This window comes from Mytilus edulis, chromosome 2 (assembly GCF_963676685.1).
Source record: "Mytilus edulis chromosome 2, xbMytEdul2.2, whole genome shotgun sequence".
Lineage (NCBI taxonomy): Eukaryota > Metazoa > Mollusca > Bivalvia > Mytilida > Mytilidae > Mytilus > Mytilus edulis.
Genome location: NC_092345.1, coordinates 32,255,169 through 32,327,257, shown reverse-complemented (window position 1 = coordinate 32,327,257; position 72,089 = coordinate 32,255,169). Strand labels below are relative to the sequence as shown.

Genomic DNA, 72,089 nt, shown 5'->3' with positions numbered 1-72,089 from the left:
AAAACGGTCACAAAGCCACAAATTTGCAATTTCTTCAATGAAAAATTCACAAAAAAAAAATAAAATACCCACTTCTGTTTTGTACATTTTCATGGGCAGAAAATTATATAATACAGTCAAATACGAACTTATAACCCCATCAAAGTATCATACTTTACATGAATTTGAAGAAAATCAACCAAAAACTGACATACTAAAGACTCAGTTTTGCGGAGTTATCTACAATTCCATGTCAATTTCCTTAGGACATCAAAAATGCTGTTTTATAGTTTACCTCAAGTTAGATTTTATGGGACTTTTTTCTGTCTATATTTGGGGCTAAATGCTATAGGTTGCACTTTGTAAATACAGCTGTTTCTCAAAACACGCCTCTTTTGGGGAGTAATTGAATATTCATAAAAAAATTAATTCTGTTTACATACTGGTTCCCAGTTATGCTCTCTGTGTTCCATATCGCAGAGACAGAACTTGGGAATGTTACCAGTAAATAAACACGTGCATATTGTTTACATTGAAATCTGTGGTAACCTTTCATTCGAGGTAGGGGTAGTTAAGAAAATTAGTGTAATTTTAAACTCTGAGAAGTTCAGGGCATATAAACGTTGAAAATATGCCGCACAGCCCTATATTTTGACCTTTGAAAAAAATTGTGGTGCATATGAACTTTCAATTCTAGGATAAGATTTTTTTCAAAACTTCATAGTAAAAGTGGTACAGTTTTAGCCGTAAAAGGAGTTCCTATGGGAAATTGCATTGTCAATATTTACAGAAATGCAACCTATATAGGGTGACAAAGGGGAACATTCAGAATTTAACCAAATTTGCTTTATTTCACAGATTTTAAACTCAAATAAGAAGTTTTATAAATATTTAATGAAGATTGATAGAATCCTTGGCCTTAAATATGATGACTCAGCATAAATTCACAGTTTACAGTATGCATAGTTTACTTAAAGTCCTTGATACAAAATTCAATCATAATATTTGCATATTTGTAAGTTAAATTGTTAAGAAGTGCTTATATATTTACTCTTCGCAGTCATTGAAACTCATAGATCCTTCCTGAATATTATTTATGGGGTATTTGTGTCCTTTCGATATCCCAAAAGTAAGCCGCAACACTTAAATCTGCTTTTTGTCACCACGGCATAATAAATACAAGCTAGAAAAACAAAAATATCTCAAGAAATATTACAATAGTGTGTTCTATCCTGAATATGTACTAAATATTCCAAATTGCTAGAAACAGCAGAATGATTTAGAAAATTTGAGGCCCCAGGGGCAAAAAACATAGAAAAATTGCCTAACCCCATGGTCATTAAACAAATAATTTAACTTGTAAATGCTATGATTTTATGATTTTAAAGTTCTTGATATAGAAAACAATAACTATGCTTGGAAGTTATGCAAAAATCAGATGTTAGCAGTCATCTCTACAACATTTTAAGTGAATTTATATCTCAGACTGGTATCTGCATACATACAACTATTGCAAATATGGCTTTGTTTGAACACTTCTAGTATATATAGTAGCTAAATTGTGTCAGATATATGGTTACAGATGATACTGTTGTGACAAGAATTCTAAATTGACCATTTGAGGCAGAAAATGTGTTCTTTAATTGACAAATAGGCATACAGTAAGATGTGGACTGGAGATAGAGGCTGGATTGGATACTTTATATAATCTTGAATGTTGTAATGATTGACTGCTAAACATTACATTAATGATATTCTGATATGCTTTCAATATGTTATCAAAACAGTTTTTAACAGGTTCTAGGCATTTTTTATCAGAACATATGCAAATAGGGTATGCTGGCAATAATTAAAGTCTTGTTTTCAAATTCTTTAAAAAATTGAAACAGGGGAGGGGGTATAAAATGTATAGTAAAGAAAAACTTAGAGTATACACAGTGATTTCTTAAGACTTTAATTCGGATAAATAAGTATTAATGTGAGAAAAACTGATTTTAGATTTCATCTTGCTAGTTTATCAAATTCTTTTTGTAATTTTTTCCACAGTTTTTAATGTGATTGCTATTAATGCAATGTTGTAATCTACAATCAAGCAAACTTTTGATTTTGTAATCTTCCCGTAAGTCGTTGGTGTTCACAGAAAAAGGCAAGCACGTCTTCTTATACGATATGGTCATTCTTCCACTATGTCATTTCTGTTTCCATTTATTGGCATTACCGCTAATTCCATTGGCATGTAACTTGTGTACAAGTGAGCGATGATTCACCTAATCGAAGACATCATCGAAATTCATTACCAATACGTGTTTGTTGATCTTTTTTCATAGTATTTGCTATGAGTTTCACAGGATCTCCTTTTCGTGAAACAATGTTGTGATGTCTCTCATCATGAATCACAATTGATGATACGCGTATGTATGTGCTTCATAACTATACCATTTAGTCATCATAGGGATGTGGACCTGCAGATAGCTGCAGTTTCGCAGCAGTTTGTTTACGTTGTCAACTTGTCAGTAGTTATGGTTATATATCTCATAGTCGTATCTTCTCCTATATTCACATATGCTATGGGGATTTAAATTTTATTCTTCTTTCGTGGATACGTTATTTCCAGAGAATGCAAATGTATATTGATCCTTATCGGCTGTGTTTGTTGCGGTGTTTTAAAGAGAGCAGTGTTTTAAAGGACCCGTGGTGTAGTGATTAGTGCATCGGACTACTAACACAAGGGTTCCTGGTTGGATTCCCGTTCTGGGATGAAAATTTCAGGGACTGGATTTTCGTCTCTACCTTGACACCATTTGCGACTATGGTCTTGAGGAAACGATGCTAGTCCGTCGGAAGGGGACGACAAATGGCTGACCCGTGTTAAGAGAGAGCCATATCTCTTGTACGTAAAAGACACCCTTGTAGATTTCGAAAAAGAGCAGACTAATGCCGCTACAAGGCAGCACTCGCACACGCAATGTGGAAAGGGATTAATATAAGTCGCAAAACTTGTTTTCCAACCCACTATAAATAAATATGTTTAAACTAGTGTTTTCCTTATGCTGATAAGTAATAGTTATATCTTGGAATATTATATCTGTTTGCCATTCATTTTGTTGGTTGATAATAGTTGAGTGTCAGATTTTTTTCAGGTTTTATGGACTTCCCCCTTTTTGATTTCATATCTTCTTGATTTTTTTCTAATATCTATAAGTTTGTTTTCTTTGTTCCTCTTCCTCTAGGTTTTAGTTTGAAACCATATTTTGATTTCTCTTAATCAATCTATGACTCTATGAACAGCGGTATACTGTTGTTGCCGTTATTTATCAGGGTGTCATATTTTTTCCTTTACATGGAAGCCTTAGTTTTCTTCATTCATTTATGGTATCGTTGTTGTTGTTTCATAAGTATTTTAAGGTTTATGCATCGGTGTTTCCTGCAATTTTCTGTTCTCTGAACTGCATTTGACATGTGGTTTTTATAATATTTTTGTAAATCTTTCCTTAATTTGCCCCAGATATTTCTTTTATACTATTGCTCTTTAATTTGAAACCTTGAAAAATCATATCCCCTCTAATAATGGTGGTGTATATACACTGTATCTTTATCATGTGGATTTATATTTTGATCCAACTTATAGTCGCAGTCGTATAAAAGTCCAGTATAAAATTATGCTTGGTGGCATTGGATAGTACATTTCACCGGTCATCAGTATTCTTCCCGAGGTGCCTTTTTTGTTGTCCTTTCGATAAATTGAAGCACACTTTATAAATAGCGCTTTTCTATTTTAGACTACATCATGAACACTCAAACTCAAAACATTTAAAAGTCAATGACTTAGAAGTACTAGTACTTCAATATGTGATGAACTATATGACAGAGAGGGACATAAACAGGAAATATTTAAAGGTAATAGTAGTATACAGCTGTTCAAAAGTCATAAATCGATTTAACTAGCTATAGAACAAATCCGGGTCACAAACCAAAACCAAAGGAAACACATCAATCATAAGAGGAAAACAACAGAAACACTGAACTGATACATGAAACAAACGCCAACATACATAGAAACGGCCTATTTGATAACCAATGCCATATTCCTGACTTAATATTGGATATTTCATGAAAAAAATGTAGGGCTAAACCTGGTTTTATGGCTAGCCATAGCTATGGCTTTGTTGAAAATACCACAAAAATGACATCAGTAAGAACAAAACACTCAGGACAGAGAAATATATGATTAAATGATATGATAGTGAATTTCAACATGTGAAACGTAGATGGAAAACGAAAAAGTGACGTCACATGTAAAATTCTAAAAATAGAGTATAAACTTTTAATGTGTTATTCTAGGTAATTTCTAACCATTACAAGGCTATTAATATATAACTGTTTTAGTAATGGTGTAATTATTTGTATCTTCTAACCATGTCGGTTTTTCTTTTAAAACAAACTGTGTAAAAACAAATAAATCATGTGTATAAAGTTTCTTTAAATTGCAAATCAAACAAATGAACTAAATGATATCCAATTCCACATTAGATCAAGTTTGTATAAGGAAGTTTATGAATGCAGGAATCTATGTAGATTATGCTCTTAACCACATTCTCTAACAATATTCTTTATAGTTGAAGTTAAATGATGAATGAAAAGAATTTTGAGTATGCTTTCCTTTTTGATTATTTTCAAATAAAACATATGTGTTGATTGTTATCTTGTTTCAAGCAGTGTCTGGGTCAGATAAGTTTGATACGATACTGAAGCTTTGTACTTGATCATTGAAAGATACAATATAACTGTGCAGGTAATGAATAACGTTATTAGTATTTTAATTTAAAGCATTACACATCAAATAGTACCAATTGTGTTTCCCCTCTTGTCGTAATCATTAGCAGAATGGTCGGCTTGAAAATTTGCATGATACAATTTATCAGATGAATCACAAATGATACTGTTTGTGACTAATATATTGGTTCCTATGCAACTGTTTTGATTCGAGAGTAACTGGTGGGTTTTATGTAGACGAAACACACGTCTAGTCTTCCAAATTTAAGCCTGGTGTCGTTGGTGTTTTTTTCTTTCCTAATCTAAATAGATATTGTCTACCGTAAGTGCAGTGTTATTTAAAGGACGACCAATATTTATTTATTTTTTTATTCATCAACAACTTGTTGCAGTAGCCTTTTGGTTGGTTAGGAAATATATTGACATAATGCAAGCCATTGAATTTGCTTGGAACGTGGTGGGCGGAAAACCATATTTTATCTTTGAATTCTGAAACTATGTTGATTTATGCATCCCAAATTGCCTCTACTTGAAACTAGTATAATACTAAACGAAACGATCAGATTCGTGTAGATCTAACGTTTTTCCTGGATTTTTTGCTGTCTTGTATAAAAATAAGGAGATTGCATATGAAACAACTATCCACAAAAGATCAAATGAACTGAATGTACGCAACTATAGGCACGAGACTAAAAGTGATGAAAGCATAAACATTTCTTTGTACCAAAACCAAAGTGTACCTTTTTAGAAGTATTCTTAAAAGTTAGCAATTGAAAGTGAGTTCTTGAGCAAGTGACTTTATCCGTTTTAACATTGCATTTATTGAGAATAGGTACTAGTAACTAAACACATATTTGTTTTTATCTTTATCAATTTGTTAACAAATATGGTCAAACATCATGTCAGCGTTCATAGTTTGGCATCGCACATGGTCATGTTTTCTTTGATCTGTACTGATTGCTTTTTTGTCTTGGAAGCATGGTCTATATGCGAGTACCTAACTATCTGTGTTATGTCGTTCATCTTTTTTTGAAGGTGTCAAATCGATTTAACCGATTTTCACAGCGAACTTATGTTGTTGTTACACCACTGTTTTAATTTATGCAGGATTGCGCTCACAAACAAGCCTTATTCTGTACGAGTCAGTCAGGCACCTGCAATCAAAGTTGTCATTATTTGTTGTATGCTGTATGTCATTTAAAAAAGTTATTGTTGTTAATAAAAATTAGCTTTCACTTTGGATTTTACTCACGATGATGAAATGAGATGCCTGTGTCAAGTCAGAAATATGACAATCGATATCCATTCGTTTATTTTGTTTGAACTTTTCTATTTTGCCATTTGGTTAGGGACTTTCCATTTTCCTCGGAGATCTGTATTTTTGTCATTTTACTTTCCATATGCCGTAACGAAAATTCCGTCCTCTTGTCTTAGAAAATTACCTAACTACTTAGACTTATCGACAGATTTGTACTGTCAAAAGCAACATATGTGGTGCATCTGTTTATCCTTCTATAGCATCAGAGATCACCTCCCTTGACTAGAGCACATGAGATCAATTACCCCACCCATCCCAGCCCGTTTTAGTGGGGATTGTGCTTCTACGTTTTCAGTTTTTTATGTTGTGTTTTTTAGTTTTGTCTGTAGTTTGGCTTTTGGTTTGTCCTTTTTTATTATTTGACTATCCGCTTTGGTATTTTCTGCTTCTCTTTGATCAGACAACAAAACAAATGTGAACAGATGATTAGTTAATTCGATCAGATAACTGACCTTTGATTATGTGCAAAATCCAATGCCGTTACACGCTACAGTAATTGTAACTATGAACCTTAAACACATGTGTTAAATTATCAGCAATAAAATAAATATGATTTGATGATAAAAAAATTATCGCAGGTAATTTAAAAAGTGATAGCAAAGCAGTTGTGAATGTGTGCTTAACCAAAGGTTGTCAACAAATACTCAAACATATGAATCCGGTAATAGAATGAATGTGAACATGTTTTATACAAGATAGATCATGTGATGCGACAGTTATGATAAGAAATAATAAAACCAAATGTCATAAGCTGTTGAAAACAAATCGAGTAATTACAAACAAAGATAATTCAGAGAAATTAAAACTGTAACTATGTAGTCAGGTTAAAACCAGATGCTTTAAACAAAGACTATTGTGTTTATTGTCGATCTGACTATTTCTAACTGATTTTGATATTTGTTATTGTGTTACGCTATGAAAGAGGGACTAAAGATACCAGATGGGGAGTCAAACGCATTGATTGTAAATAAACTGACAACGCCATGGTTAAAAATAAAAAGACAAACACACAAATAATAGTACAGAAGACACAACATAGAAAACTAAAGAATTCACTGTCCCATGTTTGTGGGGTTAATTGTGAGCTCGAAAACCTGTTTGACCTAGCTACATATGTCGTGTGCTAACCAGGAGCTTGTTATTCAGTGACTGTCGTACATTGCTGTCTGTCATATTCGTTTTCACATTTTGTCTAAGATTAAATCGAGCAGATGGTTATCTCTTTCGAATTGTTTCACATTTTGTGGTGCAATCCATATCTTAATATACGATACCGATTCCGCTTATTGTTGCAAGCATTGCAGTTCCATTAATATTTGTGTTGTCCTTTGGTTTCTGACGAATAGTTGTATCATTGGAAACCATACCACCGCCCGATTTCTACAATTCTACATTGGCGATACTTTCAACCACTTAAAGGTGACTACTTGTTTCAGCATACAATAATTAATGACTGTAAGTGTGATGAGATGATAAAATACACGTTTGTGTTAACAACTATTTTGATCGAGTGATGAAAATAAAAGTAATCGGGTAGTTTTCATATGGTGCTTAAAAAGCAAGTATGTGATAAACTGGTCAAACAAGTGTTATGGTGAAAAATGTGATCGAGTAATTGGAATTCCAAAGTAAGTGATACAATAAACGATATCTAGTGATAAAACCATGACAATTGTGTGATTGTGATTAAAACAAAAATGATATGAAAATAAAGATTTATCAAGATTTAACTAAGACATCAAGAAATGTGACCAGAATATAAAAAAAACATTAATTTTACTCCATCTTAATAACAATTTAATTAAAATTAAATCTCCTCACTCGCTCATTTTTCATGATTGGTCGCTGCGACGCAGCGACCAAGCATAAAATAACAATTTAAAAGTTCCTTGTCAAATGTCAAAATCGAAACCTCAAACCCATAGTAACGAAAAAAACTATCATATTCCTGACTTGGTATAATCTCCTAACGTGGAAAATGGTAGATTAAACTGGTGCAAAATAAACAAAGGCATGTGCTTCAACGAAGACAATGAAGATGAAACAAAAGGAGAAATTTGCTGGTGCTATCATGTGCTAAAGAAAATGTTATCGGGGGGATAAAACAAAGGCGATTGTGCCATCATGTGATATGACAATTGTGATCCGATGATTAAACAATTTGGTCTGTTGAAAAAAAAAACCATAGCCGTCCATGTAATTCAAGAAATCAATTACGAATGTCAATAAACAAAAAAACAAATGTGCTCTTTCCATAATGTGATTGAACAAATGAAATCAGGTGTTAAAACAAAGGCGATCATAGTATCATGTGATTTTATAGGATAATAAAACAAATTTGGTCTGGTGCAGAAACAAGGGCGACCATGTGCTTCAACGAAAACAATGACGAACGTGATAAGATAAAAGGAGAAAGTGATTGCACAAATGTAATCGCGCCAGCAAGTGATTTAACAAAGGTAATCGGGTTATGTGATTATATAATTAAACAAGTTTTGTCTGGTGCAAAAACACAATGCAAAGTAATTAAACAAATAAAATCGGGTAATAAAACAAAAGTGTAGGTCCCAAAATATAGAAGTTTTACAAAATTGTTAAATGTTATTTTTTAGTTTTTTTATTGGAAAGTAGAATGCTTCTGCTACATAAATATGGGCTGTTTTTGACGATACAATGCACATTTATCGGGTACTATCATCAATAAATAAAGGCAACAGTAGTTTACCGCTGTTCAAAACTCATAAATCCATGGACAAAAAACAAAATCGGGGTAACAAACTAAAACTGAGGGAAACGCATTAAATATAAGAGGAGAACAACGACACAACATTAAAATGTAACACACACAGAAACGGACTAAGCATTAGACAAAATCCTATGAGAATAACAAATATAACATCAAAACCAAATACTTAAATTTGGGATAGATAAGTACCGTGACACGTCAATAAGTCATGCTTAATTACTGAAATCCTCACAATTTTTGCATTTTTGTTAGATTTTAGACGGTTTCCGTCTTAAATGAAAGTGGCCGCATTTGTGTTCATTCTTAATATTGAAATGCAAGTTGTATTTGATGATGATATATAACATATATAAAGGTTGAGGATGAACACGGATGCGGCCACTTTCATTTTTGACAAAAACCATCTGAAAAGTGACATTTTGTTGGCATATTTGATAGATATTTCATATTTAAGCTTGAATCGGAGCGTTTTTAATGAGTAAATCAGTTTAAAATCTTTCACAAAAACTAATTGAATCAACTGAAATAGACACTTAAGTGTTTAAAAAGTGTCCAAAATCTTTCGTCAGATGAACTTGAAATTTGAGGCAAAACTCGGTCCTTACCGGACCTACTCGTTTGATCTGGTGCAAAATAACAAAGGCGACCATGTGCTTCAACAAAAACAAGAAAAATGTGAGTAGACAAAATTTTAAACTTGCGCATGCTATCATGCAAGTGATAAAACAGATGTGATAGGGTAATAAACCAAATTTGGTCTGGTGCAAAATAACAAAGGCGACCATGTGCTTCAACGAAAACAAGGAAAAATGTTATAAGATATTGAGAGAACAGTGCATGTGCTATCATACAAGTGATTTAAAAAATGTGATCGGGTAATAAAACAAATTTGGTCATGTGCAAATTAACAAAGGCGACCATGTGCTTCAACGAAAACAAGGAAGAATGTGATAAGATTATAAGAGAACTGTACTTGTGCAATCATGCGGGTGACTAAAAAATGTGATCGGGTAATAAAACAAATTTGGTCATGTGCAAAATAACAAAGGCATCCATATGCTTCAACGAAAACAAGAAAGAATGTAATAAGACAAGAGGAGAAATGTGCCCATGTTATCGTTCAAGTGATTAAACCAATGTGATTGGGACATTAAACAAATTTAGTGTAGTGCAAAAAAAAACAAAGGGGACCATATGATTCAACAAAAACAATGAAGAATGCGATAAGATTATAAGAGAACTGTGCTTGTGCTATCAAACAAGTGATTTATCAAATTTGGTCTGGTGCAAAATAACAAAGGCGGCCATGTGCTTCACCGAAAACAAGGAAGAATGTGATAAGATATTTAAAGAACAGTGCTATCATACAAATTATTAAACAAATGTGATTGTGTGATTAAACAAGTTTGATCTAGTGCAAAATAGCAAAGGCGACCATGTGCTTCAACGAAAACAAGGAAGTATGTGAGTAGACAAAAGGAGAAATGTGCTTGTGCTTTCATGCAAGTGATTAAACAAATGTGATCGGGTAATAAAAACAAATTTGGTGTAGTGCAAAATAACATAGGCGACCATGTGCTTCAACGACACAAGGAAGAATGTGATAAGATACTGAAAGAACTGTGCTTGTGCTTTCATACAAGTGATTAAACAAATGTGATTGCGTGATTAAACAAGTTTGGTCTAGTGCATAATAATAAAGGCGACCATGTGCTTCAACGAAAACAAGGATATATGTGAGTAGAAAAAAAGGAGAAATGTGCTTGTGCTTACATGCAATTGATTAAACAAATGTGATCGGGTAATAAAAATAAATGTGGTCTGGTGCAAAATATCAAAGGCGACCACGTGCTTCACCGAAAACAAGGAAGAATGTAATAAGATATTGAGAGAACTGTGAATGTGTTATCAAACAAGGGATTTAATAAATGTGATTGGGTGATTAAACAAATTTGGTCTAGTGCAAAATAACAAAGGCGACCCTGTGCTTGAACGAAAACAAGGCATTATGTGAGTAGACAAAAGGAGAAATGTGCTTGTGCTTTCATGCAAGTGATTAAACAAATGTCATCGGGTAATAAAAACAAATTTGGTCTGGTGCAAAATAACAAAGGCGACCATGTGCTTCAATGAAAACAAGGAAGTATGTGAGTAGACAAAAGGAGAAATGTGCTTGTGCTTTCATGCAAGTGATTAAACAAATGTGATCGGGTAATAAAAACAAATTTGGTGTAGTGCAAAATAACATAGGCGCCCATGTGATCAGGGTTGGCAAAGTATAACCCGCCTCGGAATTCCCGGATGGGAAAACCCGGGTTTTCCCGGGCTGGGCAATACTCCCAGAAATTGGGAATACTGGGCATTACTGGGCAATATGATTTTGTTAGCTTATTTTAAGACAAAATAGTAAAGTCTTGGTGTAGTTTCATAGCATTACAGCTGAATATATACTTTTATACAGATAATCATTGACATTCATTTCTAACAGAATGAAAAATTCGATTGCGTTCCCTTCTATGTAGACAGAATACAAGATTTGCACATTTAAGGAAACCTTGTTTATTACGAAGCATTGTTTTCAATAATCATCCATACTTTGAAAAAAAAATATTTATTGCAATGTTTAAGTGAATTTTTAATTTCAAATGTACATTCATATTGCTAAATAAACAGCCTAAGGGGTCATGCCATTAACACTTATAAAATTGAAAGGGATGATTATTGTTACATAAACAAATCTGCATTCTAATCTGAATAATTACTAACTAATTAGTGACAGTACATATACATTTTTTAAATGTAATTTTTCTTACATGTAATTGCTAGTTCTTAAATAGGAGTTATATTTATTTTAATTACAGTTTTATCAATCCAGACAAACAAAAAAGGTTATATATATCTTAAATGTATAACATTTGTGTTTAATCACTAAATCCTCTATAAAATTCAGACCAGTATTTTATATTACCCAGTATTGCACAGTATTACCCACTAAAACCCAGTAAAACCCGGGTTTTTCCAGTATTTACCACTGGGCTGGGCAAAACTCATAAAACCCGGGTTTTTGCCAACCCTTCATGTGCTTCAACGAAAACAGTGAAGAATGTGATAAGCTTATAAGAGAACTGTGCTTGAGCTTTTATACAAGTGATTTAACAAATTTTGTCTGAAGCAAAATAACAAAGGCGACCATGTGCTTCAACGAAAACAATGAAGAATGTGATAAGATACTGATAGAACTGTGCTTGCGCTTTTATGCAAGTGATTAAACAAATGTGATTGGGTGATAAATCAAGTTTGGTCTAGTGCAAAATGATAAAGGCGGCTATGTGCTTCACAAAACAAGGAAGTATGTGAGTAGAAAAAGGAGAAAAGTGCTGGTGCTTTCATGCAAGTGATTAAACAAATGTGATCGGGTAATAAAAATAAATTTGGTCTGGTGCAAAATAACAAAGGCGACCATGTGCTTCAACGAAAACAAGGAAGAATGTAATAAGATATTGAGAGAACTGTGAAGGTGCTATCAAACAAGTGATTTTTAACAAATGTGATTGGGTGATTAAACAAGTTTGGTCTAGTGCAAAATAACAAAGGCGACCCCTTGCTTCAACGAAAACAATGAAGAATGAAGCATGTTATAAGAGAACTGTGCTTGAGCTTTTATACACGTGATTTAACAAATTTGGTCTGGTGCAAAATAACAAAGGCGACCATGTGCTTCAACGAAAACAAGGAAGAATTTGATAAGATATTTAGAGAACTGTGCTATCATACAAGTGATTAAACAAATGTGATTGGGTGATTAAACAAATTTGGTCTAGTGCAAAATAACAAAGGCGACCATGTGCTTCAACGAAAATAATGAAGAATGTGATAAGATTATAAGAGACCCGTTCTTGTGCAATCATGCGGGTGACTAAAAAATGAGATCGGGAAATAAAACAAATTTGGTCATGTGCAAAATAACAAAGGTGACCATGTGATTCAAAAAAAACAATGAAGAATGTGATAAGATTATAAGAGAACTGTGCTTGTGCTATCATTTAAGTGATTAATCAAATTTGGTGTAGTGCAAAATAACAAAGGCGACCATGTGTTTCAACGAAAACAATGAAGAATGTGATAAGAAATTGAGAGAACTGTGAATGTGTTATCATACAAGTGATTAAACAAATGTAATGCGGTGATTAAACAAATTTGGTCTAGTGCAAAATAACAAAGGCGACCATGTGATTCAATAAAAACAAGGAGGAACGTGATAAGACAAAAGGGAGAAATGTGCTCATGCCATTTTGCGATTTTTTTTTTAACAAATGTGATTGGGTAATTACCAAATTTGGTCTGGTGCAAAATACCAAAGGAGACCATCGTGATATCGTGCAAGTGATTAAACAAATGTAATTGGGTAATAAAACAAATTTGGTCTGGTGCAAAATAACAAAGGCGACCATCGTGATATCGTGCAAGTGATTTAACAAATGTGATCGGGTAATAAAACAAATTTGGTCTTGTGCAAAATAACAAAGGCGACCATCGTGATATCGTGCAAGTGATTAAACAAATCTGATCGGTAATAAAACAAATTTGGTCATGTGCAAAATAACAAAGGCGACCATCGTGATATCGTGCAAGTGATTTAACAAATGTGATTGGGTGATAAAACAAATTTGGTCTGGTGCAAAATAACAAAGGCGACCATCGTGATATCGTGCAAGTGATTAAACAAATCTGATCGGTAATAAAACAAGTTTGGTCATGTGCAAAATAACAAAGGCGACCATCGTGATATCGTGCAAGTGATTTAACAAATGTGATTGGGTGATAAAACAAATGTGGTCTTGTGCAAAATAACAAAGGCGACCATCGTGATATCGTGCAAGTGATTAAACAAATCTGATTGGTAATAAAACAAATTTGGTCATGTGCAAAATAACAAAGGCGACCATCGTGATATCGTGCAAGTGATTTAACAAATGTGATCGGGTAATAAAACAAATTTGGTCATGTGCAAAATAACAAAGGCGACCATCGTGATATCGTGCAAGTGATTTAACAAATGTGATTGGGTAATAAAACAAATTTGGTCATGTGCAAAATAACAAAGGCGACCATCGTGATATCGTGCAAGTGATTAAACAAATGTGATTGGGTAATAAAATAAATTTGGTCTGGTGCAAAATAACAAAGGCGATCATCGTGATATATCGTGCAAGTGATTAAACAAATGTGTTGGGTAATAAACAAATTTGGTCATGTGCAAAATAACAAAGGCGACCATCGTGATATATCGTGCAAGTGATTAAACAATTGTGATTGGGTAATAAAACAAATTTGGTCATGTGCAAAATAACAAAGGCGACCATCGTGATATCGTGCAAGTGATTAAACAAATGTGATCGGGTAACAAAACAAATTTGGTCATGTGCAAAATAACAAAGGCGACCATCGTGATATCGTGCAAGTGATTAAACAAATCTGATCGGTAATAAAACAAATTTGGTCATGTGCAAAATAACAAAGGCGACCATCGTGATATCGTGCAAGTGATTTAACAAATCTGATCGGTAATAAAACAAATTTGGTAATGTGCAAAATAACAAAGGCGACCATCGTGATATCGTGCAAGTAATTTAACAAATGTGATTGGGTGATAAAACAAATTTGGTCTGGTGCAAAATAACAAAGGCGACCATCGTGATATCGTGCAAGGGATTAAACAAATCTGATCGGTAATAAAGCAAATTGGGTCATGTGCAAAATAACAAAGGCGACCATCGTGATATCGTACAAGTGATTTAACAAATGTGATCGGTAATAAAACAAATTGGGTCATGTGCAAAATAACAAAGGCGACCATCGTGATATCGTACAAGTGATTTAACAAATGTGATCGGGTAACAAAACAAATTTGGTCATGTGCAAAATAACAAAGGCGACCATCGTGATATCGTGCAAGTGATTAAACAAATGTGTCGGGTAATAAAACAAATTTGGTCATGTGCAAAATAACAAAGGCGACCATCGTGATATCGTGCAAGTGATTTAACAAATGTGATCGGGTAACAAAACAAATTTGGTCATGTGCAAAATAACAAAGGCGACCATCGTGATATCGTGCAAGTGATTAAACAAATGTGATTGGTTTGGTGCAAAATAACAAAGGTTTCCATGTACTGCAAAGAAAACAATTAAGAATGTTATAAGACAAAAGGAGAAATGTGTTATCGTGCAAGTAATTAAACAAATGTGATAGGATTACGGCAGCAACAGTTTTAATTTCAGTTGTGAAGGTCAAAGTGAATTTTTGTATGCGCCGACGAACATTTATTTTCAATCAGTTGGAAACTAAAGACAAACGTGTCTTTCTTATTTTACATGTTATGTGTTGTATTATTATATATAAACAATTAAGGGCATAATAAACAATTCTAGAAAGTAACTAATATGCAAAAACATTAGTGGTGTAGAATTTTTTTCATTTGTTTACTGTACGCAGAAAATTAATGGGACTATATTTATTTTATTATCAAGAAAGTATATATAACTGTTTGGGGGGGGGGGAGTGTTGTAGCAACCCCATAGCTGATTTTTTTTCAACAATTCTTGTGACATCATGTCAGTTCTATTAGCTAGGTACCTATACCTACTGTATACCGCCAACTTGAAATGTATAATATTAGCGGTACAAAATCGGGCTAGTGCTTTGCTTAAATCTGCAAATTCAACAGTTTATTTTGTTGTTGTCAAATTTATTTGCCCTGAAAAAAAGAAAAAAGAATATATTAAATATTTTTAAAAGAATAACAATTCACAAATAAAAAAAAGTCATATGAAATGTGAGAAAATTACATGGGTGCTGAGAGATGATGGGAATTTTGAAGAAAGATATATATGAGAAATTTATTGCATTGTTGAAACTGTTTTAGAAAAAAAAATATTGTTTTGTGTTCGAATCAATTTTTCAACATGCTGGCCATTTTTATGTGGAGATAAATCTAACATTTCTACTGAATGGTAAAATAAAGATAAGGAATTTAAAGATTTTTTTTTTACTTTTTCTTTTTCTTTACTAGATAAAGGTTTCGTTAAACTGTCTTTTATTTTTGTTTCCTTAAAGAATGTTATATATAGCCAGAAGTCCATTACTAGACGTCTAGTAGATAAAAATAGCCTATTTTCTCAGATTTTTCTTTTTTTCTTTTTCTTTTACTTAATTCACAAAAGTGGTAGCTTGAAAAATAGCCAATGCAGTAATGTGAAGTTTTTGATATATTATTTTTAAGTTGGTATGCTTAATTCTACAGATCGTCAATTATTTAAAATAATAAGACCAATGTATGTACTGAGATTCCGCCAATTAAGACGCACCCCTTGATTGACTGCAAGGGTACAGCGGATCCATGTACACTCCCTAAGGATTAATGGAGATGTGTCCTTTACAATATTATCCCACCACCAGAACAATCCCCACCCAACACCGCCCAAGGAAGCGTGTAGGACACCGGGAAGTCTGTTATTATGGTGGAGGAAGCCGAAGTACTCGGAGAGAACCACCGGGCCACTCGGTGGAAACAGACAAACCAGAGAGATATCAGAAGATTGATCTCCAGGTCAAAGTAGGGGACAACTTTGACCAACCGAGGCCCCCAAAGTACCCATTCTAGTTTAAACTCCGGTCTGGGTACCAGAGATGTGTGTGAGAGGGTGAAAATTACCCTTCTGATGTACTGATATTTTTAGCACCCCGAGTGAGAATCGAACTCGGGACCTTCAGCACTGTAGCCATCGGTCTTAACCACTAGACCACGAACTCACATGAATTTGTACGGGAAAATTGAATTATCTCCCTTTATAGCAAATCTTCGAATCATTAAGCACGTGACCATAATTTCCTAAAATAGACATTTTCGTCACAACAAAAACATTATTTGTCATTCTAGAAAACACGTATATTGTCTACTTTCGCGACAAAGGTAATTATAACTGATTCTAACAAAACAGAAGAACACAACGTAATGTAAGTCGGGTTTTATAACACGAAAGTAGAATGGTCAGTAAGTTGTTCGTCTTTTTTCTGTCATTTATGTGATGGAAAAAAAATGTGTTGTCTGTTGACACATTGACCTATTTGTTGCCAGCTGTTCAGCCATTTGTAGAAAAAGTAAACATTCCATTTCAATGAAATTTATTTTCATAAGCAAGAGAAAAACAATAAGATCATATGTGTTGCAACAGTAGGCTGTATGACTTTTGCCATCAAAGTCATGCAATTTGGAACAAATTAAGATTGTGGAAATAGTTTACCATAAACTAAATTATAAATATACTGGAAAATAATCATACAAACATTACATAATTATAAAGATAATGGTCCCTTTTAGTTTATCTTTGATTCAAATATAAGATTTTTTGACATTTTTATAGGGTACCAATACACCTTGTTCATCATTATTGCTATTTGAAAAATGTCCGAGTTCTTCTGTAAGTTTTCCAGTCTTCCATCTGAATAACAGATGACTCGAGAATCTGCCCCACTTGAAGTATTGACTTCATACAATAATCACTTCCATATAGTGGCATCAGATATTTTGTATTATGATGTCAAAATTTTACTGGAACCTTTGTGATGTCCAGTAATTAATGGTGGACAAATAGCAATAACTTAAAGGTGTATTATCGAACTGTTTCCTTTGAAGTTTACCTATTTGTATCACAAATTTACCCCTCTTGCTGTCAGTTGCTTTTTAAGGTTGCATTTTGTGTGCCAGAAAATATGACAGCTTAATGTCTTTAAAGTCACATGCCCAACAATGACATCATGCCCTAATAACCGTTACATTTTGGAGCCATTGACGAAAATATTACAGTTAAATCTTTTACATGTATATGAAAAATACACAGCAGTAATGAGAAGCCTGCATAAATTAAATCATTGACACATGTTTTCCTCCAGCACAGCCAGTGTGGACACATGTGTCCTTTCAGCAGCAAGATAGTTAAAAGCAATTGGAATCAGCATGGGTTTATAGACCTTATCCTTATTTGGGAAAACTGCAGTTGAATTTGTCATGTGACTTTTATCACCAAGTGACGAAAATGTAGGCATTGTCACTTCTAACACATTTTGAGCAAACAGATGAAAAGTTTGATTTATACTGTACAAAATATTTAGGAAATTAAAATCTAATAAGATGGTGACCCTCCCTCAGTCGTCTGGGAATCAAGATAACGTACTTACTGAAATTAAATTCTTCTATACAACCCTACAGAATGACGATTCTGAAAGTGCTGGAAACTTTAAATAGAGCAAGCATACAGACGCACCTTCTATCTGATAAATGATGTCATATACATGTAATGACTAATGGTGTGTGAAATTGGCAATCTTTTCTGGTGAAAGACATGATTCTAGTTTTTATTTTGCAAAAACTATCCTTCAAATTTCTTCAAAATAAAAACATTTCAAACATTTCTGATTAATCCTATTTAGTGAATTACACTGAGCTTTTGCATTTTTTGCTTACAGATAAATAATGAGATTTGGTATGGATGATGAGCCCGATGTAGACAAAAGTGATCAAAGTAAGTATAAAAAAGGGGTGAAAGATACCAGAGGGACATTCAAACTCATAGACCGAAAATAAACTGACAATGCCATGGCTGGCTAAAAAAGATAAAAACAAGCAAATAAATAGTACACAATACACAATATAGAAACTAAAGACTATGCAACAAGAACCATGCCAAAAGATATATTTTAAAAGAGGCCAAGAGGCTTGAGAACACTATCTCAATTCATATTGTTTACAAACACTTATAATTTCCTAAATGTACAAACATGTACCGGTACACTATCCACTTGAAATTTAAGTGCATGCATGATATGTGTATGATCTACATCTAAATCATTTGATCATATCAACTTATTATTGATTCTTGTTAATCTTTGGCCAAACAAATGTGCAGGGATGGATCCGGACATTTTCAAAAGGGGGGGAGGGGTCCCAATTTAAATGCATTGATCGTAAAAAAAAAAAGGGGGGGGTCCAACTCCTGGAACCCCTCCCCCTCTGGATCCACCACTGATGTGTATGAATAGTTTAGAGTATATCTATTGTTTGTCTTCATGAACTGATAATTACCAAACTTAAAATAAATAAAAGTGACCTTAATTCTGTTTTTATCTGTGAAAATTTCAAATTAATGTCTTCACAATGAACAGAATTAAAATAATTTAGAGTAATTTAAAAAATAAAAGAAGTTAAACCCCAACATTTAAAAGATGATTGGCAGATTTTTACCTTAAAAAGCAATGCAGTAACGCCACAATAAATATCAGTTTAATGATATGTCATCAGTTCTCAGACTGTTTGCTAATATTTGAATTCTTTACATTGTAAAATTATTAAAACTTTAAATTTACAAATATAAACAAAGGTGATACATTATCATGGTTATTGTGTAACAGTCAAATATATCTTGTCTGATAGCTTATTTTTATTTTGTTTATCAATTGACAAGATAAGTCATGTATGATTAAAATACTTCTTTATGTAATGATGTAAGGCCAAATAAAAATATATGTGTGGTTCCAGTAACCCTACCTTCCCTACTTTTTTGCCTCAAAAATAGCCTACCCTAAAGATTTTATTATCTTTTTTCATTAAGCACTGTTAAAGTCAGAATGTTGCTCCCATAGACTCAATGTAAAAAAAACCAACATAAAATAAAAAAAAATCCTCACCTACCTACCCTAACTTTTTTTCAGATGTAACTGGAACCACACAGACTTTTTTATTTTGCCTAACAAGACTTATTTCAAATTTTAAATCACTCTGGTAACCGAAAATTGTAGTATTGATTTCCTTCATAAAAATAAATACATGTATTTGTGTTTCATTTTCACACAATTTCCTTGAATTTGATAGACAACAATAAGGATCATGAACTCATTTACATAAATAGCCTCTTTATCATCAGTTTATTGTTTTATTGGGGTAAATTAATATTATTAAAATTATTTTTTTGTGTATAAATTTTGATAAGGTAGTATCTGTTTGAATGTTTGATCGAATGTTTTAGTTCAGAAATTATCAATACAGCACTTTTTGGTTACTAAGTTAATTTAATGATAAAATGTATGCAGGATTGTTAATAATTTTTGGTCCATTTGGTTTCATTGGCACTCAGATGGACTTTGGTTCAGTAGATAAGATTATGTAATGTCTGAAATAGTACCCATTTTAAATGTCTGTATACAATTACATGAATAAGATTATAGATATGTACACAATGTATATATGTGTACATCGATTGTTTACTGATTGTTTACTACGTATGTGAGGGTTTAAAATAACTATTATCACTTCCTTGTTTGAAATAATGGACATGAAAAAATATTATTGAAGGACTTTTGAATATTCAAGGAATTACTGGTATATATTTACAGGTACATTTGAATAATATATATATAATTCTCACTTTTGTAAAGGTGTGTTGGTGCCTTTATCATGTTTATTTAAGTTTTCAGCAAAGTCGGTTCAATTTCAAAGTATTATTTTTTGTTGTTAAAAATTACAAGAAAAGAATCTCAGTTCTTAGAATGAAACAGAAAGTGAAAGTCAACTTCAAACATTTACAGTACAAAAATATAAATGATATCATGGATGTAAATTTTTGGCTACAAGATTTTGTATAAAAAATTGAAAGAAATAGAGGGGACTCTATATACATTTATACAGTGCTATATGTGTACATGTATCATAAATTAAGGTTGAAACAATTGTTTCCTTCCAGACAGGTTATAGAGTGTATATTATAGATAGTGATATGTACAATGTACAGTATACTGGGTCATGAATTGCTTTTCAGAACAGAAAGTAAAATTATTACATTGACAAAGTTTAGGATCCTTTAGAATGTTATTGACTCCAGTTTTAACATAAAGCTTGTAGTCTGTTGTCAGGGTAAGGAAGGGTTATATAGCAGCCTAATTTGAAAAGAGAAGTCAGATTGATCTATTTATACACTTAATGTCATGAATGTTTTAAATTTAAAATCATGGTTTTTACCTAAAAATACCATTACCAAAAAACCTACAAAAATTGATGAGTCTTGAGTGAGAGTAACTATGCTATAATGTCTTAGAACAGTAAACTAGTAATGGTATGGAAATCTTGCATGTTAATTGATAATAATTATATTAGATGTATATTTCATTATACTACTTTATTCTGATTGGCTTACTGCACATCACATGTTATTCCTTAAGCAATTGCATTATACAATAAAATTTATCATTCATGATCATGATATTACGAGGTCCCACAATAAAGTGCACAGGTGAATGAAATAAAAACTTGATAAAAATCGTGTTTTCATGATCTTAGCTAAAAAACATAATCATTAGTATTGAATTTTTCTTTTTGTAACTTTATAGGGTTGTAAATCTTGACCGTGCGCCCATTTTTAGAATGAAGCACGGGAAAATGTACTTCGGTCAACGCTTTTACACCCCAATAAATTTACAAAAAGAAGCATTCAATTCTTAAAGAATCAATGTTTATGAAATCACATTTTAAAATGTAACGTTTACACAAGGTTATTCAATAAAATAAGGTCACTGTGAAACAAGATTACGACTCATACATGTACATGTATATTACTATGGAATATTAAGCACCATTTCAGAGTGAATCAAATCACCTACAATCTCCAGTTATTTAATGTGACAAGTCACCACCCAGACTGATTTTGAACTGCATCATTTTGTGTGCTTTATAATGATTATGGATGTCTATTTACAAATAATAATTTCAGAAAAAAAAATCCATTTGAATATATATTATACTTTATCATGTTTATAGGATATATATATACAGTCATTTTAATAATCAGAATTATTTGTCTGATTTACAGAAAATATGGAAGAAGTAAACACAGACACACAAGAAGAGGAAGCTGCTGCCAGCTCAACAGGGGAGACAACAAACAAGAGAAAAGAATTTGCCATGGTTATCTTTCATAACATTCCTGAAACCTACCCAGCAGATGCTCACATTGAATGTAGCTATACACTAACATCTGACTTAACACCAAGTAGAAGTGACTGGATTGGGTTGTACAAAGTTGGTTGGTTGTCGACTAGAGATTATATTTACTATGACTGGGTCAACATACCCTCTAATTATGAAGCTGGGAAGGATGCTGAGGGACGCATACTATTTCCCTGTATGTTCTTAAAATTTAAGCATGCTTTTGATTTTATTAGCTTAAGGAGGCTCGAGGGTATAAAAATTTCAGAAAAAAATTAAACATTTGTTTTTCATTACAAATTTTATTTATTACCTTTTGTAGTTGTTACTTTATCATATGGTACAAAAAACATTCAAAACAATTAATTCGTGTTGGCCCCAGATGACTTTTAAAATGTAAACATCATTGAAAACGTTCCAAATTATCTCCCTTTGGTGGAAAAATGCCTTTTTTTGGCTTTAAAATTGAAATATCTCTTTTAACTCATCGGTGACCTATATTTTTTAATATAATTTCGATATATACTGTACTTAAACTAAATTATTGTAAAATTTGAGCGATTTCTGTAATAAATTTCTTTTTTTATTTCGATATTACCTTTATTTCTCCTATTAGTTCAACAGAAAAAAACCACTTTTACAAAGATGTATGCTTCTTTCGAAGGCAGATTGTAAGCGCAAATGAACGGTGACCCCATTTTTTTATTTTATTTTTCTATTAACTATATGATAAAGTTCATTCATAGAAAAATATAGAGAAATCCTATATAAATGATTTAGACCCGCGAACCCCCTTAACAGTATTTACAAGAATTTATTAAAACAATTGTTTAATTAAAGTTTGTAAAGAAAAATCCTAAAAAAATATGTAAATTTTGTTTGAACTATAATTTGCTTCAGTGAACAAAAGAAATATTAGAACAAGTATGCTACATTTAATATGTATAATTATTTTCTGGAGAAAAAATAATAAGTTACAACAGCTTATAAAAAACCTGATGGTTTACATGTAAAATTAATACTGTGAAAGTTTTATAAATCATGGATTGATTGATTTCAATAGGTTTTATATACTTTTATAATTGAATACAAACAACAAATTTGAAGTCCATAAAGTTGGACATTTTCTGAGAATTTGTTAAGAACAGATTCTAAAACATAAGTTTTGAAACAGTTATGACTTTCTTATTATAACCAAAAGTTCGTTTTCATGCATGAGTTGCTTGCTCTATATTGAAGTGTAACTTTTGACCAGCAGTTTTTTACATGTTGTTTAAATCAACTAAAACATTGAGAATATCCTTACCATCTAAAAACCACCAAAAACTGCAACATAGAAAAGTACCAAAAAAAAGAATGTATTCTTTGGATTCCATAGGTCAGTCCTACCTTACTGTCACAACTAACATCCACATAAAAAAAGACTGATACACAGAAAAGTTCCATCACAAATATAAAATGTATTCTTTGGACTCCACTGATCTGTAGTTCTTCCTAATGACACAAACATCTTATCATTTGAAATGATACCAGGGACCCTATCAAATGTACGGTAACAAAGGAGGATTACATCTTGCACTTTGATCAATATGAAAAAAAAACACCTTATTTATTTATTTGGCTTTTGAGTAATTTTAATCTCCCTCAGGAGTTATACTTATTGTATAGAGTAGTATTACAAATGTAATTATAATTTCCTTGTAATTAATAGTAACAATAATAAGAGACAATTCCACCAAATAATAATTGAGATAATTGTATTTTTACATAATTATGTTTAAGTGGAGATTTTAATGAGTTCTTAGCAAATTGATTAAATCAAATAATTAATAGATTGAAAATGTTAATGTGTATAGCATAAATATGCTACAAAAATTCAAACTTTTATTTTTATAATGTTTACAAATTTTGAAGAACATTTTTGGAAATAATAGTGTTTTATGACATGTAAAAATTTAACACATGCATATTGCACCATTTCAAATAAAAGAAAAAAGACTAAAGGTCAAAAGGTCAAAAGAAACAAAGAATACAATTTTAACACTAACATGTTAGTATTTGTCATACATTTGTATTTTGCTACTGTAAAAAGAAATCTGATATATTGTCAGAATTTCTGTTCATGTATTAAATGTAACTTGTATTTGATAAGTACAAGGCCAGCTGTAAAATGTAAGTAGCATGTGGATTAAGTAATTATTTATTCCTAAAAATCTCCTTCAGCTCACAAACTGCCCAATGATGATGGAGAATTCTACCAGTTCTGTTACGTAACAAGTTCTGGACAGATCAGAGGAGCCAGTACACCATTCCAGTTCAGAAGGCCAAGTGCTGATGACTTTCTGGAGATTGAAGACGAAGAAACTGAAATGCTGGTTATTAGATCAAAGACAGTTGTAATGGAAGAAAATATCAGCAAGCTAGAATCAGAGAAAACTGCTTTGTTACAGGTATATAATATACTGTAAATTCAGAGACTTTTGCTTGCATTTCGTATTTTTTTGATACAATGTAAAATTACAAAAAAAACTGAACTCTGAGGAAAATGGAAAGTCCCTAATCAAATGGCAAAATCAAAAGCTCAAACACATCAAACGAATGGATACCAACTGTCATATTCCTGACTTGGAACAGCCATTTTCTCATGTATAAAATGGTGGATTAAACCTGGTTTTATAGCTAGCTAAACCACTCACTTGTATGACAGTTTCATCAAATTCCATATATTTACTGCGATGTGTGATAAAAAAAAAAAAAAAAAAAATTGTATTGCTCAAATATTTTTTCTTTTATAATACAAATAAAAAAGATGATGATGATTGCCAATGCTACAAGTCTCTAAAAGAGACCAAATGACACAGAAATTTTAATGTATCCTAATGACATACATGTATGATTCAAATTTAAAGATGCAGCATGACCTTGAACTTGAGAGAGATGAACTCGTAAACAAACTGTATTCACTGGACCAGAACCTTCAGGAAGTGTTGCAGGAAAACAAACATTTATCTGACCAAGTTAATGTTGATAAACAGACTATTGGACAACTACAACAGGAAGCTAAGGACCTTATCATGGTCAGAGATGAGGTTCAGCAAAAGGCTGATACAGTTAAAAGGGTAAGATGGTATTTTATACTGAGGATTCATAAAAGAGGGCAAAGATACCAGACGGACAGTCAAACTCATAAATCGAAAATAAACTTAAACGGCCGTCCTTAAAAAAAAAAAAGAGAGACAAACAATAGTACACAAAATACAACATAGAAAAATAAAGACCAAGCAACTATTCGTCTACTAATTTTGTTGGATTTTGTGGGTGTAGATGACTCATAAATTCAAGCATTCAACAAATAACAAATTCCCTAAAGGCATGTAATATTTACAACTCGTCTAAACATCAACCCAACAATGTTAGATCTGTAAATTTGCTTTCGCAAATTTTTTGTTCTTCCCTTGCCGGGATTCGAACCCATGCTACTAAGATATCGTGACACCTAATCGCCTACACTGTAGCCGTCCCGCTAGTAATAATAATTAACAATAATAAAGCTTTCGGTGGCCGTGTGTTACCTTTCTTCGTCAGTTTTAATCTAGCATGGTACTACAGTACATGATATATATGGCATGGAGATGTTATTGTTACCGATCAGCTCAATTATCTATAGTAAAGGATCCTACAAATTAATGCAAGATACAGTCACAGAAAATAAATATATTTATAAGTATGTCTGAGTCAGTGACAACTCTACAACAGATTTATCTATCAGATTTTCTATTATTATCTACAAATACTTGAATGTGAATGATTTGTTAGAATTTTTTCCTTGGTTCTCACTTCAATAGACCATGTGGCACAAATTACTTTTGTTAACACTCTGTAGATTTGATATTCATTTAAAAATATTCTGATTTCCAGAGAGTTGAAATTGAAAGTAAAGAATAACAATGATTTGGTTTAATAAGTGTGAGGATTAAACACATTTATAACTAGAGGTTATATAGTTATCGATTTGTGAACTGGTTGCTGAGTCACAAACTTGAAAATGAAAATGAAAGTCTGAATATTCTGTTTGTGAGTTTATCAGCTGACCTAATTACATCAATAATTCTAGGAAAATTTGTTAAACAGTCGCCATATAATAATGCAGTTGAAATTCATGTAATGGTTTATATTTTCATGGTTTTATTGAATATTAAAAATATTTAATTGTTCAAATATCAAACGTACATTTAAACAAAGGGGTTAGACGAAAAGCAACAAAAGAAATATTACTGGGATATACTGATTGCAAAGACAAGAATTTATATTTAGATACTTCATTTTGTTATTTATAGGATAAAGAATCGATACAAGACAAGGTTAGGAGATTAGATGATGAGATAAATCAGCTGAAAGAATTTGTCAAAAAATTACAGAATGAGAAAGATAATTTGGAAGGGGAAAATCTCAAACTGAAACAAGGAATAGATATGTACAAGGTAATAGAAATCAGATGAAATCCTGAATTTTTCAAGGAAGTATTTGATAATTTATATCATAGCTAACTTAAAAGAAGGAAGTTACTGAAATTTTTTATTATTATACATTTTTTGTATTTTGTTTATGCCCCACCTTCTATAATACTTTGGATTAATTTATTTTCGTGGGTATCAATTTCCCTGGATTGAGGAAAAGTAGCATTGTCGTGGATATTTAATTTTGTGGTTTTGAAATCTATGTTTACAAAGCTGATTGAAAATTTGTAGTTCTTTGAATATTTAAATTTGTGGTTCGCCCCCTACCACGAAACCCACAAAAAATGATTTACAACAAAAAAACAATAAATCTACAGTAGAGGAATCATTTATTTTTCTGGCCTCTGTGTCTGTCTGATATTCAGTGATCTGTTTTGACCACAATTTTCATTAGAAATAGAAATATTGTGAGACAGGATATGATGTTTTATGGTCACAGATTATTGTTTTGTTCATGGTTTATTGATATCACAAAAGTAATTGTCTCATTCATCCATATATAAGCATAAATAGCTTGAAATTAGATTGTAAAGTTTTTTCTTTTCTTTGTATCAATTTTTTTACTATTTTATTTCATAATCACAGTATTAACATAACAATTTTACTGATTTCATTTATTTATTTCAGCAACATTTTACCAAACAAGAAGGAACAGATAAAGAGTCTGCACGTCAAATTGAAGATTTAGAAATAAAACTTGCCAAACAGGAGAGCCTTGTTGAACACCTGAAGTCAAACCTAGACAGTACAAAAGCTGAATTAGAACAAACCCAGCTATTGCTACACAGACAAGGAGAAATTTTGTCTTCAGATAAAGTAAGACAGTTATGATATTTATTAACATTTCTGAGATACTAGGGTCAATCAATGCTCTGTTATAACAATTCTAATCACTCTCTAAGGTCAAACATTTACTTTCCAACATTTTGCAAGTTTGCATTGTTGTATAGATTGTCATGAAATTCTTTACCAATAATGGAATTAAAATAAACATAGCATACATCAGTTTATTGGTTGGTTGCTAATGAATATCCAGCATACTAGATGTATCTTTCAATTGTCCTCTTAAGCACATTTTTAATAGTTTTATATTGCTATGCAATCGTTAAATATACCAAAATAAGAAAATCATATTAATTTGTTTAAAAAATGTGAATGCATTTACAAATATTTCTCATTTTGAGGCTCAACATCTAACCTGGTAGCCTTTTATTTTTTCAAAGATGCCATCTGGATATAAACAATATATCCCTTTTGGTCATTTCATTTCACAACTGCCTTTGATTTTTTCCTATATAAAAAAAAAATGTCAATACTATGGTAAACTGTCTCCCCTTCCCTTTACTGATGTGGATCTCTCATGTAAAGCTTTTGTATTTTAGGAGAACATTGATTACTTGTCAGAGAAGATCCAGAACTTAGAAGACAAATTGGCAGCTGCTGATAATGTCAAAGAGCTACTTCAGGAGGAGCTTAAAACATTCACAGAACATAATCATAAAATGGCTAATGATTTACAGGTATTTATTTATATTCTAAAAATGTGAAAGCTAGATATATTTTCTGTATAAGGGCTTAACTGATATCAAAATAATAATGTCAAGATATCAAGAGTAAAGTTCATTTTAGATAGATTAAACAAAAACTGTGAACACTAAAAAATAATCAGCATTGAATATTATACAAGAATTACAAAGACGTGAACTAACCAAAACCATAAAACAACTCTTTATAGGAGTTATTGCCCTTGAATGATTTTTAACTTATTTTTGTATTTTTGTCTGTTTTTGTTTTTGGTACATTGAATAGAAAGGCAGAAAACAAAGGTATCAGCAATGCAAGAATTATTCTTTTTTCAATATGATATTAACCATCAAGTGACTCCTTAATGTTGACTCTATTTATGATTTTTATGAACTAATGAGAAAAAAATTTGTACAAATTATGTGTGTTGATGTTTTTTAGATGTGTAAGGAAGAGAATCATACCTTGAAGCAGAAGTTAAGTCAAGATCAAGACGTCCTAGGATTACAAGTATACAACCTACAAATTCAGCTGAAAGAAAAAGCAGCTGAAATCGAGGCTATACATGACCAAGTTGAAGAGAAAGAAAAGAATTTGGCTTATGTTCAATTGGTAAGTTTATATCTTCATTGTTATGACCTGATTTTGAATTATACATATGTTGGTTGCTTGTAATGCAAAAAATTACATGTTTGAACCATGGTCAAATCAAGAATTGGTATTTACTGCTTCTCGGCTAAGCATGTGGCTGCATTTATAAATAAGTATAAGTAAAGACTTATCTATTCACAGTCATAATTCTGTAATTTGGCAGCTGGGTAAAATATCTTCTTGTAAAGAAATACCTTTCATGGTATCTGTGTTGTGCATATAGTATATTATAGAAATCAACTTTACAAACTGCTCAATGATTTGAAATGATTTGTCTGTATCATCTGTAGGATGTCTTATATGAAGTTTGTGATTTTTATCAAGGTTGATCAACTAACATGGCTTTAACTAGAATATAGGTGTTTAACTGCAGTGTTTAGCTCATAACTTTATAAAACATAGCAAAAAGAGAAAAAATATCAGGGTAAACATGGTCACCACAATAAGCTCTATTGTAAACATAAAATTGACTGCCTCTTTAGGAATTTTTATACGACCGCAAATTTTGAAAAAATTTTCGTCGTATATTGCTATCACGTTGGCGTCTGCGTCGTCGTCGTCGTCGTCCGGCGTCCGAATACTTTTAGTTTTCGCACTCTAACTTTAGTAAAAGTGAATAGAAATCTATGAAATTTTAACACAAGGTTTATGACCATAAAAGGAATGTTGGTATTGATTTTGGGAGTTTTGGTCCCAACATTTTAGGAATAAGGGGCCAAAAAGGGCCCAATTAAGCATTTTCTTGGTTTTCGCACCATAACTTTAGTTTAAGTTAATAGAAATCTATGAAATTTTGACACAAGGTTTATGACCACAAAAGAAAGATTGGGATTGATTTTGGGAGTTTTGGTTTCAATAGTTTAGGAATAAGGGGCCAATAAAGGGCCCAAATAAGCATTTTTCTTGGTTTTTGCACAATAACCTTAGGTTAAGTAAATGGAAATCTATGAAATTTAAACACAATGTTTATGACCACAAAAGGAAGGTTGGTATTTATTTTGGGAGTTTAGGACCCAACATATTAGGAATTAGGGGCCAAAAAGGGACCCAAATAAGCATTTTTCTTGGTTTTCGCACTATAATGTTAGTATAAGTAAATACAAATCTATGAAATTTAAACACAAGGCTTATGACCATAAAAGGAAGGTTGGTATTGATTTTGGGAGTTTTGGTCCCAACAGTTTAGGAAAAAGGGGCCCAAAGGGTCCAAAATTAAACTTTGTTTGATTTCATCAAAATTGAATAATTGGGGTTCTTTGATATGCCGAATCTAACTGTATATGTAGATTCTCAACTTTTGGTCCCGTTTTCAAATTGGTCTACATTAAGGTCCAAAGGGTCCAAAATTAAACTTAGTTTGATTTTGACAAAAAATGAATCGGTTGGGTTCTTTGACATGTTGAATCTAAAAATGTACTTAGATTCTTGATTATTGAAGTTTTTTTGGTCCAGTTTTCAAATTGGTCTACATTAAGGTCCAAAGGGTCCAAAATTAAACTTTCTTTGATTTCATCAAAAATTGAATCCTTGGGGTTCTTTGATATGCCAAATCTAACTGTGTATGTAGATTCTTCATTTTTGGTCCTGTTTTCAAATTTCAAATTCTACATTAAAGTCCAAAGGGTCCAAAATTAAACTAAGTTTGATTTTAACATTAATTGAATTCTTGGGCCTCTTTGATATGCTGAATCTAAACATGTACTTAGATTTTTGATTATGGGCCCAGTTTTCAAGTTGGTCCAAATCAGGATCTAAAATTATTATATTAAGTATTGTGCAATAGCAAGTCTTTTCAATTGCACAGTATTGTGCAATGGCAAGAAATATCTAATTGCACAATATTGTGAAATAGCAAATTTTTTTTTAATTAGAGTTATCTTTCTTTGTCCAGAATAGTAAGCAAGAAATATCCTATTTGTGCAATAGCAAGAATTTTTTTTAATTGGAGTTATCTTTCTTTGTCCAGAATCAACTTAAATCTTTGTTATATACAATATACAATGTATATACACTTTTTACTACCAACTGATAAATTTAAATAATCTTTACCATTCAGTGATAACAAGCAGTTTTTTTACATCTTAATATTTTATGATGTATTTAAATGAGTAGTTATTGTTGCAAACTCCATTAGAAATTTGAATTGATATCAGTTTTGAAAAAGGGAAACGGGGATGTGAAAAAAAAGGGGGGGGGGGGTTAAATTTTTCTCATTTCAGATTTCATAATAAAAAGAAAATTTCTTCAAACATTTTTTTGAGAGGATTAATATTCAACAGCATAGTGATTTGCTCAAAGGCAAAAAAAACCTTTTAAGTTCATTAGACCACATTCATTCTGTGTCAGAAACCTATGCTGTGTCAACTATTTAATTTTAGATTTAAAAAGTTTGAAGAAGAAATCTTTAATTGATTTGTAAAATCTTGGCATTTGTTTTGTGTAAAAAAAACCCATGTAATGTCAAAAATTTGATCACAATCCAAATTCAGAGCTGTATCATGCTTGAATGTTTTGTCCATACTTGCCCCAACTGTTCAGGGTTCGACCTCTGCGGTCGTATAAAGCTGCGCCCTGCGGAGCACCTGGTTTCCTTTGCATTTATCTTTATGCTTTTTTTCTTTTATTCCAAGACCATTCATCAGACAAATCTTATATCATCCTTTAAATGCCTTCGAATTCATTACAAATTGAATATGTACAACTCATGAAAAAGCTGTTGCTGTATATGTTATTGCTTCTTTCAGCAACAGTATTGATTAATTTTAATAATTTCATAACCTCTATAATTATGTAAATTACCCTTAAAGGGGCACTAGCTGTCAAATTCATGGTCACCGATTTGACTCAAATTCTCCTCTTTGATTTATAACAATGTAAAACATTTATCCAAACTATCAAAAGTCTAAAATAAACAATTTACAGAGCATGGGGTAGATAATATATAGGTTCGTTTCGTGTGTATTTTAGTCCAGACGCCATCTAATTAACTATCGATTTGACCTCAGATGACCATATAAGCGATGTAAACATAAATAAAGATATGAATAGATTAAACCAACACGTGCAATTGGATTTTTATAGGTCTGTTTGGTTCTATTTTATAGATTAAAAATAGATGTTTCTCATTGTTTTTAACCGTATAAGAATGATTTTATGTGCATCGAAATTAGTAATCTAATGATTTACTGAGTTTCACTTTCATTGTTGACATTCTTTTTCTTTAAATAACCAGTACACGTACAATGCATGCGTTGTCAATCTCTAGCTAGGGGTTAAATTGAATTCACATGAATAAGGATTTAAAGAGGTCGACTCATTCACTTGCAAGTGAATTACTAATTATCAATGTTTCTTAGCGTAATTTGACAAAATTGAACCTTTTTGGCTGCAAAAAGCGAATTGTTATTTCACTATTTCACTTTCATTATTGATTGAACAGAAAAAAATTAAACTTTAGATTTTTTATATATCTCGTAGCTAGTGCCCCTTTAAAACAAAAAATCCTAATGAATATTCATGGCTATGTGGGCCTATTCTGCTATAAGTATTGATCTACTGTCTCAATTATTGTACAACAATTTTTATAACTTACGGTCCAACTGGAATGAATCTCTATAAATTTATTCGGCAACTTTCATATTTTGAATACAAACAATCATTTTGAATTTTTTCATTAAACAGATTTTTAGAAGGATTTCTTTAATTAGTATAATAAGTAATGAAATGCATGCACTTGATTTATCCAAACTATCAAAAGTCTAAAATAAACAATTTACAGAGCATGGGGTAGATAATATATAGGTTCGTTTCGTGTGTATTTTAGTCCAGACGCCATCTAATTAACTATCGATTTGACCTCAGATGACCATATAAGCGATGTAAACATAAATAAAGATATGAATAGATTAAACCAACACGTGCAATTGGATTTTTATAGGTCTGTTTGGTTCTATTTTATAGATTAAAAATAGATGTTTCTCATTGTTTTTAACCGTATAAGAATGATTTTATGTGCATCGAAATTAGTAATCTAATGATTTACTGAGTTTCACTTTCATTGTTGACATTCTTTTTCTTTAAATAACCAGTACACGTACAATGCATGCGTTGTCAATCTCTAGCTAGGGGTTAAATTGAATTCACATGAATAAGGATTTAAAGAGGTCGACTCATTCACTTGCAAGTGAATTACTAATTATCAATGTTTCTTAGCGTAATTTGACAAAATTGAACCTTTTTGGCTGCAAAAAGCGAATTGTTATTTCACTATTTCACTTTCATTATTGATTGAACAGAAAAAAATTAAACTTTAGATTTTTTATATATCTCGTAGCTAGTGCCCCTTTAAAACAAAAAATCCTAATGAATATTCATGGCTATGTGGGCCTATTCTGCTATAAGTATTGATCTAATCTCAATTATTGTACAACAATTTTTATAACTTACGGTCCAACTGGAATGAATCTCTATAAATTTATTCGGCAACTTTCATATTTTGAATACAAACAATCATTTTGAATTTTTTCGTTAAACAGATTTTTAGAAGGATTTCTTTAATTAGTATAATAAGTAATGAAATGCATGCACTTGATTTCTTATATAAACTGAGAAAAGAGAAAGAGAAAACAAGATTACCACATTAATTTTCTAAATCCTTGCCTAAAATTGAAGGTTGCAGGTAATTTTTTATGGACTCATTTAGATATAAAATATTAAACTGTATACAAATATTTCTTTGAAATGGCAAAAAAAAAATTGGTAGGTAAAGATTTGAATCTAGAAATACTTTTATACTGGCCTTTTAAAATTTATCTGATTCTTTACACTTTAGATGAACAATTTTTTAGCTCACCTGGCCCAAAGGGCCAAGTGAGCTTTTCTCATCACTTGGCGTCCGTCGTCGTCCGTCGTCCTCGTCGTCCTGCGTTAACTTTTACAAAAATCTTCTCCTCTGAAACTACTGGGCCAAATTTAACCAAACTTGGCCACAATCATCATTGGGGTATCTAGTTTAAAAAATGTGTCCGGTGACCCGGCCAACCAACCAAGATGGCCGCCATGGCTAAAAATAGAACATAGGGGTAAAATGCAGTTTTTGGCTTATAACTCAAAAACCAAAGCATTTAGAGCAAATCTGACATGGGGTAATATTGTTCAACAGGTCAAGATCTATCTGCCCTGAAATTTTCAGTTGAATCGGACATTTCGTTGTTGGGTTGCTGCCCCTGAAATGGTAATTTTAAGGAAATTTTGCTGTTTTTATACGACCGCAAATTTTGAAAAAATTTTCGTCGTATATTGCTATCACGTTGGCGTCGGCGTCGTCGTCGTCGTCGTCGTCCGGCATCCGAATACTTTTAGTTTTCGCACTCTAACTTTAGTAAAAGTGAATGGAAATCTATGAAATTTTAACACAAGGTTTATGACCACAAAAGGAAGGTTGGTATTGATTTTGGGAGTTTTGGTCCCAACATTTTAGGAATTAGGGGCCAAAAAGGGCCCAAATAAGCATTTTCTTGGTTTTCGCACTATAACTTTAGTTTAAGTTAATAGAAATCTATGAAATTTTGACACAAGGTTTATGACCACAAAAGAACGGTTGGGATTGATTTTGGGAGTTTTGGTCTCAACAGTTTAGGAATTAGGGGCCAAAAAAGGGCCCAAATAAGCATTATTCTTGGTTTTCGCACAATAACATTAGTTTAAGTAAATAGAAATCAATGAAATTTAAACACAATGTTAATGACTACAAAAGGAAGGTTGGTATTGATTTTGGGAGTTTAGGTCCCAACAGTTTAGGAATTAGGGGCCAAAAAGGGACCCAAATAAGCATTTTTCTTGGTTTTTGCACCATAACGTTAGTATAAGTAAATAGAAATCTATGAAATTTAAACACAAGGTTTATGACCATAAAAGAAAGGTTGGGTTTAATTTTGGGAGTTTTGGTCCCAACATAATAAGGGGCCCAAAGGGTCCAAAATTAAACTTTTGTTTGATTTCATCAAAATTGAATAATTGGGGTTCTTTGATATGCTGAATCTAACTGTCATGACTGTGTATGTAGATTCTTAACTTTTGGTCCCGTTTTCAAATTGGTCTACATTAAGGTCCAAATGGTCCAAAATTAAACTTAGTTTGATTTTGACAAAAAATGAATCAGTTAGGTTCTTTGATATGCTGAATCTAAAAATGTACTTAGATTCTTGATTATTGGCCCAGTTTTCAAGTTGGTCCAAATCGGGGTCCAAAATTAAACTTTGTTTGATTTCATCAAAAATTGAATAAATGGGGTTCTTTGATATACCAAATCTAACTGTGTATGTAGATTCTTCATTTTTGGTCCTGTTTTCAAATTGGTCTACACTAAAGTCCAAAGGGTCCAAAATTAAACTTAGTCTGATTTTAACAAAAATTGAAATCTTGAAGTTCTTTGATATGCTGAATCCAAAAATGTACTTAGATTTTTTATTATGGGCCCAGTTTTCAAGTTGGTCCAAATCAGGATCTAAAATTATTATATTAAGTATTGTGCAATAGCAAGTCTTTTCAATTGCACAGTATTGCGCAATGGCAAGAAATATCTAATTGCACAATATTGTGAAATAGCAATTTTTTTTTTAATTAGAGTTATCTTTCTTTGTCCAGAATAGTAAGCAAGAAATATCTAATTGCAAAATATTGTGCAATAGCAAGATTTTTTTTTAATTGGAGTTATCTTTCTTTGTCCAGAATCAACTTAAATCTTTGTTATATACAATATACAATGTATATTCACTTTTTACTACCAACTGATAAATTAAAATAATCTTTACCATTCAGTGATAACAAGCAGTTTTTTTACATCTTAATATTTTATGATGTATTTAAATGAGTAGTTATTGTTGCAAACTCCATTAGAAATTTTAATTGAGATTAGTTTTGGAATAAGGGAAAGGGGGATGTGATTAAAAAAAATGGGTTCAATTTTTCTCATTTGAAATTTCATAAATAAAAATGAAAATTTCTTCAAACATTTTTTTGAGAGGATTAATATTCAACAGCATAGTGAATTGCTCTAAGAGAAACAAAAATTTTAAGTTCATTAGAACACATTCATTCTGTGTCAGAAACCTATGCTGTGTCAACTATTTAATCACAATCCAAATTTAGAGCTGAATCCAGCTTGAATGTTGTGTCCATACTTGCCCTAACCGTTCAGGGTTCAACCTCTGCGGTCGTATAAAGCTACGCCCTGCGGAGCATCTGGTTACCCCTGAAATGTTGATTTTCGTCTTGTTTTTTTAAAAATAACAAAAATTTTTAGATGTTCACCTACTTAAGTTAAAACATGAAATTACATTTCACCTGTTTGTTAATAGCAAGTAGAGAAGTTAAGAACAGATAATGCTGAGCTGGGAAACAAACTAGAAAAGGCTTCAGAAACCAGTATTGAAGGTTCAATGCAGTGTCTTGTTATTGCGCAGTCAACACTAAAAGACAGATATTCCAAAATGGAGCATCATCTCTCACAATATCAGACTGATTCTGCAAAGAAACAGGTAAGTGAAAAAGTGATATCACCAAACGCAATGATAAGAATTTGTTGCACACTGTCACACTCTGTTAGGAGTTCATGCAATCCCACAGGGGATGTAGGAATCATAATTTTTGGAACCTGGAATTAAAAGGTCACCTCTCTTGAGCAGAAACGTCCCATGAGTGACTGCCTAATAGAAGTTTGACTGTATATATACAAAAACAATAAACCTATTTTCTTTGATTGCTTTCTGGAGAAAAAATCAATGTATCTTTTGTGATAGGCAGATAAAAATGGTCTTTCAAACTCAAGGATGTTTCCTTAGTTACATCTCATCTAAGAGTAATGGCCCTTTGTTGTGGTTGTAGTTGAAATACACAATCGTCTTTGAAATATAATAGATAACCTGTAATTTTGTAATTAGTCAATTTAATTATACAGTCAAACCTGTTTTAAGAGACCACTTTAGGGAGAGTATTTTGCTTAATACAGGAGGTGTCTTCAGCAGGTTTGACTGTATTTACATTATAAATCATGATTAATTGACGCTGTAATGTATTTTAATTTACAAACTTTTACTTTTATAGAAGGAATACAAACAGGAGATAAAAGACATGAAACGTGAGATTGAAGATCTGAAAGAGAGGCTAACTATGGGATCAAATGAGTACAGGAACTTGTACATTGAAAATAGAAAACTGACCAAAAAAATGGAAAAGTTGGAAAAAAGTGAGTAGAAATGAATATGAAATTATGTATCAATGTCTTAAAACTATCAATATTTATTTAATAATTTGTATTAAAGTAAGATCAAATGTATCTTTTGTCTATAATATAATTGCAGTTTCTCTTAAAAAAAAATCCATAAAATGCAGTGCATATATTGAAAATTGAGAATGGAAATGGGGAATGTGTCAAAGAAACAACAACTCGACATACATTCCCAATATTTTTGTCTAATTAATAGTAAAATTGGTAAACATAGATGTTAAAATTCTTATACCAGTTTTTCATTTACAGGAAAACCAAGTCGCCAGAGCTCTGAGACAGATGTTGTAACAATAGAACAATACCAGATGACCTCACCAGATATGTCTGCTGCTGAGAACGTGATTGAGAACCAGCTTCAGAGTGATTTAGACGAAGTTGGCAAAGAACTGGATCTTAGACAGGAACAAAAATTAAAGTAAACATAAGAATGTCTTAATATTAAACATCTTTTGCTTCATGTATCATTCAGATTGAATATTTCATTCACTATCAGTGGCAACTGGCAAGCACTAAACATGCAATATTTAATACTTGACTTTAATTGATCAGCCATCAATAAATCATTAATTTTTTTTTTTTAACATGATACTGTGGATTCGTATAGTTTCTTGGGTACTAATTTTCGTGATTTGAGTAAAACTTGCATATTCCTGGATATTTATTTTCGTGGTTTTGGCAAAGTTTGCATACATTCCTTTAGACTATTTTATAATTTGTTGAACATTAAAATTCGTGGTTCTTCCGTTCCATGAAATTCACAAAAATTGGTAAACCAAAGAATATTAATGAATCCACAGTATTGAACAATAATTTAATTTTGGATGTAACACGTCTTCTGATTGGCTTTCGTTATTTTGTTATGAGCCCATAGACTAAGGTACCCTTTAAAATGGAATTTAGAATTAAATTATAAGAAATGACTGTAATATTTTTTCTGTCTATTCAAAATAACATAAAAAATGTGGTGCACACTGTTAAATAACCTGCTAGGCACGTTATTCAGTGTGCACCAAATTTTTTTTGTTATTTCTTCATAGACAGAAAAAATATTACAGTCATTCCTTAAATGTTGGTGTCTTTTTTTTTAAACTATTAAGCATGAATATTTTATAAGATAAAAAGATAGTTTATATGTTCCTGTTTTAGAATAACTTTAGAAAACTATTTTTTTCCATTTTTAGATACAAGATAAGTTTAATTGAGGAAAGAAAGAGAGTAGAAAAGCTGAAGAAGGAATTGAAAGAGAAAGATGATGAAATAGAGATGCTGAAAAAAGCATTGATTGAAATTCAAAATGAAAAAGATGTCAAAGTCAGGTCTCTCGAGGTGAGTTTATTGATTGATGATGACAAATGAAATATTACCTGTCTCATATGTCTGCTTTGGACGAAAAACTAGATTGGCCATTTTGTCTGCAGAAGGTTAAAGAGGATCTCTTATGGGACTCCATCTTTCTCCATTAATGAAAATAAGCCATCATTTATAACCTATCCTGCTTTAACTGGCATACAACACCAACGATGAATCTATCTATTAACAAACAATTTTGAAATTTGCCTGTAGAACAGAAATGAGGGTCTGGATGGGGGTCTGTTATTCTGTAAACGTTTAATTTTCACCCCTTTTTTCTCTAATCATTAAAAAATTAACCCCTTTTTTCTCTTATCTTCAAAAAATGAACCCCTTTTTTCTCTAATCTTCATTTTTAAGGGCATTATTATTAAATCATTTAACCCCATCCAAACCCCCAGAAATAGTACTTATTTTATAGATTTCATGTACTTAAAATGCAAAAGTGTATTTCAACACCACACCAAAAGGAAATAATCCACTATTAACTACTACATATTTTATTATTTACCATACTATTTTGTTTATTACAGAACTACATGGCTGACAAAGACAAGACAATAGATGAACTCAACAGAAAGATAAGAGATTCAATTAATTTACATGATGTGAGTAAATTACTTCATATATATATTTTTCAAGCTTTTGCAAGACAAAATAATGAATAATTTGATGCTTTGCTATCACAAAAAATGTGAGATAGATTATTGTGATTTTAAAAAAATCTACATATGAATTTATGTATCAAAATTCAGAATGCAAGTTGAACGCTGTGTTAAAGACTAATTGGTGGCCTTTGGCTGTTGTCTGCTCATTTGGCGGGTTGTTGTCTCTTTGACACATTCCCTATTTCTGTTTATTCCTACCTTTGCCATACTCACCCAATCACCTTATTCACATTGATAAAAACCTTGCTATAATTTTGGAATTTACAGTTATAAGGACTATGCTTAATATTAATCTTATTATCTTAAAAGGGACCATGCAAGATTCCTTCCTTGGAAGGTAGTGGTGCTGCATCTTCCCTTGAGAAACCTAAAACATTGACTGAAGGAAACAGCTACCCATACATGGTATATCCTCCTTACCAGGGACAGACCCAACCTATGGTATACCCTCAGCAGACTCAGGCCTCACCCATAGTTTACCCATCACAACATAGAACAAGCATGTGTCCATCACAGGGTCCAATCCTGTATCCTCATCCACAGGTTAGTATTTGCCAAACTTTGTGAAAACATGACAATTGGGTGTTGTCATGAATCAAACACACAGACCGTGGTGACGGCTGTATAGCCAGTCAAGGTCATTTAAAACTTCCCTCATCATCAAATACACATAAAATATATGAAAATCTGTTGGGAAGTATTGCAAATAGTTTATCTTATAAGAAAATAAACTCACATAAAGTTTTCATAACTTTGAAATGGGACTGTTAATAAAAAAAAATTTGTTTGTTTGAAATGATTTTTATACGACTGAAAGTTGTTTTGAGACTTTATACTGGTTTGGCAATGTTGACGTTGTCGTCTTTGTTGTTGTTGCCTTCATCATTATCCAAAGACATTTAGTTTCCAGACAATAACTTTAGTACAGGTGTAGGAATCTCTATGATAAGTGTGATTACTGTTTGTTGCGATTATTACAGATTTTATAAGAACATTTCATAATTAAAACTAAATGAAAAAGAATATATATATATGAACTGGCTTTTAAACAATTTAATATATTAAACATGCTTGTTAACTTTTATTACAGAATTTCATTCTTCCTCCACAATACAAAAGACGTGCTGAAGAGGGACAAAGTGCTGCAGCTTCCCCTCCAGTTCCCCCTCCCCGTACAGACTTAAAGAAGACACCAACTCAAGAAGATGTTAATCCTGAAGTTAAAGCCTTGGACCCTCCCCTTAGGCCCCTCCCCCCACCAATGATACCCGAGAGACTACAGACATCTAAGACAGCTGAAGTTGTCGCTCTGATATGTGGAGGTATGTAAAATGTATTTGTATATCCTATTTGTGTGTCTTGGGAATTAAAGGTACCTACAATAGATAAATCAGTTTTCCTATAACAAATTCTACTATCTATAAAGAACATAAGGCTTAAAATTATTCTTCAACAATTAGTTTGTCTTTTTATATTTCAAAGAAAAAAACACTACACATCAAATTGAAAAAAAAATCTCATAAGATAAATGACTAACCAATTGAAAATCAAAGTGTACTGGGTGTGCTATTTGTGATTTTTAAGTGGGTCTCATTGGGGTCTAAGTGTGACACGGGATTGACGATTTTTTGTAAGCGTGACAGGTGAAAGTCAAATTATTGTGGCGTGAAAACAGGAAATGAGGTCTTGCGGGACCCGGGAAATGACAAAAAAATGAGAATTGCTTACATACATAGTGTAAGCGGGATACGAGAATCTGACAAAACAGTAAGCGGGATCCGGGATCGGAACCCCCAAATGAGACCCCCTTTTAAGAACATGTTAGAAAGCAAGACATACACATTCAAGAGTGTTTTATATTGATCATGGCATGTGTTGCATTTCATACTTTATTTAAATATACTTAAAAGAATATAATACAGAAATGTTTTGTGAGCAACAGAATTGATATCAATAATATTAATATATCTTTGTTTTGTAATGTATTGGAAATAAAGAATGGATATGGAATGCATGCACATGAAAGAACAATTTAAAAATATGTTGAGGGGAATGACAAATGTATCAAAGGGAATTAAGTTTTTTGTCATGTTCAAATCAAGGAGAGAAAATAGTAACAATTTATTAATGCCAAACCAAATTGGAATAATTTTCCAGTCACAAAATTGGATAATTTCTCTGGTTATATATATATCAATTTTTGAGGTGATTATTTTACAGCAGAAGGAGGAAACAGTATACCATCAGCACCACCCATGCAGGACATGAAAGAAGAAAGGTATGAATAGTATTTACACTAATGGGTTAAACAGATTCTTTCACAGCATCAGGTGTATATTAAAATTAATGTTTCACCACTTGAGACCGTAAATTTTCAATTTCAAAACATGAGGTTTGACAAGTGTATTCATTAAATATCTAGAATTTAACGAAAAAAAGGCTAGAAAAAGTTCAGTGAAAATGGATGTCAATCTTAACTCACACTTAACTCCAAAACATATAAATGAACTGAAATTAGAAACATACAAGACAATCTAAGCCTTCTGACTTGGGGTCAGGCGCAAAACTCGGGACGTATTGTACACAAACAGTACCAATAACTATAGAATAATGCATTGTAGAATAAATATAAAAATGTGACAAAGTGGCATTATATTAATGACTTAAAAGTATAAAACACATTATTTTTTCATTGTTGACAGATTTGTTGATGCTCCTGGTGAAGGGATGAAGATTTGTCCCGTGTGTTCCAGTACTTTTTCGGCTGATGTCAGTGACGCCAATTTTGAGGAGCATGTTATTGGTCACGTTGGTAGAATATGTCCATTGTGTTACAATATTGTTGAAAATTGCACAGACGAAGAATTCCAACGACATGTCAACCAACATCTGGATGTGAAAAACAATTGTGACATTCCTAAAGAGCAAGAATTCGACTAAGTTATTGAAGACTAATTTGATAAGTTTCGAAGATATCTGATTATGTTACTATGTTATTAATATAAAAACATGAAAACATTGGATTTTACCTGAAGGATGATCATGTTCACATGGGAAAATATTTAATAGAAAATCTTGTACACATAAATTTACAATGAATATTTTGTTTGTTGTTGTGGTTATTTATATCATTTTTAGTCTTGACAGTATTGACAACTCTGGTTATGGTACAGAAATGGAGATAAGTGAATTTACTTTCTTTTGATCAATGTAATGTAAAAAAAAAAACATGTGCTTACTTGTAAACTAATGCTTGTTATACTCCTTTGAAGTTATGCTTTAACCCTAGTAAAAGATTTTGTTTTGTTTATGTATCAGCATGGCCATCCAATTATATATATAGTTTTGTTTACAAAACCAAACTTTTTTCAATCCACAATATATATGTAAATCTTTCAAGGACCAAATTGTACAATTTTAATGGGCCATCTGATATTGAAGACATATCTTAGAGTCTTTGAATGTCACAAAAATTACAAATCACACTAACATTTGATATTACATTATATTTGTGTTCTGCTGTTAAAATTTTTGTTATGATTTTTGAAGTGTTTTTACATCCTTTTTTTCTTATTATTGAACAGTAAGGGTTTTGGATATATTTTTTGTGAACATTAATTAAAATGATTTTATTTGAAAATTTATTTTTGGAAGTTTTAAATTCGTCAACATTATTCTTCAGCAATAACATCATTGTTCAGATTGTAAAAAGTTAAATAAAGGCTTGTGGATTTTTTATTTTGATTGATTAAAAAATATTTGCACTGCTGGGTTCAAGAGGAATACAAATAACCGTGAATAATTTTCAGTTGACTGCTATTGCACAGCAACAATAAAATAACTTTATAGAAGTTCAGAAATTGTTTTGAAATATTTTTTTCAATTTATATCCAAACAAAAAAATATAACCTCCTAACCTGAGAGTAATGAATAACAGTCGTCTGCTTGGCTACTTGATTTGATTAGGTGTACAACGTAAACATTTTTTGAATAATTAAAAAAAGTAAGAATTTTAGTAAATTTTTCTTTTTTCCTATATTCAAATTATATTTAGGAATGCAATTTATTTTTGAATTTTTTTTATTTGATACAACTATATAGTGATTACATAAAGACATGAAGGGCTAAAAGAATTTACCCATTTCCCAAAATTCCCAAAATGAACGAAGACATAGAGTGTAGACCTTTAGTGGTTTACTTCTCTGTTCTCTATTCGGTTTTTATATTCAACATGTATAAAATTATCACATTTGAAATCCAAACATTTTTTTCAATCTAGAAGGGTTTCACATTAGATAAATTTTACTTGTATACAAATTCTTTTTTATTGTTAAAATAAGCTTTTCTTATAGTATGATCACATTAATGTTGAATGAATACCTAGTCTGCTATGTGTACCCAAGATAAAATACATATTTTTATATGTGTTGGAGCAATGTGATAAGTTTTGATTTACCCGGTAATTTTGAAAGGTGGAAACTTTTTCTATTTTATATTTTACACTAACCAAGTATATACTCATGTTATAGAGCTTTCCCTTTGTTTCCTTACAAACTATTGTCTCGCACTTTTAAACAAGTTTAATATTACCTGTAGTTATTTTCATTAAATGAATTGTCATCATTCAAAACATGAAGACATCAATATTTTTGTATAGAGTATTAATTTCATGATTTTGTCTCTTAAACATACATGTTTCCCTGGCACCAATAATTGCAGAAAAGAGACTTGGGTGTTAGGTTTCCTGGTAATGACCAGTTTAAGTTTGTGATAAGGTAACCCAGACAAGACATATCTGTGTGAACGGTTTATGTATGGAATGGTTTGATTTATTAACAGTAGATGAAAATAAATAGCCCTTACATAACAATTTCCATGTTTTGAGATACCTTTAATTAATGTATATACATATAGTTTCTTATTTTTGTTTTTTCCCATATATTACTTCTTTTTACAAGTTAATGATCATTTTTGATTTTTTTCATATTTTAAATTGTGATAGTTAGTGTGGTTTTATGTTTATGTTTTTTTGTCCAGTTTACAGTTTATTTTGATTATTTATCTATATTTGTGTTATTTTGTCATCAACTGATATGTGAAGTTCAAGTTATGTGTGTTTAAGTAGCAATCAGCACCAAAATCTTCTGTAACTTCTATTATGAAGACCAATATTTGGATTATGTTCTTATTTTTCTAAACAATTTTTTGCAAGTATTTAAACTAGTCTAGGGCTTCTTATCAGTGACAAACAGTGTAAACTGAAACAGTTCATCTTTTGAAATATTCACGGATAAGTCTTTTGCAGAAAAAACCAAAAAAATCACCAAAATGCAATATAGCATTGAATGATAAATAAAGATATATAGTCATTTCCAGTAATTTCTTTTGTCCGATAAGTCCATGTAATTTGTTTGATTACCCTTAAGTGGACAGATTTATAATTTAGCGAAATAACCAGCCAGCATTGTATTGTAAAAGTTTAACAATTTCTTTCATTGTATTGATGAATCAAATTCAGGTTACAAAATTTGACAAACAGTAACATGATCGGAGGTATGTCTGATTACACTAGATAGCATATATATAAACAAATAAATAAAGGTCGGAATAGACTGCAAACTTTAATCTTTCATAACTATATATTTTTATAAATGCCAAGCTAGATGAAAAAGATAGTTTCTCCCCCTTTTGCCAGATGAAAACTTTATACATGATTTAAATCAACGTTTTAGATAGGGCTTTAATTGTATGGCAAAATGAACACTTCACAGCAGTAAAATTTATCTTGTAAATAGTGCTTTTATCTTTGTTATTTGTTTTTGTTGTTGTACCATATCTAAATATGACTTTTCTGTGATGGAATACACTAATAAATAATATAGAGGATATATGTCTTGGTGTTTTTTATGATATGTTGGGACTTTGTAGAATATTATCTTCTCAATATGGATTGAATAAATACCCTGTTATTGGTGGGTGTTTTAGCAACTTCCAGCACTCATAGGTATATCACTGTGGTGATTTTTTTAGTTGGACAGGCAGAAGTATCTGGAGAAACACCAACCTTTTGTAGAAAAATATCACTATGGAATTTAATTATACTATTTCGATAGAAGTACATAATATTTAGATTGTAACAGGCCACAATATTAGCAGTGCATCATATAGCTTGAAAAATGTTACTATAATCATACCTATTTTCAATAGAAACAATGTCTCTTATTTCAGGCTGAAATTAAATTGAAGAATCACAAACTTTGTTATAAACAGATTCTTACTACCACCAGACTCCAGTGTTTGAAATACTGATCATGTTATGAAAATCAAATTTATTAATTACAAGAAAAATAGAACATTACTACAGACAAACCAACAAATAACTCCTTACAGAAAATAGACATACAAAAAAGTAACCATACATATATTTCAAAAAAGTCTAACTTGGTACAGGCACATAAGGAGGTTGGGTCAGACCTGTTTTACATGTGAACAAACTTACATTAGCCTAGCTAAACAGTATGATGTAAAACACACAACCAAAACACCCTAACCTAAGCCTAACCCTAACACACTCCAGCTACAAACTTTCTCATAGAAAAAAATGGCACATGATTTGGAAAGCAAGGTAAATTTTACAGGAAACTCGCTATCTTTGCTATAGCTGTTACTAAAAAATACTGCCAAACAAGAATAAACATTAATCCCAACAGGTTTAATGACCTTTGACCATAGAAATTTGTGGAATTCCTGGATGTTTTATAACTAATGTCAAGGATTGCTTTGGCTAGGGTTAAGATAAGGGTTAGAGTTAAAATCAGATTAAAACTGATTGAGGGCAAAAATAGGGTTTGCCTTAGGATAGTGGAATTGGAACATTCGAACAGGCCATGTCATAACAATTACACTCAACATTACAATTGAGCTATGGCTAGGATTGGTGCTTGTGAGAAAATTAGATTTACAAATAGGATAAACATTGATTGAGGGCTACAACAAGGTTCGAGTTACAGTCACGAATTGACATATGCAAACATTTTATATCATTTCATAAACATCCATCATCATAATTGAGGTAAAAGCTAGCGTTACGGTTCGAGTTAAACGAGGTTTATGAAAATAAATAAAATTATATTGGGTCTACAAGAGGATTCGCTTTAAGGTAAGGACTTGATATATACAAACATCCTATATTGCCATTGACACCAAGAGTTAAATAAACAAATTATGGCTAGGGTTAGGATAATGGTAAGGTTTGAGACGATATTAACAAAAACAGCATTTAAATTGAATTGTTAGGTCTACAAAAAAGTTTTCATTAGGGTAACGGATTGAACTTGAACAGCATAAGTCATAACATAAACATTCAGCGTAGTAATAAGATTGTGGCTACAGCTAGGGTAATTGTTGAAGATTAGAATTTTCTTTGTTACAGCTACGGCTAGTGGTAAGAAAAATTCTCACCACTAGCCCTAACTCTAACCAAAGCCATAACCCTATGTTTTGAAAATATACTGGTTGAACATGTCAATTGTTATCCTGCGGAAAATACTATTACAGCCCCCACTCAATTGTTTTTCTATTTGTTAATTTTATCTTAACCTTAACCCTAACCTTACCCTTGACCATAATCCTAATTGTAACGTTGAGTGTTTTGATTAATGCTGTTTGTTGTTATCAATTTGTTATTCTAAGGTTAATCCTATTGTCGGACTCTCACAATTTTGATTTTAAAATTGTTATACGATGATGACTGATGTACCCATATTGACTATTTTATTTATTGTGTCTGTTTAGTTAACGCATCAATGTAAATAGAACGGACTTTGATGAGACTATCATCAAAGTGAGAAGGTTAGCGCTATAAAACCAGGTTTGATCCACCATTTTCTACATCTGAAAATGCCTGTACCAAGGCAGGAATATGGCAGTTCTTGTCCATACGTTTTTTGATGCGTCTTGTTATTTGATTTTGCCATGTGATTATGGACTTTCCGAATTGATTTTTCTCTAAGTTCAGTATTTTTGGGATTTTACTTTTTAAATCTATTTGTCAATTTTATATTAACCTTAACCCTAACACTAAACCAAGCCATAAACCTAATTTAAACATTGCGTGTTTATGTTTTGACTAATACTGTTTGATGTCGCCAACTTGCTATCCTCAGGCAAACCCTATTGTAGCCATCACTCAATTTTAATCCTATTTGTAAATTTTAATTTAAGGCAAAGCCTAACCCTAACACTAGCCCTAGCCATAACCCTAATTGTAACACTGAGTGTTTATGTTTCGATTTCAGATATATTTTGCTGTCAATTTGATATCCTAAGGCAAACCTATTGTAACCCGCACTCAATTTTAATCCTATTTTAAAATTTGGTTTAAGCCCAATCCTAACCCTAAACCTATTCCTAGCCATATCCCTAGTTGTAACGGTGAGTGTTTATGTTTTGACTTAAGATATTTCTTGTTGTCAATTTTTTTCCTAAGGCAAACCCTATAGTAGCCCTCACTCAATATTAATCCTATTTGTAAATTTTAATCTAAGCCCAACTCTAACCCTAACCCTATTTTTAGCCATAACCCTAATTGTAACACTGAGTGTTTATGTTTTGACTTAAGATATTTCTTGTTGTGAATTTTTTATCCTAAGGCAAACCCTATTGTAGCCATCACTCAATTTTAATCCTATTTGTTAATTTTAATTTGAGCCCAAATTTAACCGTAACCATAATCCTAATTGTAAGGCTGAGTGTTTATGTCATGACTTATGCTGTTTGTTGTTGTCAATTTGTTATCTTATTGCAAACCAAATTGTTGCCCTCTCAATTTTAATCCTATTTGTAAATTTTAATTTAAACCCAACCCTAACCCTAGCACTAACACGAATTGGAACGCTGAGTGTTTATGTTTTGACTTAGGATGTTTGTTGTTTTCAATTTTTTATCCTATAGCAAACCGAATTGTAGCCCTCACTCAATTCTTATCCTTTTTGTAAATTTCAATTTAAGCCCAACCCTAACCCTAACTCAAACCCTAGCCATAACCCTAACTAAAGGTTTCTGTTTTGACTTATAATGTTTACTGTTGTCAATTTGCTATCCTAAGGCAAATCTATTAAAGCCATCACTCAATTTTAATACTATTTGTCAATTTTAATTTAAGCCCAGTACTAACCCTTACTCTAGCCATTACCCTAATTGTTTCGCTGAGTGTTTATGTTTTGACTAATGATGTTTGTTGTTATCAATTTGTTATCCTAAAGCAAACCCTATTGTAGTCCTCCCCCAATTTTTATTCTATTTGTGAATTTTGATTTAACCCTAATCTTGACCCTAACCATACCCCTAACCCTAGCCATAACCCTAATTGTAACGCTGAGTGTTTTTGTTTTGACTTAAGATATTTCTTGTTGTCAATTTTTTATACGACCGCAAAAATTGAAAATTTTTCGGTCGTATATTGGTATCACGTTGGCGTCGTCGTCTGCGTCGTCGTCGTCGTCCGAATACTTTTAGTTTTCGCACTCTAACTTTAGTTAAAGTCAATAGAAATCTATGAAATTTGAACACAAAGTTTATGACCATAAAAGGAAGGTTGGGATTGATTTTGGAAGTTTTGGTCCCAACAGTTTAGGAATTAGGGGCCAAAAAGGGCCCAAATAAGCATTTTCTTGGTTTTCGCACTATAACTTTAGTTTAAGTAAATAGAAATCTGTGAAATTTTGACACCAGGTTTATGACCACAAAAGGAAGGTTGGGATTGATTTTGGGTGTTTTGGTTACAACTGTTTAGGAATTAGGGGCCACAAAAGGGCCCAAATAAGCATTATTCTTGGTTTTCGCACAATAACTTTAGTATAAGTAAATAGAAATCAATGAAATTTAAATACAAGGTTTATGAACACAAAAGGAAGGTTGGGATTGATATGCCGAATCTAACTGTGTATGTAGATTCTTAATTTTTGGTCTCGTTATCAAATTGGTCTACATTAAGGTCCAAAGGGTCCAAAATTAAACTTAGTTTGATTTTAACAAAAATTGAATTCTTGGGCTTCTTTGATATGCTGATTCTAAACATGTACTTAGATTTTTGATTATGGGCCCAGTTTTCAAGTTGGTCCAAATCAGGATCCAAAATTATTATATTAAGTATTGAATTTTCAATTGCACAGTATTCAGCAATAGCAAGAAATCTTCAATTGCACAGTATTGTGCAATAGCAAGAAATTTTCAATTGCACAGTATTGCACAATAGCAAGAAATCTTCAATTGCACAGTATTGTGCAATAGCAAGTATTTTCAATTACACAGTATTGCGCAATAGCAAGAAGTATCTAATTGCACAATATTGTGCAATAGCAAGAAATTTTCAATTGGAGTTATCTTTCTTTGTTCAGAATAGTAGTTGAATCAACTTAAATCATTGTTTTATACATTATACAATGTATATTCACTTTTACTACCAACTGATAAGTTAAAACATCTTTACCATTCAGTGATAACAATAGTACGGTGACCAAGTCAGAAAAAGTCGCTTATTTAAGGAGTTTAATTGTCATTCGAACTATACGGCTAACATTCACAGTATTGATAGTTCAAAGGTTAAACTCAACATTTTGACTTGTCGTCAAAAAATCGTACGGTGCAATTTTCGTAAAATGGGCTTTGAAGTACGTTAGTTTACTTGAACGGAAAATCGACTTAGAAAAGTTTTGAGGTCTACATTGTAAAATAACATCCGTGATATAATTTCAGTTATTATATACATTGTTGTTACACCTTATTTTAACGATTTCAAATAACGTTTAGCAAAATTAACCCGTTTTTAAAGAGTCTATGGAAAAGATAAACACTACGAATATTTTGCATTTAATAGAGTACGTTTCAATTCAATTTTATCATTTTTTTTAACGCAAAATATAATATAATTAACATTTATATGATATTTCATCCCCTTTTTAATCAATAATATCGAATTCATTTATCTCAGAAGCATTATTTTAACAATTCAAGCAAGACACAAGTCCTAACACTCATATGACGGAGCTATTCGAAGCTCATATATACAGCCTCTTATAGAGACATATAAGTAATGGGGATGTGCTGTATCACATACATTCAAATACTGGGATATGTTCCTTAAAGCAGTAGACATTTTGCTTTCAAATGATAGAGCAGAACGAGATGGAAATTGGTCACTTCCTGCAGATCGTCAACCGTACCAATTACTGAAGGTGGATGCCACTTTACATACTCGATATGTTTCAACTTTCTGAGAATATTCGATCACCTTTTATAGCTGGCTATGCCTTTAGACATAAATCTGGACATTTTTATAACAGTACATGGACTGACATGGCAACAGAAAAGACGTTATAAAATCCTCAGGGGGATCAGGTGGCACTGTAGGCATAAAAAATCAATAGTCTGCGCTTGTTAGATGGACTCTTACTAGACATTTCCTAGAATCCCTTAGTTGTGTAACGCTGAAAGGGGCTAGAAATGATGCAAATTCACAAGAGGAAACAAAATTATCAGCTATGAAAAGAGATGAAGAACATGTTATTGGCATTGTGGACCATTTGAAAGAAGCATGACTGATCTGATCCCTTTGTTGTGGAATCCCATTCTCCATGTCACATCAATTTGCTCACCGCTGTCGAGGAGGGCTTGGAAATGTCTAAACATTTCATCACGTGTGCTCTTTCTTTAGATCAGTACGGAGTTTTATAGTTCTATATCAAAGGCAAAACTAAAAACGTTTGCTAACATGACAACAAAAACAAACCTTAAATTTAAATTTGGGGGAAATGCTTTTAGGTCTCATAAATCCATAACTTGTATTTAGACGTGCACTGATTTTGACAAAAGGTAGAGATGATGTTACCATAGAACATATACTATCGCACCCTGTATGTTCCATTCCAATTTTTCTTTTTCAAGATGACGGCACAATGAGAAAGTCATGCAAGTCTGATTTTGTGAAGCAATTAAAATCTGAAGTCACTTGTGGACTTTTCCTGCCTTCCTTTGCACCATCACTCACAACTTACCTAAGAAATCATGTATTGATGTTAAGAAAGGTAAAACATTCGGTGACCTTGCAGCTATAAAAAAATATGTCCCAATGAATTTCTACAACGCACACAAAAGCAGATGTTGCAGATGTTTTTGACCGCTACGACATGAACAACTCTATTAAGTCTGTCGAAAGGAAACGCCGCAAAAAGTCTACAGCTTCCATCAGATTTTTAGGAGAGAAGTATTCCTAACTGGAACACTTTGACAAATCTCCTATGATTTCACCTCATGTGAGTTTTACATTGCCAGAACGTTGTGTAAAACCCGAAATTGTTAAAGTTATTTATACCAAAACTGTTACAGCAATGTCTTTCTTAACTTGTCTAGCACTCATGATCAAGAGGAGGCCGAAACTTAACGCCTTAAACTTAGACCCGAAGTTTAGAGAAATGGGAAATAGCGGAAGAACAATCATACGGACCTCTAATACAAATGTGATTGTTCTGTGTGTTCACTACTATAAATATATGAGACATACAAGCGAGTTGTGGGTAAAGATGGGGAACATAAGCAGTGTAAAGGATGAGCGAAGATTTTTAACCATTCACTAACTACATGTATATTTGTCTGTCTTTCCCCAACAATTTGTAAACTATTGCCTGATGTACATGCACTTACCGGATGCGACACAACTTTGTCTCTGTTTGGAGTAGGTCAGCAAACTGTCTACAAGACTTTGAGGGACACGCACGACTATTTCATAGGTTTTTAGAGTTTCTGTAATATTGACAAATATGAAGCCCTTGTTTGGGCATGAAAGTTAATACCAAAGCTTTATGATTTGAAAAATCTCTTTGAAACCATCCAATCATAATAATTATCAAATGCGCATCAAGCTTGCCACCAGAAAAGATGTAAGTTTAGTCAGATTAGCTCCCCGTGAGGCGACACCGAAGCAGCATGTTTTACTTACTTCGATTCAAACTAAAAATTTGGACCGCATTACACATTGCTAAACCCCCTATTCCGTCAATTTTAGAATACAGTTGGTGAGAGTTAAATGATTCATTACACCCCGTGTATTTCAAAGGGCATATGTTAGCAGAATTCTTGCAGGATCTTGTGTTTTCATTGAAGGGAAAATCTCCATGTAAAAAGTCTTTTGTTTGTTCGCAACAAAATTTTACATGTCCGGAGCTTTGATACTGTAAACGGTCATAATTATGTAGATATTTCAAATCATGTTCCTTGACAGATGAATCAGAAGATACTCCTGTCATAATTCTGTTGTGTGGATCTGTTTGATTTGAGTTTTGAATTGTAACTGTTTTCGAGGTATTGAGTGCTTTTTAGATTTAAAGAATAACATGAATGAGCTTATGCAAAACACGCCTTCAATCATGATAGTAGGCTTCGGGTAAAATAATAATATTTATCCTTTATTGCTGAGGATGAATGGCAGCCGACAAGGTAACTACTGTAACTTTAACATAATATGTGTATAATAGATCAAGCGTTTGAAAAACGCAAATTTCAAGAATAAATCGATTTCCTGATTAATTTTTGTTTACACTTTCAAGATAATTCATTGTTAATTGATTTGAAGAAATGTCTGTTTCTAAAATTTAACCTAAATTGTTGTATATATCTTCAAATTGTGAAAGTATGGAGGAAAACAAATAAAACAGAATTTGATCTTTGACCTTATTTTATGCAAACCTGTTACCACATTTCTTTTTGACGACATCAATATTTCAAAAGTACTAATTTTTCCGAATCTAATGATATATAATATAGCCATATAGTATCTTTGACGATTAAATCTAAAAAAAAATTGGGTCTGGTCACCGTACTACAAGCACTTTTTTTTCATTTTAAAATTTTATGATGTATTTAAATGAGTAGTTATTGTTGCAAACTCCATTAGAATTTGAATTGAGATCAGTTTTGGAATAAGGGAAAGGGGGATGTGAAAAAATATTGGAAGGGGGGGGGTCAATTTATTCTCATTTCAGATTTCATAAATAAAAAGAAAATTTCTTCAAACATTTTTTTGAGAGGATTAATATTCAACAGCATAGTGAATTGCTCAATGGCAAAAAAAAAATTAAGTTAATTAGACCACATTCATTCTGTGTCAGAAACCTATGCTGTGTCAACTATTTAATTTTAAATTTAAATAAGTTTGAAGAAGAAATCTTTAATTGGTTTGTAAGATCTTGACATTTTTTTTGTGTAAAAAACCCATATAATGTCAAAAATTTGATCACAATCCAAATTCAGAGCTGAATCAAGCTTGAATGTTTTGTCCATACTTGCCCCAACTGTTCAGGGTTCGACCTCTTCGGTCGTATAAAGCTGCGCCCTGCGGAGCACCTGATTATCCTAAGGAAAACCCTATTGTAGCCCTTACTAAATTGCAATCCTATTTGTGAATTTTAATTTAACCCTAACCCTTACCCTAATCCTTACCCTAGCCATTACCCTAATTGTTACGCTGGGTGTTTATGTTTTGACTTCTGATGTCTGACTTTGTCAATTTGTTATCCTAAAGCAAACCCTATTGTAAGCCTCCCTCAATTTTTATCCTATTTGTGAATTTTGATTTAACCCCATCTTCGCTAGCCAAGGGTTACGATCCACTCCCGCTCTCTTCACCGTTGGCAGATTGAGCCAACATTTGTGATATAAATGTTGCGCCATCTATCGGAAGATTAAAGTCAAGCCCATTCCGAATACATTATTCTTGACCAAAGGTAGCACTTGGACTCTTCAATTTGGAGGTAAAAACACGGTAGCGTCAATATTCTACCCACTTGGTAAAGCCGGAAACGAAAATATACGTCAACATTCATGCATTTGTGCATGAAACATACACAGGAACTTCTATTAGTTGATTAAAAACATTCAAGTTGCCACTAAGTATAGTCGTATGTTTAGTGACGTAAAGACTTGTTGCACAATAAACACGTGACAATTGTTTACAAACACTTTCTACATTTACACGTGATCATGTTATAGGCGCTATTTGATTGGATGCAGCGAGTTTCTACTGCAACCAATAAAAATCCTTACCTTGTGTCTCCGAAATATTATCTCAATCCGCCAAGGGTGAAGAGAGCGGGAGTGGATCGTATATATATATATATATATAACCCTTGGCTAGCGAAGATGATTTAACCCTAACCCTGACCCTAACCATACCCTAACCCTAGCCATAACCCTAATTGTAACGCTGAGTGTTTTTGTTTTGACTAAAGATATTTCTTGTTGTCAATTTTTTATCCTAAGGAACACTATTGTAGCCCTAACTAAATTTCAATCCTATTTGTGAATTTTAATTTAACTCTAACCCTTACCCTAACCCTAACCCTAGCCATTACCCTAATTGTACTGTTTAGTGTTTATGTTTTGACTTCTGATGTCTGACTTTGTCAATTTGTTATCATAAGGTAAACCCTATTGTAACCCACACTTAATTTTAATAATTCTATTCGTAAATTTTAATTTAACCCTAACCCTAACCCTAACCCTAGCCATAACCCTAATTGTAACGCTGAGTGTTTATATTTTTACTTAAGATTTTTTTGTTGTCAATTTGTTATCCTAAGGTAAACCCTATTGTAGCCCTAACTCATTTTTAATCCTATTTGTATTTTTTTATTTAAGCCTAACCCTAACCCCAACCCAACCCCTAGCCATAACCCTAATTGGAATGCAGAGTGTTTATGTTTTGACTTATGATGCCTGTTATTGTCAATTTGTTATCCTAAGGCAAACCCTAGTGTAGCCCTAACTCATTTTTTATCCTATTGGAAATATTAATTTAACCCAACTCTAACCATATTGCTGTCTATAACCCTCACACTAATGCGGTATATAACCCTAACCTTAACGATACCTATAACCTTAACCCTAAGACTGTCTATAACTCTAACCCTAATGATGTCTATAACCCTAACCCTAATGATGTCTATAACCCTAATGATGTCTATAACCCTAAACCTAATGATGTCTATAACCCTTTAGCTGTCTATAACACTAACCCTAATGATGTCTACAACCCTTTAGCTGTCTATAACCCTAACCCTAATTATGTCTATAAACCTAACCCTAATGATGTCTATAACCCTAATGATGTCTATAATCCTGACCCTACTGATGTCTTTAACCCTAATGATGTCTATAACCCTAATGATGTCTATAACCCTAACCCTAATGATGTCTATAACCCTAATGATGTCTATAACCCTAATGATGTCTATAACCTTAATGATGTATACCCTAATGATGTCTATAACCCTAATGATGTCTACCCTAATGATGTCTATAACCCTAATGATGTCTATAACCCTAACCCTAATGATGTCTTTAACCTTAACCCTAATGATGTCTTTAACCCTAACCCTAATGATGTCTTTAACCCTAACCCTAATGATGTCTATAACCCTAACCCTAATGCTGTCTATAACCCTAACCCTAATAATGTCTATAACCCTAACCCTAATGATGTCTATAACCCTAATGATGTCTATAACCCTAACCCTAATGCTGTCTTTAACCCCAACACTAATGATGTCTATAACCCTAACCCTAATGATGTCTATAACCCTAATGATGTCTATAACCCTAATGATGTCTATAACCTTAATGATATCTACCCTAATGATGTCTATAACCCTAATGATGTCTACCCTAATGATGTCTATAACCCTAATGATGTCTATAACCCTAACCCTAATGATGTCTTTAACCTTAACCCTAATGATGTCTATAACCCTAACCCTAATGATGTCTTTAACTCTAACCCTAATGCTGTCTATAACCCTAACCCTAATAATGTCTATAACCCTAACCCTAATGCTGTCTATAACCCTAACCCTAATGATGTCTATAACCCTAACCCTAATGCTGTCTGTAACCCCAACACTAATGATGTCTATAACCCTAACCCTAATGATGTCTATAACCCTAATGATGTCTATAACCCTAATGATGTCTATAACCCTAATGATGTCTATAACCCTAACCCTAATGATGTCTATAACCCTAATGATGTCTATAACCCTAACCCTAATGATGTCTATAACCTTAACCCTAATGATGTCTATAACCCTAACCCTAATGATGTCTATAACCCTAACCCTAATGATGTCTATAACCTTAACCCTAATGATGTCTTTAACCCTAACCCTAATGATGTCTTTAACCTTAACCCTAATGATGTCTATAACCCTAACCCTAATGATGTCTTTAACCCTAACCCTAATGATGTCTATAACCCTAACCCTAATGCTGTCTATAACCTACCTATTAATGTCTATAACCCTAACCCTTATGCTGTCTATAACCCTAATGATGTCTATAACCCTAACCCTAATGCTGTCTTTAACCCCAACCCTAATGATGTCTATAACCCTAACCCTAATGATGTTATAGATGATAGTTCAGGCAACGATATTACAACAACTGTTCAGCCATTACATTTAATATACAAGTACGTATTTCCGCCCAAGGCGACGTCACTGACAATACGACGTCGACAATAGACATGTACAATAGTTGGAACGTTATGTTCCCGCGATAATCTCAACATACTGGGGCCGCGAAAAAGTAAAAATTATCACAATTTTCTAAAAATCTCAATTGTCCATTAAAAATAATATCACTTTGAAATTGTCTCTCGCGTTGTGTTTTTCTTTGTAATACTGAGCAAATCATATAAAAACGGAAATTACATTTAACGATTAAATTCAATTAAAGTCTCTCATGAAATAAAATAAAATTCAACTTTGCACTAAAACGTGTAATTGTTAATGTTCATCGCTAACATCACTGGTGAATCCACTTCTGTATCGTCTCACGGGCTTTTAGACTAGCTTTTCGTTTCGGTCTGTCCTCCATATGTTCCTGTTCACCAATTGGAAAGTTGGAGTTGTTTGTCATCGTTTGTGTTACTTCCAACGGATATAATTTTGCGATCGGTCTTGTAGTTTCTCCTGTGCTGGTCCTTATTCGTGCTGATCTTACAAGTCCATCATTACCTCTGGCTAGTTCGGTTACGATCCCAATTTTCCAGTTTATCCTCGGACATTCGTTGTGAATTTGTACGATGTGTCCTGTATTTATTAATTGTTCATTTTTTCCGATTGTCCTATGAAATTCGCGTAAAGACGTAAGGTATTCGGATTTCCATCTTTTCCAGAAATGTTGAATCAATTGTGTTTGTCTGTATACACTTTTATTAAGATCTTTATGTCCCATGTAAGTCGGGTCTAGGATATTCTCAATTTCTGATTGCGGGTACGGTAATGTTGAAATGCGCCTTCCGTATAGTAGATGAGACGGAGTTAAAGCTTCACAGTCTTTGATATCGGACGATGGATATGTTAGCGGTCTGTCATTTGAGATAGTTTCTATTTCCGTAACAACTGTTTGAAGTGTTTCCATATTTACTTGGGATCGTCCAAGCACTTTCTTCAAACTTGTCTTCGTCAGAGCAATCAAGCGCTCCCAAAATCCACCATACCAAGGTGCACGTTTCGGTATGAATCTCCACTCTACACCGTGTGTTGATAAAGTATCTTTAACTATATCCGATTCACATAATCTTTTTATTTCTGCAGATCCTGCAATGAATGTAGTTGCATTGTCAGATACTAGAATTTTAGGCAAAGATTTACGGCTAACAAAGCGTCGAAATGCCTGAATAAATGAAGTTTGGAACTACTTCGAGGTGAACTGCTCTTGTCGATGCGCATGTAAATAAACATATATACGCTTTCCTTAAAGTTCCTTCTGAGTTTTTTATGTATAAAGCACCTGTATAATCGACTCCTGTGACGGTAAATGGCGAAGCTTCCTGTACTCTTATTTTCGGTAGGGGTGGCGGATCCGGTTTGTTGTAAGATTTTCCCATAACTTTGCGGCAAGTTACACATTTGTTTAATAACTTCTTAACAAATTGTCGAAGTGTCGGTACCCAATACGATTGTCGTACATAAGTAAGCGTAGCATTTAGTCCAGAATGGAGTGAACGTTCGTGTGCGTCTATCACTATCAGTTTGGTAAGTGGATGATTTGCAGGTATAAGATATGGAAATTTAGTATTCTCTGAAATCGGTGCATTGTGAATCCTTCCGTTGCATCTCACAAGGCCATCGTCATCTATGAAGAGTCCTAATTGTCTTATTCTTGGATATTTCATTGTGTTTTTATTTCGTGTGTCCTGTAAACTTTTTATTTCGGCGGAATATGAAGATTTTTGGCAATCTAATATCCATGAACGCACCGCGGTATTAATATCATTTGTCGTCAAGACTCCACTTTTTCTTAGATGTTTGGAAATCGGCAATTAGATATGAACCGACGAACGTAAGCGGTTACTCGAATCAATTTCCTGAAAGTCCCATATTTCGAAATGTCTATGATGTTACCAATACCATAGTTATCAGTATGAACGTCATTGTTTAGAAATTCCTCGTCGTCGTTTTCTCCTGTAATTGTCAATACTGCTTTACTTGTTGGAGTTATTTCTGGCCATTTTGTCTGATTCGTTAACCAATTTGGTCCTTTTTTCCAAATGACACTATTGATGTATTGATCGGCGTCAATTCCTCGTGTTAAGAGATCTGCTGGATTGTATTCTGTAGGACAATATCTCCATTCATGTTGATTTGTAGATTCCGTTATTTCTCGCACTCGATTGGCAATAAATCGTTTTAACGGTTTCGACGATTTTAACCAGTGTAATACTATGCAGCTATCCGACCAGAAAAACACGTTTTTACATTCAAAAGTCGATTTTACATGTGACGCTAGTCTAGTTCCAATAACTGCGGCCATAAGTTCTAGTTGCGGTAATGTTAGGTTTTTCACTGGCGCTACTCTGCTTTTCGCCATCACTAGCGTGGTTTCGGTTCCGTTGTTCAGATATGCAGTCGCTCCATACGCTTTTGGACTTGCATCGCAAAATACATGTAGTTCAAATTGTTCCGAAGTAGAATTAACGGAGAAATAATATCTCGGAAATACGATTTGTGTCGCTTTCTCTAAGTCGCTTGCTACATTAATCCAAGTAGCCTTAAAGTTTTCCGGAACTGGTTCATCCCAATCAAGTTTACTTTTCCATAGCTCCTGTATGAGCATCTTTGCTCGTATTGTTACGGGGCTGAGTATTCCAAGTTGATCGTATACTTTCGAAGAATATTTCAAAATCTCCCTTTTTGTTACAATGTTCTCGCTTCCTTATAATACGTATTAGCTTCATCCTCGTTCTGTAAACTTGTCAGAATGTTGTCCACGTACAAGTCTCTTTCCATCAATGTAGATGTTGTACTGTTGTAACGTTGTAAATGTTTCAGTATCGTGGCGTTAAGCATAAACGGCGAACAAGTCGCTCCGAAAAGGACGGATTTGAACCTGTAAGTCTGTAGATTACTTGTTGGGTCGGATGGGTTACTGAGCCACAAGAAACGTGTAGCGTCTCGGTCATCTTCGTTTAATCCAACATGTAAAAAGGCCTTTTCAATATCCGTTGTTATGGCGACAGGGTTGGCTCTAAATCTCATCAGGATTTTTGTCAGGTCGTTTAGTTTCGGCGGTATGTCCAAGAGGCAGTCATTCAAACTAGGCGAATTAGGCGACTGGCGGCAACTGCAGTCATAAACGATTCGGATAGGCGTAGTGCTTGATTCCTTCTGTACTGGATGGTGAGGAATATAGTGTATTTTTTCTTGACTTTCAGCTGTTTCATCCACTCTCTCTATGAATCCCCTTCGTTCCTGTTCTTGTATAATGTTCCCGTACTTCTTTAACATATCAGGTTTTTGGGTAAGTCTTTTAATGACGTTTTCTGTCCTTCTTTTCGTGACTGCTAAATTTGTAGGCAATTCATCATGATCCTGTTTCCATGTTAACCTATCGAAATACTTATTTTCTCTGAACTCAATTGATCTGGCCTGGTATGCTTTAATGTAGTCATCGTCGTCTTCGTCTAACTCCTTACTATTTATACCTATTGATTCTAAATTCCAAAATCTCTCTAAATTGTATTCTTCATCTTTGTGTGATATTAGAATATTAAACATGCTAGTTTTCGACGTGTTAGTTTTCTTACTGTATGTAGGTCCCGAAAGCAAATATCCTATCTTGGATTTCACGGCGGTCGGACCGTTTCCCCGTACAATATGGTCTTCTACAATGTCCCAGTAGTGATCTGCACCTACAAGCAACGATATCTCAAATGAATCTTGCTGCGTCATCGTGTGTGCTAACTTCAAACCACGTAAATAACCGTTCTGTGTATCAATATTACGTATGTGATTCTGTAGAGGCGTGGCGATCATCGGTACTATCAGTACTTTGATTGGCAATACGTGTCCTGCATCGGTTTTCAGATAGATTGTTGTCTTTTCTAAGTGTCTCGTGTTTTTCTCTTCACCTCCAAATGCCGATAAATGTATTATCTCTGTTCCTTCTATCTGTAAATTGAGTTTATTCGCTAAGTTCTGCGTCAAAAACGATCTTTGAGCTCCTTCGTCAAAAAGAATATTCGTATCGATAAAGTGCTGGTTCGAACCTACTTGAGATACGGCGGTTTTCAATAGTACATTTGATCGCGATTCTGTCGATTGAGAATACAAAATGGTAGTATCTTCTTCTGTATCATGAAGTTCATTTACGAGTTGAACGTTGTCGATGACGGGTTTGACGGGTTGCTGTTCTGGTTATCTTTCGCGTGGAAGTTCGTATGCGCTGAGTTACTACTCCCGTTTCTATTGTTTACCTCATTCACTGGTTTTATGTTGTTTGTTGGACGTGCATTACACAAGCTTGTATGGTGTTTCTTACCACAATTTCTACATGTATGTTTAGATTTACATTCATTTATTCTGTGTTTACCGAGGCAGTTAAAGCATAACTTATCACGTTTTACTATCATCATACGGGATTCTGTGTCGGTTATTTTACTGCACTGGGTAGGTGCGTGTATTTCATGACAAAATACACAAGGTCTTGTCTCAATATTCTTGAAAGATTTGGATTTTGCCGATTTCGCTCCGGCAAAGAAAGACGATGTTGTGGGCAAATGGTTTGTCGACTCTATCTCTTGTCCTGAGTCTATTATATTTATTTCATCTAAAATGCTTTTACGGAGGTCCCGTAATACCCAAGTTTGTATTCTATGGTCTCGCGCGAGATGTTGTCTGACTTCCCCGGGTAATTTTTCATAATAATCGGAACAAACAGAGTACCGTATGTTTCTTGTGTCTGACCTAAAGCTTCTAATCCCCTGACGTAACTTTCCATTTTATCGTAAAAACTTCGTAAGCCTGTTAGATTATTTCTGGGCGAAGGGATTTCTAATAATGCCTGCATGTATGCATTTATGATTTTGTCTTGTTGACCGAACCTCTCTTTTAATAAATTTACGGCTTCATCGTAGTTTACATTTGTTAGTGCGAACCCTGCTATAGAATCTAGTGCTTCATGTTCTAGCTGTGCTTTCAAGTAATTGAATTTTTGTACATTTGTAAGTGACAAGTTAAGGTGTACGGCCGACTCATATGAGTCCCAGAAAGTTTGCCATTCTAAGATGTTGCCTGAGAATATTGGAAGCGAAAGTTTTGGTAGGCGGTGACTACTAGCTGACGAAAATGTACTTTGCTGTGTGTTGAACGTATGACTGGCTTGTACAGACGGGTTCTCAAACGACTGTGCGTTGTGTGGGTTTGCTATGTTGTGCGTTGGAACAAACGGTATAGTTTCTGGATTTAATGTGTGGGTTGTTGTATGTGAATCAATATGACGTGACTGTGGTGTTTGGACATTTTGTATGAACTTACGTATGTGGCGAATCTTCGTTTCCATATCCACTGAATATTCGTCTGAATCAATAATCTCATTTTCCACATTTTCCGGTTCTGTTAACTTTAGAATTTGTTCGTTTAAGTCCTCAAACAATGTTTGTTTTTGCACTAGTTTTCCGAGTGTTGCAATAACTTCTTCTTCGTCGAAATTCGAATTTTCCTTCGCTTCATCTAATCTTCGGAATAATCTGGTAACAGCGCTTCTGTTCCCCGATCGGACTGATTTCAATTTTACGAGATCCATTGGTCAAGGCACCATAAATATAGATGATAGTTCAGGGAACGATATTACAACAATTGTTCAGCCATTACATTTAATATACAAGTACGTATTTCCGCCCAAGGCGACGTCACTGACAATACGACGTCGACAATAGACATGTACAATAGTTGGAACGTTATGTTCCCGCGATAATCTCAACAGATGTCTATAACCCTAACCCTAATGATGTTTATAACCTTAACCCTAATGATGTCTATAACCCTAACACTAATGATGTCTATAACCCTAACCCTAATGATGTCTATAACCTTAACCCTAATGATGTCTATAACCCTAATCCTAATCATGTCTATAACCCTAACCTTAATGCTGTCTATAACCCTAACCCTAATGATGTCTATAACCCTAACCCTAATGCAGTAAATAACCCTAACCCTATTGATGCCTATAACCCTAACCCTAATGCTGGCTATAACCCTAACCCTAATGATGTCTATAACCTTAACCCTAATGCTGTCTATAACCCTAACCCTAATGATGTCTATAACCCTAACCCTAATGCAGTAGATAACCCTAACCCTATTGATGTCTATAACCCTAACCCTAATGCTGGCTATAACCCTAACCCTAATGATGTCTATAACCCTAACCCTAATGCTGTAGATAACCCTACCCTATTGATGTCTATAACCCTAACCCTAATGCTGTCTGTTAAGAATTGCGCTAATATTAACGTACCTTTTTGCGGTACGGCCGCTATCTTTGTGACGTCGCGTAATTGTTATACTTTATGTTGTATTGAATAGAAACGTATAATGGCAGACGTAGTTCTATCTTTAACGCCTTAGTTAGCTTACGATCAAATACACAACGCAACGCAATAATCTACATTGGTGCCGTGACCAGGATCTAAATATCCGTTGTTATTACCAACACACCACAGTCTTACGTCCTTAATCGTAATGGATGCACACACAAAGACTTTACATGCCGGACGTAACAGTACAATCGCATATATTCAACAGAAATATTGGATACCGAGAATAAGGCAGTGCGTAAAATCACAAATTCGTAAATGCGTCCAATGCATAAAAATATCAGGAATGCCTTACAGCGCACCCGATCCGCCACCGCTACCTAAAGATCGAGTCAACTACGATTATCCTTTTTCAGTAACCAGCGTTGATTTCACAGGAGCTTTGTATACAAAAGGAAAACACAACGAATTAAGCAAAACATATATTTGTTTATTCACTTGCGCCGCTACACGAGCTATACACTTGGAGATAGTCACAGATTTAACCGAGGAGTCTTTCATGCTTGCTTTTAAAAGATTTGTTGCTAGGAGATCTACACCAAGGATTATGTTGTCCGATAATGCAACAACCTTCAAGGCAGCCGCCGAAAAGATTACAAGATCAAGCCAAGACAACCGAATACAAGAAAAACTTGCCGATCAAGGAACTGAGTGGAAATTCATACCCAACCGTGCACCGTGGTTTGGAGGCTTTTGGGAACGCCTAATTGGACTCACGAAAAAGTCAATTAAAGCAATACTAGGAAAGTCATGTGTCTCTACGGAAATGTTGAATACAATTATAATCGAACTCGAGGGAACTCTAAACAATCGTCCTATAACTCACATTTCTACTGATATTAAAGATCCCGAACCGCTGACGCCAGCGCACCTCTTATATGGTCGTCGACTTGACAACCGATCGGATCAGAATATTGACAGTGTTACTTCCGAAGATTTGCACGTGAAACTGAATAAAAATCTACAGAGAAATAATGAACTAATCAACCATTTTCGCTCAAGATGGAAACACGAATATCTGACGTCACTCCGTGAATTCCACCGTACATCTGGAAGAAACGAACAAACAATACAAATAGGTGACATTGTACAAGTACACAATGACACAAATCGTATAATGTGGAAATTAGCAGTTGTACAAGATTTAGTTCGTGGAAAGGATGGACTCATTCGATCAGCTGTTATCAAGACCGACACAGGAATCACCAACCGTCCGATTGTGAAGCTCTATCCGTTGGAAATACGCAGTACACATGATGACAGTGAATGAACTTTTCTGCCCTGGAGAACTTTTCTGCCCTGGAGAAATTAGTGGATGTATAGACTGTTCAATTAACTCCAGTTATTATATAGACTTGTAAAAGTGTTAAATTATTCAGACGTGAACAGTTAAAATACTATTGAGAGACTTTAAATATGATTTTATTTCTTTTTATGTCACAATTTACGAATTTTTCATATTGTATTTCAAATTTAAGTTAAATATCATTTTCTGCGGCCCCAGAATGTTAAGAATTGCGCTAATATTAACGTACCTTTTTGCGGTACGGCCGCTATCTTTGTGACGTCGCGTAATTGTTATACTTTATGTTGTATTGAATAGAAACGTATAATGGCAGACGTAGTTCTATCTTTAACGCCTTAGTTAGCTTACGATCAAATACACAACGCAACGCAATAATCTACATTGTCTATAACCCTAACCCTAATGATGTCTATAACCCTAACCCTAATGATGTCTATAACCTTAACCCGTATGCTGTCTATAACCCTATTGATGTATATAACCCTAACCCTAATGATGTCTATAACCCTAACCCTAATGATGTCTATAACCCTAACCCTAATGATGTCTATAACCCTAACCCTAATGATGTCTATAACCCTAACCCTAATGATGTCTATAACCCTAACCCTAATGCTGTAGATAACACTAATGATGTCTATAACCCTTACCCTAAGAATGTCTATAACCCTAACCCTAATGATGTCTATAACCCTAACACTAATGCTGTCTACAACCCTAAACCTAATGATGTCTATAACTCTAACCCTAATGCATTAAATAACCCTAACCCTATTGATGTCTATAACCCTAACCCTAATGCTGTCTATAACCCTAACCCTAATGATGTCTATAACCCTAACCCTAATGCTGTCGATAACCCTAACCCTAATGATGTCTATAACCTTAACCCTAATGATGTCTACAACCCTAACCCTAATGCTGTCTATAACCCTAACCCTAATGATGTCTATAACCCTAACCCTAATGATGTTCTATAACCCTAATGATGTCTATAACCCTAACCCTAATGATGTCTATAACCTTAACCCTAATGATGTCTATAACCGTAACCCTAATGATGTCTATAACCCTAACTCTAATGATGTCTATAACCCTAATGATGTCTATAACCCTAATGATGACTATAAGCCTAATGATGTCTATAACCCTAATGATGTCTATAACCCTAATGATGTCTATAACCTTAATGATGTCTACCCTAATGATGTCTATAACCCTAATGATGTCTACCCTAATTATGTCTATAACCCTAATGATGTCTATAACCCTAACCCTAATGATGTCTTTAACCTTAACCCTAATGATGTCTATAACCCTAACCCTAATGATGTCTTTAACCTTAACCCTAATGATGTCTATAACCCTAACCCTAATGCTGTCTATAACCCGAACCCTAAAGCTGTCTTTAACCCTAACCCTAATGATGTCTATAACCCTAACCCTAATGATGTCTATAACCCTAACCCTAATGATGTCTATAACCCTAACCCTAATGATGTCTATAACCCTAACCCTAATGATGTTTATAACCCTATTGATGTCTATAACCCTAACCCTAATGATGTCTATAACCCTAACCCTAATGATGTCTATAACCCTATTGATGTCTCTAACCCTAACCCTAATGATGTCTATAACCCTTATGATGTCTATAACCTTAACCCTAATGATGTCTATAACCCTAACCCTTATGCTGTCTATAACCCTAACCCTAATGCTGTAGATAACCCTAATGATGTCTATAACCTTAACCCTAATGATGTCTATAACCCTAACCCTAATGCTGTCTATAACTCTAACCCTAATGATGTCTTTAACCCTAACCCTAATGATGCCTATAACCCTAACCCTAATGCCGTCTATAACCCTAACCCTAATAATGTCTATAACCCTAACCCTAATGCTGTCTATAACCCGAACCCTAAAGCTGTCTTTAACCCTAACCCTAATGATGTCTATAACCCTAACCCTAATGATGTCTATAACCCTAACCCTAATGATGTCTATAACCCTAACTCTAATTATGTTTATAACCCTATTGATGTCTATAACCCTAACCCTAATGATGTCTATAACCCTAACCCTAATGATGTCTATAACCCTAACCCTAATGATGTCTATAACCCTAACCCTTATGATGTCCATAACCCTAACCCTAATGCTGTCTATAACCCTAACCCTCATGCTGTGGATAACCCTAATGATGTCGATCACACTAACCCTAATAATGTCTATAACCCTAACCCTAATGATGTCTATAACCCTAACCCTAATGCTGTCTATAACCCTAACCTTAATGCTGTAGATAACCCTAATGATGTCTATAACCCTAACCCTAATAATGTCTATAACCCTAACCCTAATGATGTCTATAACCCTAACCCTAATGATGTCTATAACCCTAACCCTATTCATGTCTATAACCCTAACCCTAATGCTGTCTATAACCCTAACCCTAATGCTGTCTATAACCCTAACCCTAATGATGTCTATAACCCTAACCCTAATGATGTCTATAACCCTAACCCTAATAATGTCTATAACCCTAACCCTAATGATGTCTATAACCCTAACGCTAATGCTGTAACCCTAATGATGTCTATAACCCTAACCCTAATGCTGTCTATAACCCGAACCCTAAAGCTGTCTTTAACCCTAACCCTAATGATGTGTATAACCCTAACCCTAATGATGTCTATAACCCTAACCCTAATGATGTCTATAACCCTAACCCTAATGATGTCTATAACCCTAACCCTAATGATGTTTATAACCCTATTGATGTCTATAACCCTAACCCTAATGATGTCTATAACCCTAACCCTAATGATGTCTATAACCCTATTGATGTCTCTAACCCTAACCCTAATGATGTCTATAACCCTTATGATGTCTATAACCTTAACCCTAATGATGTCTATAACCCTAACCCTTATGCTGTCTATAACCCTAACCCTAATGCTGTAGATAACCCTAATGATGTCTATAACCTTAACCCTAATGATGTCTATAACCCTAACCCTAATGCTGTCTATAACTCTAACCCTAATGATGTCTTTAACCCTAACCCTAATGATGCCTATAACCCTAACCCTAATGCCGTCTATAACCCTAACCCTAATAATGTCTATAACCCTAACCCTAATGCTGTCTATAACCCGAACCCTAAAGCTGTCTTTAACCCTAACCCTAATGATGTCTATAACCCTAACCCTAATGATGTATATAACCCTAACCCTAATGATGTCTATAACCCTAACCCTAATGCTGTCTATAACCCTAACCTTAATGTTGTAGATAACCCTAATGATGTCTATAACCCTAACCCTAATAATGTCTATAACCCTAACCCTAATGATGTCTATAACCCTAACCCTAATGATGTCTATAACCCTAACCCTAATGATGTCTATAACCCTAACCCTAATGCTGTCTATAACCCTAACCCTAATGCTGTCTATAACCCTAACCCTAATGATGTCTATAACCCTAACCCTAATGATGTCTATAACCCTAACCCTAATAATGTCTATAACCCTAACCCTAATGATGTCTATAACCCTAACGCTAATGCTGTAACCCTAATGATGTCTATAACCCTAACCCTAATGCTGTCTATAACCCGAACCCTAAAGCTGTCTTTAACCCTAACCCTAATGATGTCTATAACCCTAACCCTAATGATGTCTATAACCCTAACCCTAATGATGTCTATAACCCTAACCCTAATGATGTCTATAACCCTAACCCTAATGATGTTTATAACCCTATTGATGTCTATAACCCTAACCCTAATGATGTCTATAACCCTAACCCTAATGATGTCTATAACCCTATTGATGTCTCTAACCCTAACCCTAATGATGTCTATAACCCTTATGATGTCTATAACCTTAACCCTAATGATGTCTATAACCCTAACCCTTATGCTGTCTACAACCCTAACCCTAATGCTGTAGATAACCCTAATGATGTCTATAACCTTAACCCTAATGATGTCTATAACCCTAACCCTAATGCTGTCTATAACTCTAACCCTAATGATGTCTTTAACCCTAACCCTAATGATGCCTATAACCCTAACCCTAATGCCGTCTATAACCCTAACCCTAATAATGTCTATAACCCTAACCCTAATGCTGTCTATAACCCGAACCCTAAAGCTGTCTTTAACCCTAACCCTAATGATGTCTATAACCCTAACCCTAATGATGTATATAACCCTAACCCTAATGATGTCTATAACCCTAACTCTAATTATGTTTATAACCCTATTGATGTCTATAACCCTAACCCTAATGATGTCTATAACCCTAACCCTAATGATGTCTATAACCCTAACCCTAATGATGTCTATAACCCTATTGATGTCTATAACCCTAACCCTAATCATGTCTATAACCCTAACCCTTATGATGTCCATAACCCTAACCCTAATGCTGTCTATAACCCTAACCCTCATGCTGTGGATAACCCTAATGATGTCGATCACACTAACCCTAATAATGTCTATAACCCTAACCCTAATGATGTCTATAACCCTAACCCTAATAATGTCTATAACCCTAACCCTAATGATGTCTATAACCCTAACCCTAATGCTGTCTATAACCCTAACCTTAATGCTGTAGATAACCCTAATGATGTCTATAACCCTAACCCTAATAATGTCTATAACCCTAACCCTAATGATGTCTATAACCCTAACCCTAATGATGTCTATAACCCTAACCCTATTCATGTCTATAACCCTAACCCTAATGCTGTCTATAACCCTAACCCTAATGCTGTCTATAACCCTAACCCTAATGATGTCTATAACCCTAACCCTAATGATGTCTATAACCCTAACCCTAATAATGTCTATAACCCTAACCCTAATGATGTCTATAACCCTAACGCTAATGCTGTAACCCTAATGATGTCTATAACCCTAACCCTAATGCTGTCTATAACCCGAACCCTAAAGCTGTCTTTAACCCTAACCCTAATGATGTGTATAACCCTAACCCTAATGATGTCTATAACCCTAACCCTAATGATGTCTATAACCCTAACCCTAATGATGTCTATAACCCTAACCCTAATGATGTTTATAACCCTATTGATGTCTATAACCCTAACCCTAATGATGTCTATAACCCTAACCCTAATGATGTCTATAACCCTATTGATGTCTCTAACCCTAACCCTAATGATGTCTATAACCCTTATGATGTCTATAACCTTAACCCTAATGATGTCTATAACCCTAACCCTTATGCTGTCTATAACCCTAACCCTAATGCTGTAGATAACCCTAATGATGTCTATAACCTTAACCCTAATGATGTCTATAACCCTAACCCTAATGCTGTCTATAACTCTAACCCTAATGATGTCTTTAACCCTAACCCTAATGATGCCTATAACCCTAACCCTAATGCCGTCTATAACCCTAACCCTAATAATGTCTATAACCCTAACCCTAATGCTGTCTATAACCCGAACCCTAAAGCTGTCTTTAACCCTAACCCTAATGATGTCTATAACCCTAACCCTAATGATGTATATAACCCTAACCCTAATGATGTCTATAACCCTAACCCTAATGCTGTCTATAACCCTAACCTTAATGTTGTAGATAACCCTAATGATGTCTATAACCCTAACCCTAATAATGTCTATAACCCTAACCCTAATGATGTCTATAACCCTAACCCTAATGATGTCTATAACCCTAACCCTAATGATGTCTATAACCCTAACCCTAATGCTGTCTATAACCCTAACCCTAATGCTGTCTATAACCCTAACCCTAATGATGTCTATAACCCTAACCCTAATGATGTCTATAACCCTAACCCTAATAATGTCTATAACCCTAACCCTAATGATGTCTATAACCCTAACGCTAATGCTGTAACCCTAATGATGTCTATAACCCTAACCCTAATGCTGTCTATAACCCGAACCCTAAAGCTGTCTTTAACCCTAACCCTAATGATGTCTATAACCCTAACCCTAATGATGTCTATAACCCTAACCCTAATGATGTCTATAACCCTAACCCTAATGATGTCTATAACCCTAACCCTAATGATGTTTATAACCCTATTGATGTCTATAACCCTAACCCTAATGATGTCTATAACCCTAACCCTAATGATGTCTATAACCCTATTGATGTCTCTAACCCTAACCCTAATGATGTCTATAACCCTTATGATGTCTATAACCTTAACCCTAATGATGTCTATAACCCTAACCCTTATGCTGTCTACAACCCTAACCCTAATGCTGTAGATAACCCTAATGATGTCTATAACCTTAACCCTAATGATGTCTATAACCCTAACCCTAATGCTGTCTATAACTCTAACCCTAATGATGTCTTTAACCCTAACCCTAATGATGCCTATAACCCTAACCCTAATGCCGTCTATAACCCTAACCCTAATAATGTCTATAACCCTAACCCTAATGCTGTCTATAACCCGAATCCTAAAGCTGTCTTTAACCCTAACCCTAATGATGTCTATAACCCTAACCCTAATGATGTATATAACCCTAACCCTAATGATGTCTATAACCCTAACTCTAATTATGTTTATAACCCTATTGATGTCTATAACCCTAACCCTAATGATGTCTATAACCCTAACCCTAATGATGTCTATAACCCTAACCCTAATGATGTCTATAACCCTATTGATGTCTATAACCCTAACCCTAATCATGTCTATAACCCTAACCCTTATGATGTCCATAACCCTAACCCTAATGCTGTCTATAACCCTAACCCTCATGCTGTGGATAACCCTAATGATGTCGATCACACTAACCCTAATAATGTCTATAACCCTAACCCTAATGATGTCTATAACCCTAACCCTAATAATGTCTATAACCCTAACCCTAATGATGTCTATAACCCTAACCCTAATGCTGTCTATAACCCTAACCTTAATGCTGTAGATAACCCTAATGATGTCTATAACCCTAACCCTAATAATGTCTATAACCCTAACCCTAATGATGTCTATAACCCTAACCCTAATGATGTCTATAACCCTAACCCTATTCATGTCTATAACCCTAACCCTAATGCTGTCTATAACCCTAACCCTAATGCTGTCTATAACCCTAACCCTAATGATGTCTATAACCCTAACCCTAATGATGTCTATAACCCTAACCCTAATAATGTCTATAACCCTAACCCTAATGATGTCTATAACCCTAACGCTAATGCTGTAACCCTAATGATGTCTATAACCCTAACCCTAATGCTGTCTATAACCCGAACCCTAAAGCTGTCTTTAACCCTAACCCTAATGATGTCTATAACCCTAACCCTAATGATGTCTATAACCCTAACCCTAATGATGTCTATAACCCTAACCCTAATGATGTCTATAACCCTAACCCTAATGATGTTTATAACCCTATTGATGTCTATAACCCTAACCCTAATGATGTCTATAACCCTAACCCTAATGATGTCTATAACCCTATTGATGTCTCTAACCCTAACCCTAATGATGTCTATAACCCTTATGATGTCTATAACCTTAACCCTAATGATGTCTATAACCCTAACCCTTATGCTGTCTATAACCCTAACCCTAATGCTGTAGATAACCCTAATGATGTCTATGACCTTAACCCTTATGATGTCTATAACCCTAACCCTAATGCTGTCTATAACTCTAACCCTAATGATGTCTTTAACCCTAACCCTAATGATGCCTATAACCCTAACCCTAATGCCGTCTATAACCCTAACCCTAATAATGTCTATAACCCTAACCCTAATGCTGTCTATAACCCGAACCCTAAAGCTGTCTTTAACCCTAACCCTAATGATGTCTATAACCCTAACCCTAATGATGTCTATAACCCTAACCCTAATGATGTCTATAACCCTAACTCTAATTATGTTTATAACCCTATTGATGTCTATAACCCTAACCCTAATGATGTCTATAACCCTAACCCTAATGATGTCTATAACCCTAA

General features: G+C 33.5%; 5 protein-coding genes across 9 annotated transcripts; 2 read left to right on the top strand and 3 right to left on the bottom strand.

Annotated features, from left to right (window-relative positions):
• Positions 1 to 16,681: 16,681 nt before the first annotated feature.
• LOC139511980 (tax1-binding protein 1 homolog B-like) lies at positions 16,682 to 44,733 on the top strand. Of its 5 annotated transcripts, none has more exons than XM_071299223.1 (18): positions 16,682 to 16,789; positions 18,343 to 18,398; positions 21,735 to 22,046; positions 24,074 to 24,300; positions 24,760 to 24,969; positions 26,188 to 26,331; positions 26,995 to 27,183; positions 27,750 to 27,887; positions 28,333 to 28,503; positions 35,901 to 36,080; positions 36,646 to 36,787; positions 37,079 to 37,244; positions 38,011 to 38,155; positions 38,713 to 38,787; positions 39,157 to 39,390; positions 39,938 to 40,169; positions 41,068 to 41,125; positions 41,550 to 44,733. In XM_071299223.1, the coding sequence occupies exons 2-18, from the start codon at positions 18,350 to 18,352 to the stop codon at positions 41,785 to 41,787; spliced, it is 2,910 nt and encodes a 969-aa protein (XP_071155324.1). In that variant the 5' UTR covers positions 16,682 to 16,789; positions 18,343 to 18,349; the 3' UTR covers positions 41,788 to 44,733. The 5 variants fall into 5 exon arrangements, with proteins under 5 accessions (XP_071155324.1, XP_071155326.1, XP_071155325.1 ...); XM_071299224.1 differs by having other exon boundaries at positions 16,736 to 16,833; XM_071299225.1 differs by lacking the exon at positions 18,343 to 18,398 and having other exon boundaries at positions 16,686 to 16,789.
• Positions 44,734 to 56,700: 11,967 nt separating this feature from the next.
• LOC139510816 (uncharacterized) lies at positions 56,701 to 59,016 on the bottom strand. Its single transcript, XM_071297349.1, has 2 exons — positions 58,305 to 59,016; positions 56,701 to 57,497 (listed from the first exon to the last, which is right to left on the bottom strand). Exons 1-2 carry the CDS (start codon positions 59,014 to 59,016, stop codon positions 56,701 to 56,703), a joined length of 1,509 nt encoding a protein of 502 aa, XP_071153450.1.
• Positions 59,017 to 59,096: 80 nt separating this feature from the next.
• LOC139510815 (uncharacterized) lies at positions 59,097 to 60,215 on the bottom strand. Its single transcript, XM_071297347.1, has one exon. The coding sequence runs from the start codon at positions 60,213 to 60,215 to the stop codon at positions 59,097 to 59,099; it is 1,119 nt and encodes a 372-aa protein (XP_071153448.1).
• A 793-nt stretch (positions 60,216 to 61,008) lies between these two features.
• On the bottom strand, positions 61,009 to 61,983 carry LOC139510814 (uncharacterized). Its single transcript, XM_071297346.1, has one exon. It carries the CDS (start codon positions 61,981 to 61,983, stop codon positions 61,009 to 61,011), a length of 975 nt encoding a protein of 324 aa, XP_071153447.1.
• A 1,082-nt stretch (positions 61,984 to 63,065) lies between these two features.
• Positions 63,066 to 64,049, top strand: LOC139510813 (uncharacterized). Its single transcript, XM_071297345.1, has one exon. The coding sequence runs from the start codon at positions 63,066 to 63,068 to the stop codon at positions 64,047 to 64,049; it is 984 nt and encodes a 327-aa protein (XP_071153446.1).
• The last annotated feature ends 8,040 nt before the right edge of the window (positions 64,050 to 72,089 follow it).

Bases quoted from the DNA above. Each gene is read 5' to 3' on its own strand.
- LOC139511980 (XM_071299223.1), top strand. From the start codon at position 18,350: ATGAGATTTGGTATGGATGATGAGCCCGATGTAGACAAAAGTGATCAA. The intron at 36,081-36,645 runs GTAAGTGAAAAA...TTACTTTTATAG, and splicing joins CTGATTCTGCAAAGAAACAG to AAGGAATACAAACAGGAGAT. The intron at 39,391-39,937 runs GTTAGTATTTGC...CTTTTATTACAG, and splicing joins TCCTGTATCCTCATCCACAG to AATTTCATTCTTCCTCCACA.
- LOC139510816 (XM_071297349.1), bottom strand. From the start codon at position 59,016: ATGCTCATACAGGAGCTATGGAAAAGTAAACTTGATTGGGATGAACCA. The intron at 57,498-58,304 runs GTAACATCATAG...CATTCATTGCAG, and splicing joins TACTGATAACTATGGTATTG to GATCTGCAGAAATAAAAAGA.
- LOC139510815 (XM_071297347.1), bottom strand. From the start codon at position 60,215: ATGATCGCCACGCCTCTACAGAATCACATACGTAATATTGATACACAG.
- LOC139510814 (XM_071297346.1), bottom strand. From the start codon at position 61,983: ATGGATCTCGTAAAATTGAAATCAGTCCGATCGGGGAACAGAAGCGCT.
- LOC139510813 (XM_071297345.1), top strand. From the start codon at position 63,066: ATGCCTTACAGCGCACCCGATCCGCCACCGCTACCTAAAGATCGAGTC.